Here is a 72,089-nt window from a genome sequence, read left to right on the forward strand (position 1 = left end):
TTTGCAATATGCCGAATTGCTATTTCTTGTAGCCTTCCAAGCCAGAAAAGACCCTTCAATTTTATCTCAGTAATAAACTTATGGTTCTAGCGTCAGAGGCTACGTTGGCATAAGGATTGGTCTGCACTCAAAGTATATTGGCTGCCAGTCAAACACCAGAGATAAATATAGGTAAAACATATGCAGGTACATTACTCCTATTAGGCTTTTGATACATACAATGAAACTGAACATCAAGTTCATAATTATTTGTTTCTTTGTGCTCAAAGCAACATATATGATTGCTCACCCTTAGTTTATGATTAAAGATATATTACTTCTTTTGATGCATGCTCAATAATCCAGGCAAGGAAATCCCAGAAAGGTGAGTCCGTTCATCCAGACACAACGTTTAGTTGGAGAAACGTTTCATCACTCAACTAAGTGACCTCCTCAGTCTCAACTGACTGCAGGTATCCCCACCCTTATAAACAATACAGTGGCATAACGACCGAAACCAACGATAAGTTTCATATGGGCATGACCATTAACTAGAGTTACAATGACCATGCATACTATTCACAGAGGATTCAGGAATAGTTGTAATCACAGCATTGTAAGCTGGTGACAGATGTACTCTTAGCCCCACCCCCACCCCAACGCCGCCGGTTAAGGGATCATCATTCCCTCTTCACGTAGATGGCATAGAGGTACATAGAAGGGCAACAGCTGCCTAAGTGTAAACCAGTGGTGATTCCGTATGTGGCGGGAGTGTCGGAACAGTTGAGACGCATATTTTCCAAAAACTGCGTCTCAGTTGCTTTCAAACCCCAAAACACGCTGTGCCAGAAGTTGGTCCACCCCAAGGATCGGGTCCCCCCGCATAAACAGAGCAATATAATGTACGCTCTTAAGTGCCAGGAGGATTGCCGTGACTTGTACATTGGGGAAACTACATCGGCAAAGAGGATGGCACAACACAGAAGAGCTAACACGCCAGGCCAGGACTCCACAGTCACCCATCTACAGGCCAGTGGCCACTCTTTCAAGGATGAGGATGTGCATATCATTGATAGGGAGGAATGCTGGTTTGAACGGGGAGTCAAAGAGGCCATTTATGTTAAGAGGGAATGACCACCCCTGAACCGGGGGTGGGGGTTGCTGTGATTGCAGCAATTCTAAAATCCTCTGTGAATAGTACACATGGCCATTGTATTTCTAGTTATTGGTCACAGCAATTTGCATATGAAACTGATCGTTGGTTTCGGTCGTTATGACACTGCATTGTTTAAAATGGCGGGGATACCTGCAGTCAGTTGAGACTGAAGAGGTCACTTAGATGAGTGATGAAATGTATCTCTCAATAAACATTGTGTCCAAATGAACTGATGCCACTTTTCTGGGATCTATTACATGCATATAGCTTTCACATCATTTTGGTATTTGAAAAAGATAAGCTCAATATTACAAAATATAATGTATCAGCTTGGTGGCTTTGGCCTTGCTCATATGTTTGACAGTTATCAGAATGTGAAGTGTCATTTAATCCAGCCCTATGTGTGTTAAAGTCAAGAGATGCTTTGCCTTTTTACCTAGCACATTCAGGTCAACATATTCTGGTGTTGTGAGGCTGACAGGTTTAACTGTTGGGTGTGCACACCTTCATACATGGTGGGAATTCATTTAAGGCAGGCCTACCTATCTGATCCTGTGTGTGGGACTGGGAGGGCTGGGCCTGGACCTGAGCCTGGGCCTGCTGCTCCTGCAGACTCTGGCTGTCCACCGAGATGCCACTATCACTGTGCAGCTTCTCCCCCTCCGGCGTTACCGTCTGATTGGCTGTGGCCGCTCGGTTATTAGCCGCCTGTTTGTTCTGCTTACAGCTGTTCCATCTGAAGAAGAGGTGGAGTTGAAAGGAGCTGAAGAAAGGGTTCGGTCAACATACTGACATGGCTACCAAGTCGTCTCTGAGTTTTAGTAGGTAGATTTCACAGCAGTGGTCAAGGATCAAGACATTAAATGATCAATGAAAAAAAACTGTCTCGTGGCTATGGCAATGAAATGATACATCTGTGAAACTTATGAATCAAAATCTTTATCAGCTTCTAAAATAGAGTAAAATTCAAAAGTAATAGAATATAAAATGCTGAGGAAAAAAAACTATTTAAAAGAGTGACTGAATAAAAGGAGAGCCAAAACGTTTTCCATTGGTGTCAAGCTAGGCGAAAGTATAACTGGCATTTAACCAGTTAAAATATTCATGAAGTATTATGTGAGTGAGTGCAATCTATTAATAACTCTAATTGCTTACTAATAATAAACACATGGTATGGTCATACAATCTGCAGTCTGCTTACACGTATAAAAGCAAAGCGGTGGAGAACTGGCCAGATGTGAGAGTCTTTGCGTGACTGTGCTGGTAAGTCTGGTACTCCAATTTCCCTCAGTCTTGTTTTAAACAATCCACGGCTATGATGAGCTTGTTTACTTACTTCAATGTGTTTTGAGCCCAGGCAGAATCCGTGTGTTTGAGGGCAAACGGGGATCAATGTGTGTGCAACTTCCGTAATGCATAGTGCGAACCTTTTGTTATGTTGTGACCTTTTTTTTCTTTTTGAAATAATTGTGTTGCATTTGTATAGGAGTGAAATCATGTGGTAAAACTGGGTCAAAGTCTCTTCCCCAAAAACATGACAGATGGGAATATTGCACCAACCAGCCCTAATCTGTGTCAGGCTACAGCTGCACCACCTCCATGCACTTCTTTAGCCTAGGGCTACATCAGCCAGTCTAGCACCACCCGCCAGGACAGCCATCAAGCCATCACCATCACAATTCACCCTCTCTGTCCCATATTACTTACTCCTCTAGCCATAGCTGGGCTGAAAGAGCCAATTGTGCTAATTGCTTTTACCAGTGCCCAGCGTTTTGTCTCTGTCTCTCCACCAAGCTTTTGGACTGACCTCTTAAAGACTATGTAGGCCACCAGACCCACTACCACAGCGGCCAGGATGGAGCAGTAGATGGGGATAAGGTTTTCGTTGAAGCCGTGACCAAGGAAACGAGGGGAGCCGGGGCTGGTGGTGGTGGTCTCTCCGCCCGGTGAAGGGCTGCTGGAACCATCGAGGGGGAAGTGGTCTGTGAAGAAGGGAGGGGACGGACTCAGGTCGGAGGTGGGAGATGCATATGTGGGAAGGAGGGGATCTGTTTGGAGGAAAAGAGTAAAAGAGAGGCAAGAATGTCAAAAAAATGAGGGAACAAGAACCAATTCCTACTTCATTCACCATAGAACATGGTGAAAACGTTTTGTATCAGATAAGACAAAAAGATACTAGTTGACAACTTGATGAACATCACTGCTGTCACAGGAATACCTGACAATTAGAAAAGGGAAATGAGGGCTTTCATATACTGTAAGTAATAAAGATTCTCGATGAGAGCTTGTTTTCCAGGGTTTAGTTAAGTCCCCAACCAGATGTTACAATATTACAATTTCATTTAGCAGACGGATTTATCCAAAGCGACGTATACATACAGTTAATACAACACAAGCAGCTATCTAGTCAGGAGACAACAGGAATCAGGAATAATTCATTTGTCATTTCATCTTATGTACTACGTACACAAAAGACGCGAAATTCCGTTTCCCCAGCCCCTAGCAGTGCAGCACAAAAGACAAAAACACATGTCCAAAAACCTCCAAACACAACACCACCAAAAACATACAAAAACAGATAGAACAAAGAAAAAGAAAAAAAAACACTATACACAAACAGCCAACAACAGTTCACTCAGTTCAAAAACTCCACCGTCCCGAGAACGAACGCCGGTCAGGATGACAGTCGGAACTGCCGGTCTGCATGGGCTAGCCGTTAGCTTAGCCTACCCCGCTTCCATGTCTTGTCAGACCGCCCTCGGTGTTTCCTCTTCAGGTGCAGCTCCAGGCAGGGCCGTGGTCCTTGGGCCCATCGGATGCTGCAGACCAGGCTCCCTCAGCCGATCCAACGCTAGCTCTCCAGCCAGACACCTTTGACACACCTCTCCCGCACTCCACACGACGACACAAACGCAGACGCAGACAAAAACACCGCACAGTCGACGCAAGGCGAGGCCGCCGCCAGACCGCCTCGGTGTTTCCTCTCGGGCAGGGCCGTGGGCTAGCAGTTAGCTTAGCCTGCCCCAGTTCCGCGTCCTGTCAGACCGCCCTTGGTGTTTCCTCTTCGGGCCCACAGGACGCAGCACACCAAGCTCTCTCAGCCAAGCAAAATCGACGATCAAAAAAAAAACTTCGCAAGATGACACAAACTTAGACGTGGACAGACACTGCGTAATCGGTACTTGATGAGGCCGCTGCAAACGCGAGTCCGCGCCGCCATCGACCCGCACCTGTAGCGCCGACTCTCGCGAGACAAATAAGCAACTGCAGCTTCAAAAACAAGCCCCATCCGCTATAGCCTGTCGTGGCCTTAACAACATATAACAGCTGAAACCATTTAGAGTTTGAAAAACAAAAAATAGAATTTATTTTACCAACTCATCCAACAGCAACAAAGTATGCCTACACAGGGAAGGCAGGCATTGATTAAACTCAATTCAAATTCTGACATGTCTATTTGGCAAACCAGAACATTTAAATACAACATTCAGAATACATACAGAATAAAGGCCTATTTGACATAAACTCTCAACTGCCTGCCATTGACGATCGCAAGGTAAGCGTTGGGTGATTTTTATTTTTTCTCAGTGGGGGTGGAGGGAGTAGGTCATTGGGGTCTGTGGGAGGGCCAATTGCACTGCACTGATTGTATGGGTCCACGTCGAACGTTTACAGAGCCAACCCCGTGCTCGTACTGAGTAGCCTCGATGCGGAGGCTACGCGCAGGCTGCACCGTAGGCTATGCGAAGTTTCACGCAGAAGACATGCTGTAAGCAGATAGGGTCAATCAATGCAGCTGGTGAAAATACACTCGGAATGTAAAAACTTATATATACACACACACACACACACACACACACACACACACACACACACACACACACACACCCTGGGGTAGTCCAAACTTGGTTGTCGTCCCGGGTCGTCCTCTGTATGGAGTTTGCATGTTCTCCCTGTGTCTGCGTGGGTTTCCTTCGGGTGATCCGGTTTACTCCCACAGTCCAAAGACACGTAGGTCAGGTGAATCGCCCGTACTAAATTGTAGCTAGGTGTGAATGTGTGTCGGCCCTGTGATGGACTGGCAGCCTGTCCAGGGTGTCTCGTCGCCTGCCGCCCAATGACTGCTGGGATAGGCTCCAGCATCCCCATGACCCTGGGTAAATGTATGCGGTTTGGATAATGGATGGGTGGAGGTGTTCGAGAAAGAGCTGTGTCTTTAGCTTCTTCTTAAAGATGGAGAGGGACTCGAATGGAGTTTGGTCACTCGTTCCACCACCGGGGAACTACAGAAGAGAAGAGTCTGGCTAGTGAATTAGGGCGTCGTTGTGGCGGAAGTGTCAGGCGCCTTTCACTGGCAGAGCGTACTGGGCAAGACTGAGTGTAGACCTGAATGAGGGAGTTCAGGTGGGCGGGAACCGTTTTAGTTGCTGTTTTGTAAGCGAGCATTAAGGTTTTGAATTTGATGCGGGCAGCAACTGGGAGCTAGTGGAGAGATATGAACAGCGGAGTGACATGTGCTGTTTTGGATTGGTTGAAGACCAGACGCACCGCTGCATTCTGGATCATTTGCAGAGGTTTGAAAGTGCATCCAGAGAGACCTGCCAGGAAGGACTTACAGTAGTCAACACATGATATTACAAGAGCCTGTATGTCTGATGTTTGCGCACATGTGACCTGAAACATGCCTGTTTCTAATAGAATGAATGGGTTCTAGCTGAGACGCTATTTGGAGAAAGAGAGGGACAGTTTCTAGGGCCAATGACACGCTCCACATGGATGCGGACAGATGCAATTTTTCTTGTTGCCTCAATTTCTAAAGCACCAAGCTGCTTTGTCCCTTTTGTAAAATCAGGTATCTTAACTTCTGCATGAAACTATTTTTTCTTCTGTAAGATCTTCCCGACTTATCCATTTTCTTCTTTCCTCTGACAACCTTCGAGTTTCTTCTCCATAATGGCTGACATCTTTGGAAAGCGAAGGTAGCACTTGTTCCGCTCTCTGTCAACTCGAGTGGAACAACCAAAAACAGCGCAGAAATTAACCATTGTAAAATATCGAACAACTATTCTGTATGAATCAAACCTTGAAACAAACTCTGACTGTTTAGAAAACGTTTGGCATCGCGCAGTGAGAGCCACACTATCCTATGGATTGGAGCCGTTGTCCTCCAACATGGCGGATGTGTTGCCGTCACGTCATATATGACGTAATATGAGAATACCCCATCCCCTGGCTTCTGGGTAGCGTAGCGGTCTATTCCGTTGCCTACCAACACGGGATCGCTGGGTCGAATCCCCGTGTTTCCTCCGGCTTGGTCGGGCGTCCCTATAGTCACAATTGGCCGTGTCTGCGGGTGGGAAGACGGATGTGGGTATGTGTCCTGGTTGCTGCACCAGCGCCTCCTCTGGTCGCCTGTTCAGGGGTGGGGGAGGGAGAACTGGGGGGGAATAGCGTGATCCTCTGCGGGTGGGAAGTCGGATGTGGGTATTTGTCCTGGTCGCTTCACTAGCGCCTCCTCTGGTCGTTCGGGGCGCCCCTCGGATCGGCAGAGGGGGTGGAGCAGCGACCGAGACGGCTCAAAAAGAGCGGGGTAATTGGCCAGATACAAGTGGGGAGATTAAAAAAAAGAAAAAGTCCCCCCCCCCCAAACAGGGGCCCAACCAACCAGAGGAGGCTGTAGCTCCTTATTAACTCTTTACTGGCGTATTCATGCTTAATCCTATGGATAGCCCAGGGGCTAACTTGTAGACAAAACCTGCCATAGTGTACCATTACGATCTATACCAATGAAAGGGTGATTCTACACAACTTTGCTTTAACCTGGTGTATGTAAACATATGTACACATCACTTGTGTAACTGTAACTTGAAAAGGCAGCGGAATTCAATATATTACTTTTAATGAGAAGAGCATAAATTAATTTTCGACAGTTGTGCACAGCTATCACATCATTGATTATGAATGTATATATTTCTAGAACTCGGGGTTTGCTTCATAGTAAACACCATGTATTTAACCAGTGACGTGGCTGGCTCAGAGCCCTGTGAAAAAAGAATTTCACTGGACCATCACCATGACGCAAAACTACATCTGCACTTTTCCTCAAGTCACTGATATGGCAGATTGTTAAGTTTCTCTACACTGATTTTTTTTGCGAAATTTACAAGGGTCACTAAAAGTTCCCTGAGACGCTGATGCAGAGCTCGTGCTGAACTATTTGTAATATTCTGCTGCCTGGCTGCTTCGTTGGTGATGACAGGGCATTCCTGACTCCCATGGGAGGAACGGGTTTACAAAACTGCAGCAAATAAGGCACATATGCACGCCAGACAGAGAAACGCGGATGTAATGCACAACCTATTTAAAGCCACGATATTGATTTGAATCTCTCTAAAAGCAAGGAGCGCTCACAGGAATGCAACATGAGCGTGTGTTACTTGCATTTCTTGACCTTTCTTTGAAAGTGGTCAGGTTTCCCCAACTGCGCCATACATCATCCAGCTAATGCAGGGCTCTGTAATGGCATTAGCAGTGCAACATGAGCTCCCAGATGAGAGCGATACTGAACGGAAGGTGTGAACGTGTGAGAATGTGAAAACGATCTGGCCCTGCAGCATAGCGTACGTCAAAGAAAGTGGCCACATCTGCTTACAGTGAGCATCCTAAAGCCTTACCTTCCACAAGTGTGCTATGAAGCACTTTATCTCAAGTGATAATGCATCAGTTTGCACGCTAGCTGCAGTCAGTGTTCCTCCCATGCAGGTGAAACCATCAGTGTGATGTAGATGCTACGTGTTAGGGTTTGTCTCTCGTCCCGAGCCAAGCTGAGATTCCTCCCAGGACTTCACGTCACAGTGACTCGACATCCACACCAGCTGCTGCCAGTTTATACTCACCGCCATCTCCCTCCCTCTCCCCCCCCCTCTCTATGTCTCCCCCTTTCTCCTCTCACCCAGTCTGTGTCTCTCATGCCTTCTTTCTTCCCCATCATCTATCCTTTATGTTTCCCTCACTCTCTCTTTCGTTCTGTCTCCCACCACCATTTCCCTCACTTGCTCCCCCCCCCCCTCTCTGTCTCTCTCTCTCTCGCTCCCATGTGCAGGGAATCTCTATCAATCTTGTTATTTCTCTCATGATGTAGAAAACATGACTGCATTAGACCAGGGGATAAAGTGGAGGCTGCAGAGCCTGCAGAGCTCTGCCAGACCAGAGCTTTAAAGCGGTGGCAAGTTCACAATTTTATTTTGGCTCCAGTGGATTTAAAACAGCTTTAAAACAAATAAAAGTACCTCAGGATTTTACGAGGGTGGGTCTATGGTGTGCATGGAGATGTGTTTATTGGCGGGTGTGGAGGAGAAAAAAACAAGACTTTAATTTTTATTAGCCATTCAGGTCTTTGCGGTAATGTTAACCCCCGGGTCTGCTGTATGGAGGCTGGATGCCTTTGCGGCTGCCATTTTAGCATTTTAGGGTGGAGGACGGCTCCTATCAGGGCACACCAAATGCACAATGACCTCTTTATCAGCCACTAAACATTCTCCCACTGTCTCAGCTGTTCCTCAGTCTCTGTCTTCCTCTGCAGCTCCCACTCAGATATGCACACATGCACACACACGCACACACACATGCACACACACACACACACACACACACACACACGCGCGCACGCGCGAAATGATCGGAGTGGGAGTTCTGCTTTCTATGGAGGGAGGGTTAATGGGGAGGATGCAGGGTGGTGGAGGGGGGCAGACAGAAAGACAGAGTGTCAGGATAAAGTGGGGGGTGGATGAAGTAAAAGATGAACAGAAGCTCTGCTGTAAAGCACTATGATTATCAGGAGTAATTACACTGCGGTGGTAAAGGCACTGAATGCAGACTGGCCTCACTCCCAGCACAGCCAGGGAGCAAGGGGGGGGGGGCAGAGAGAGAGACAGACAGACAGACAGAGGGAGAGAGCGAGAGGGGGAGAGAGAGAGAGAGGGAGGAGAGAAACAGAGAGAGAGAGAGGAGCTAAAAGGAGGAGTAAAGAGAAAAGGGGTGATGGGGAGTAGAGATGTTTGCAGTTATCTGTTTTATATAGTATGTGTAGGGGGTTATGTTGTCCCTCCCTCGTGCTGGGGGACATAAACACTCGAGCCGACACTTGCACTTGACAGTATTTAATGAGGGTTTAGTCGTCTGAGACCCACACAGTGCCTTGGAAATGAGAAATAATGTTCTGTAACAGGTAACTGCACTGGGACCTTTGAAAAAAACATCAGTAAACGTTTCCAATTGGACATCAAGCAGACTCACATGTGTGCGGTGAGCTGTGTGATGTGCAGAAGGAGACGTTAAAAGTTCCAGGCTACAAAGACCCATGCATGTATTCAGTCTCCCATCAGCTCCCATCCCATCTTCTCTGTGCTCATTTGGTCTATTAATGTGCATGTGTGCTTGCCCATGGTTGTGTGTGTGTGTGTGTGTGTGTGTGTGTGTGTGTGTGTGTGTGTGTGTGTGTGTGTGTGTGTGTGTGTGTGTGTGTGTGTGTGTGTGTGTGTGTGTGTGTGTGTCCTGCAGTTGCATATGGGTGCTCATAGAGGTCAGTCAGCGAAACATGAGTGTGAGCTGAATAAATGCCCGGACCAGTATCGACCCTGTAGAACCCAACACCAGCACAGCACATCCAGTATGTTGCAGCGCTCTCTCTCTCTCTCTCTCTCTCTCTCTCTCTCTCTCTCTCTCTCTCTCTCTCTCTCTCTCTCTCTCTCTCTCTCTCTCTCTCTCTCTCTCTCTCTCTCTCTCTCTCTCTCTCTCTCTCTCTCTCATTTATGTCTCTCTATCCATTTATCTCTCTCACTCTATCATTTATCTCTCTCTCTATCATTTATCTCTCTCACTCTCTCTCTCGCTCTCTCTCCCTTGCTGTGATTATCTCTGTTCTTAGCTCTTTGTCTGTCACACTCTTTCTCTCTTTCCATCTGTCACTGCAACTCTTATCCAGTTACTGTGTCGCTCTCTTTCCTTGTGTCTGTCTCTCCATCTCTCTTGCTCTGTCAGTGCATCATCAGTAATTGACACTTGGTGACAGCTGCATATGAACAAGAGCTTTGGGGATTTGAAAATGCCTCCCACATCACATTTCCTGCGTACGCTCGTGGCTACGCACACACACACACACACACACACACACACACACACACACCAGCCAGAAGAAAACTCCATGTATATCACTCATGTGTGAAAAAGTGAAGGACGTAGATGCCAGGCAGTTTTGCTGCCTACCTCAGTAAATGTATTGCCATCATCACAGACCACCATAGAAGGCCTGCAAGTGTCATTGTGTTCAGTGATGGCCACATGTGACTATAACCGTCACCCAAGCATCTGCTGGTGGTGGCTGATCAGCGCAAGATGGCAGCGAGGGAGACGTGCAGGTCAAAGGTGAGAGCAGCTCTGTGGGTGGCCGCTAATGGGGCAGAACAAGGTTGTATTGTGCTCTAGTGTACATCAACACTTCGAAAATAGCCACGCCGTCTGTTCACGTGTGGCGTACGGGGGCATATTGTGCAAGTCTGAGTTGATCACTGACAACCCTGTCACACTTCTCTCAAGCAGTCATGATGTCATATCCAGCAGACCCGTCCTGCATTCATCATGCTTTTCCTTATCATGTAACTTACGTTAAACGGTGGGTGCATGTTGGGGGATTGAGACTTGAGGAGCAGGAGGTGCTGGGGCTTGATATGGCATTTGTGAAACACCTTGTCTTTGTTCACTTCTTTTCCTATCTCAGCCACTCTTTTGCCTTTAGCATTCTTCTCCTCCCCCGTCTCTCTTATTCCAGGCCTAAAGCAGGCATTCCAAGCTGATGGAGCAGGTTGTCGAGTCTCTCTGGGATCAGCAGATCAGCTGCTGGTTGAAGAATGTGTGTGTGAGAAGGAGACGGCACAATCTGCCACTCCTTCTTCCACCTCATCTGCTCTCTTTACTGGTTTAATCTTTCCGCCAATCTTTTTCTCCACTGCCAGCCGGTGCTTTAATGTGACAGCACATTAGCGGGGAGGCATAGCCCCCATCTGCTTCTGACATGTCCAGTACACTACAGCAGGTGTTGACAGAGTCTGGAAGTCCATTTGCAGCATGGAACATCTGAAAACCAGCACACGGCCAGCCAAGCACCCACCACCAACTAACCTGTCATCTGGTCCTAATCAGCCCTCAATATTATACCTATCTTTTTTGTCTTAATTTTTTTTTCTTCTACGCTTTTTGTCTTCGTTTGTTTTAATTCGTTCTCTTGGTTTTTGTTTTCGTTTGATGGCTGGGAGAGCTAGCACTGGATCTTGTGGGCCCAGGGACCGCGACCCTGCCTGGAGCTGTGCCAAAAGAGGAAAGACTGAGGGTGGTCTGACAGGACATGGAAGTGGGGCAGGCTAAGCTAACTGCTAGCCTATGCAGACCCGCAGTTCTGATAAAACTGAGGGCGGTCTGGTGGCAGACTTACCTGGCGTTTACTGCGGTGTTTTTAGTGTCGTCATGTGGAGTGTGGGGAGGTGTGTTGAGGGTGTCTGGCTGGGAGAGGTGTCGTTGGATCGGCTGAGAGAGCTTGGTCTGCTGCATCCTGTGGGCCCAAGGACCACGGCCCTGCCTGGAGCTGCGCCCAAGGAGAAATCACCAAGGGCGGTCTTACAGGACGCGGAAGCGGGGCAGGCTAAGCTAACTGCTAGCCTACCTAGATGACTGTCGGACCGGCAGTTCCAACAGTCATCCTGGCTGGCGTTCGTTCCCTTGGACAGTGATTATTAGATATATGTGTTACTATGTGTGTTCTTGAAGTTCTTGAAGTTTTTGGATATGCATTTTTGTCTTTGTATTGCACTGCTTTGGGCTGGGGGAAAGGATATTTTGTTTGACAAATAAAGACAACTAAATGACAAACAAAGTGTTCCTGATTCCTGACTCCTGATCAACCTCCAAAAACTAGAAACCAGTTGAAGTCTAAAATTCAGCATATAGATTAAATCCAAATGTAAAAGTTGGCTTTGAAATGAAAACATGGATGTAAGGCCTCCCTGAGCTTGTTTCTGGAATGTTAATGACCTTTCTTCATGCAAGTGTGTTTAAATGTACTCAGAAGAAGTTTCTCTTTACAAGGCTTTTGCTGTGTGCCGGGCCTTATGCCACACATATGACTTACTGAGGTCAGCAGTACTCTAGAAGACTTAATGCATCTTTATTTTCAGAACACTGTTTAACATGTCTTATCAGAGTCTACCACACACTCATATGCAGACACACACACACACACACACACACACACACACACACACACACACACACACATTCATACCCAAGTACTCGTCTTGTTACTCTCTGATTAGGTAGATTTCATGCTCCATGCAGTCCAGGTGAATTTACAGCTTCCTGGACAGGAGGTCCTTGGCTCCCTGTGCTGCAATCCCAGTTGCTATGGTAGAAATGTGTACATTGTGTTGACACTGAAGTACTCGTTGACCTTTGTTACCTGCCATTGAGCTTCCAGCCACACCACAATCTGACATGTGCTGACCTTTGCCCCTACTTATTTGCACAGACACATGCGGAAGTCACCCTTGTTGACCTGTTCAAGCAAAAATATCCGGATAGAGGCATACATACATGCCCCCAATGCAGCCCTGAAATTACTTGAGGTAAAACTGTTATCTTAGGTTCTCAGACAGTGATAGTGTGTGTGTGTGTGTGTGTGGGGGGGGGGTGTCTCATACTTGTTCTTATTCCAACATGCTTGTAGGGGCACTTACTGTGGCAGACAGAGTCGCTGACAGCCGTGCACACCGCCAGCTCTATCTCGATGCCCTCATCACAGATGGTGCATGGCAGACAAGGGTCCAGGGAGCTGTCCCTGTCAGAGAAGGTGTCATCCACACACTCCTCGCACACCGTGTCATGGTGGTGGTCACAATGTGCCAACACACCCTGGCCTGCTGGGCACACCGTACAGAGTTCACAGCGGCCCGATAGCTCACTAAAGAAATATTCATAGTCACAGACACAGAGGGCATCATTGGAATCGGTGCAGGGCGTCTGCATCCGCATCAGGCCGGTACACCTGGTACAGGGACTGCATTCCTCTGTGTGGCTGGAGTTCTCCGAGTAGGTCTCACCTGGACAGGTGGAGGAGGGATGCGATCGAGAGGAGTAAAATATGAGAAGTGGAGAGGGTGGAAAGTGGAGAAGAGACAGATGAAGGAAACAGCAAGAGGAGGTTGGAAGCGGCAGAAAGGGTGGAATAGGAGAAGGAGATAAACAGGGGGAGAGAGGGAGAGAGGCAGTGAGTCTGATGACATTAATCATGTTTATCACACATTCACCAGAAAGGCGGACACATCAATCCAGAAGTCCCTTTGTGATTTGTGCTCTAAGACAAGAAAGATGTACTTGTTGAGGATGTAGTGCCCATGACTCTACTGGCTCCTCTATGCTAGTGCTGCAATGAATAAACTGCATCCTTGCATATCACACAGGTTAAGTCACATGCACACTTCAGCTGCTGCTAAGAAATTAAGTTGCCCTATAATCACAAATTAACATGCCCTATTTTCAAAGGCAGTCTTTCAATACATGGTCGCCTTGAATGTCTCTTCAGGATGTTATCAACCCTTCAGCTGGGTAGTAGTCAGTTGTCAAGCTGGGGTCAACACCCCCAGGGGGTGGCAAGATGATTGTGGGGTTTTATGAACTAATTTATGGATTTTAATTTCTAATGATGTATTTGTAATGTAAACGTGTGTGTGGTCTTTTTTTATAATATAATCCTTTTTTTGGTGCAAAACTCTGAAGAGAGAAACTCTGAATAGCTGGGTGAAGCAGCCGCAGTGATGTCATACTGGACCACAATGGTAAAGAGGGAGCTGAGCCTCAAGTTAAAGCTCTCAATTTACTTGTTGGTGCCCATTCTTAGTCTCACCCATCCTTATGAGCACTGGAGAGATTTTATTCGTCTTACAGCTACACACTAGAACACACACAAGCATGCAGGCAGTGGTGGCTGAATAAATGTTCCTTCTGAATTTTTCCCATCCTGCTGTCCTTGCTCCATGAAGAGCCAGGAACAGTGGGCAACCCTTTCCTTCAGCGCCCAGGGACCAATTCCATGTGGTCGTCCATGTCATGGGCAGGGACAAGACTGATGAGCATTCTAGTGTATAGTGACAGAAAGTGGATAGTGACAGAAAGAATGACAGCACCGATATGAGTGGTTGAGGTGGGGTTTCATCACAGGGTGACAGGGCACACTGTCTTTGAGGAGCTAAATGATCTGGGAAGACCTGCAGCTCCTCCACATTGAGAAGAGTCAGTTTGAGGTGGTTTGGGCACATGGTTAGAAAGCCCTCTGGGCATCTCCTGTTGGAGAAGACCATGACCAGTATATCCAACTCGGGGGGGGGGGGGGGGTGAACCAAGGCATGTTGGAGGGACTACTACTACTAATTTCAGCTGCTCCTGTTAGGGGTCACCACAGCAGATCATCCGTTTCCATTTCTCCCCATCTTCTGCATCTTCCTCTGTCACACCAGCCACCTACATGTCCTCTCTCACCACATCCATAAACCTCCTCTTTGGCCTTCCTCTTTTCCTCTCCCCTGGAAGCTCCATATTCAGCATCCTTCTCCCAATATACCCAGCATCTCTCCTCCTCACATATCCAAACCATCTCAATTTTGCCTCTTTTGCTTTGTCCCAAACCATCCAACCTGAGTTGTCCCTCTTATATACTCGTTTCTAATCCTGTCCTTCTTCGTCACTCCCAATGAAAATCTTAGCATCTTCAACTCTGCCACCTCCAGCTCTGCCTCCTGTCTTTTTGTCAGTGCAACTGTCTCCAAACTGTACAACATAGCTGCTCTCACAACATTTTTTTAAACCTTCCCTTTAACTCTTGTTGGTACCCTTCTGTCGCAAATCACTCTTGATACTCTTGTCCACCCACTCCACCCTGCCTGCGCTCTCTTCTTCACCTCTCTTCTGCACTACCCATTACTTTGGACAGTTGACCCCAAGTATTTAAACTCATACACCATTGTCATCTCTACTCTTTGCATCCTCATCATTGCACGGTCCTCCCTCTCATTGATGCATAGATATTCCATCTTGCTCCTACTGACTTACATTCCTCTTCTCTCCAGTGTATACCTCCACCTCTCCAGGCTCTCCTCAACCTGCACCCTACTCTCACTACAGATCACAATGTCATCTGCAAACATCATATAGTCCACGGAGATTCCTGCCTGATCTCCTCCGTCAACCTGTCCATCACCATTGCAAACAAGAAAGGGCTCAGAGCCGATCCTTGATGTAATCCCACCTCCATCTTTAACCCACCTGTCTTTCCACACACCTCACCGCTGTCACACTTCCCTCATACATACCCTGCACCACTCCTACATACTTCTCTGCAACCCCTGACTTCCTTATACAATACCACACCTCCTCTCTCGGCACCCTGTCGTATGCTTTCTCTAAAAGACATGACGTAACTCCTTCTGGCTTTCTCACAGCAAACATTGCATCTGTGGTGCTCTTTCGTGGCATGAAACCATACTGCTGCTCACTAATCGTCACCTCTCCTCTTAACCTAGCTTCTATTACTATTTCTCATATCTTCATATTGTGGCTGATCAACTTTATACCTCTGTAGTTGCTACAGTTCTGCACATTGCCCTTGTTCTTGAAAATTGATACCAGTATAATTCATCTCCACTCCTCAGGCATCCTCTCACTTTCTATGATTGTGTTAAACAATCTAGTTAAAACCCCACTGCCATCTCTCCTAAACATCTCCGTGCCTCCACAGGTATGTCATCAGGACCAACTGCCTTTCCAATCGTCATCCTCCTCATATCTGCCCTCACTTCCTCCTCGCTAATCCACCACAGTTCCTGATTCACTATCCCCACATCATCCAAACTTCTCTCTCTCTCTCTCTCTCTCTCTCTCTCTCTCTCTCTCTCTCTCTCTCTCTCTCTCTCTCTCTCTCTCTCTCTCTCTCTCTCTCTCTCTCTCTCTCTCTCTCTCTCTCTCTCTCTCTCTCTCTCTCTCTCTTTCTCTCTCTCTCTTATTTTCTTCATTCATCAGCCCCTCAAAGTACTCCTTCCACCATTCTCAACACACTCTCCGCACTTGTCAGCACATTTCCATCTCTATCCTTGATCACCCGTACATGCTGCACATCCTTCCCCGATTGGTCCCTCTGCCTAACCAATCAGTACACGTTCTTTTCTCCTTCCATAGTGTCTAACCTCTCATACAACTCACCACATGCCTTTTCCTTTTCCTTTGCCACATCTCTTTTCACTTCTCTCTGTTTATCTCACTTCTTCTTTGCCACATCTTCCTCTGTATACTTTGCTGTACTTCCTCATTCCACCACCAAGTCTCCTTGTCTTCCTTCCTCTGTCCTGATGACACACCAAGTACCTTCCTAACTGTCTCCCTCACTATTTCTGCAGTGGTTGCCAAGCCATCCAGCAACTCTTCACTACCATGTTGAAGGACTATATCTTCCAATTGGCCTGAGAGAGACGGGATCCTTCAAGAGTCTTGGGATCCCATCCATCCACCCCAAAATGAATGGGGATGGATGGATGGATGGATGGATGGATGGATGGATGGAAGGACGGACGGACGGACGGACGGAATTCTAAGTATTTGCAGCTTCTAGTTTATTTCAATAATCAATTGGGTAAAATGGTCTGAAAAGAGAAAGTAACATTACTCGGTGTCCAACGTAAGAGATCTGCACATTTGCAGCAACAAGCAATATTTTGTTTTTGAGGATTTCAAGCAAAAATGTTTGAGTTTGACTGTTGGACCACCACCATGCCCAGTAATGTTGGGCAAAATCAGCTGATGGACCTGCAGAATAATTGTCTCCCTGGCTTTCAGTGACCTGAAACACTTCCCATTAGCTCACCAAGAAGGTTTGTGGCATGAACAGATGAGAAAGTGATGACCTCAAACTGGGTTATTCTTAGGATGAAAGTTCTTAGGGGCACAAAGTAATCAATTAATTTTGCATGTTCTTATAGAATCATTTTCAGATATACTTGGAAGCCTGCTGAATTATGCATGGAGTGTGTGCGCATACTTGTGTGTGTGTGTGTGTGTGTGTGTGTGTGTGTGTGTGTGTGTGTGTGTGTGTGTGTGTGTGTGTGTGTGTGTGTGTGTGTGTGTGTGTGTGTGTGTGAGAGAGAGAGAAAGAGTTTTAGATGGTTTTGAATGAGATGAGGGTGGTATTTGAAAGGAAGGGGGGAAGTGGGAACTGACTGAACTGGCTGGCAAGAGAGAACAGAGCCCATCTTCACGACAAAGGGGAATGGAGTGTTGCCCAAATCCCATTTCTCTTCCTTTTTTTTTTGTGGCGCCCTCACATTGAGGAGAACTTGAGAGCGGTCACCTTGCGAGGGCTTTGTTTTAGACTGAAAGAGCAGCTGTACGAGGCTTTTTCTTTCCTGGTATTGCTTCTTCTGTCTGAGTGAGATGGGAAATGACAATCATCCAGAGCTGTCTTTATGTATTTAAGCACCTGCAGCTCTGTGCACATGTCTCCTCGGTGCATGTGTAGTCCATGAGAAGTGCTGGGTGGGCATGGTGCCATGCAGCAGCATGTTGTCAGTGTGAGAAGCCCTGCAGCAATGTTCCTGCAACTGCTGTGCCACGGCTGCTGTGGCAGTAAACAGCAGCCGCGGCACAAGCCGAACACTCCAACACCTGCTAAACTGCTGCACCACCAACAAGCCAACCCAGTGTACAACCCAGTGTACACAGAGACAGAGGAACAGGTGAAGGTCACCATGTGGAGATGTCAGATGAGGAGCCAGCTTGACATAGGACAACATATAAGAGGGAGGTAGAGGGAGAACAAATAACAAAAGTGTTTTTGAATGCAATATGAATATACTTGTCATGCCAATAAAGCAAATTATCAAAAGAATGAGAGTTGGGGGGGGGGTCCTAGATGGGTAACTACACTGTACACTTGATTGACTCTCAAGACTATTCAAAACAATGTAATTTTGACTAATTTTTAAAGGTGGGCCGGCCAGTTGAAGTTCAGCCATGACTGAAAATGGTCCAAACAGTGACCTCATGTTCAAGATAATAAACTGCTGATGTGAGAAATGAGAAATGAGGCTGTGGATGGAGGTCAGGGCAGTTCTCTTCCAGGAAAAAGTTCTATGAGAGACCGGAGAATGGAAAAGACAGACGAGAGTGATATTGACTGAACAGAGCAAGACCTTCCATCCAGATCCAGATCAATAACTGACCTTAGAAGTAAATAATTACTTGCATTTGTGAGCTTTGTTTTGTTTTTGAGCCAGGCTTGATGAGTAAACCTTTCCTCATTCATTTCAATTATCCCAAAGCAGACAGGCATCCTGGCTAATTTTACCATGCATGTGTGAACTGTTTTGCAGTCCTTGTGCATAAACACATCTAAATGGGACCATATGCACTGAGTGTTAAACAGGCACAGGAAAAGACTGATTGTCTCTCTCTCTCTCTCTGTGTGTGTGTGTGTGTGTGTGTGTGTGTGTGTGTGTGTGTGTGTGTGTGTGTGTGTGTGTGTGTGTGTGTGAGAGAGATAGAGAAAGAAAGAGAGAGAGAAAGAAAGAGAGAGAGAAAGAGAGAGAGAGGTGGCTGATGCATCCAGTTGCACATGATGGAGTTTGAGTTTTTTGCCTCATCTTCCTCAATGTTTTTTGTGTTTGAAACATTTCAGGTACACAGAACGTCTCTCCAGAGCATCAATTTGACTTGTACAAGTGTTTTTGTTTTTTGTTTTTTTGCCTAGTATATTAACCTATTTTTGTGACAAGATAGGATTCATGGCATTATTTTATGGTGAATGCTTGTTTACAGGAATCAGGAACAATTTATTGTCATTTCTTTCATGGACTTACATACACAAAAGAAACGAAATGCCGTTTCCCACACCAGTGTGACACAAAAGACAAAAACACATCGCAAATTTCCCAAAAACGAAAACACAAAAAACATTTAAAAACAAAATAAAACAGAGAACAAAGCAAAAAAAATAATCAAAAAACAAACAAACAAAAAAAACAAAAACAAAACACAAACAGTTAACAACACAGTCCACTCAGTACAACACAGTCCAGTCAGTACAACACAGTCACACAAAAAACATCGCTGTCCAGAGAACGAACCCCAGCCAGGATGACTGTCGGAACTGTCGGTCTGCATGGGCTAGCAGTTAGCTTAGCCTGAAAGACCACCCCGCTTCCTCGTCCTGTCAGACCGCCCTCGGTGTTACCTCCTCGGGCGCAGCTCCAGGCAGGGCGGTGGTCCCTGGGCCCACAGGACGCAGCAGACCAAGCTCCCCAGCCATCAAACGAAGACAAAACAAACTTAGACGCTGATGTGGACAAAGACACTGCATGGACGGTACTGGGTGAGGCCACAGCAAATGTGAACTTGCGCCGCCATCTTCCCACAGCGGAAGTGGTGTCACCTTGCAAATATTGGACAGTGTGCATGTGACATAGTGGGGCAGCTTAGCTCCAATATTCATAAGGATTGTGCATTTTGTGATAAAAGCACCAAACTTGGTACATATGTAGCTTAATACATTTAGAAGAAATTTGGATATGAAGCCACTCAAAATTAACCCTGTAGTGGCCATGGCAGGCATGGACGTTATTAGATCGCTTTTAGCAGGGCTGTGGCCTCCCTAAATTTCATATCAGCCATTATGACAAGACAGAGGAGAATGTTACATTTCCAGAGTTACCAATGTTATTGTTCTAGTCCAAAAAGAACCAGAGATATGCCATTTTACATATCGGATGGCACCAATGCATGTTGAAAAAATTAAGTTCCCAGTCACTTTTGAGACATTATTCACATTTCAAAACATTATTCACGTGATAAATGTTACCAGTGTTTCATGCTCTCACAGGGTGTGGCACTGTATCCAGGTTTGCCGGACACGGTAAGAAAACCGCTTGGGCAGTATGGATCGTTTTGCCAGACCTGACAGATGCTCTCTTGACGCTGTCCTCTGCACCAGGTGACATACCAGAAGAGGTCATGAGGAGCATAGAAAGATTTGTCATACTCCTGTATGAGAGGACGAGCAAGTGCTTGGACATCAATAAAGCATGAAAGAAGATGTTTGCAAAGAAGAACACCGTTCAGCTGATACCACCAACAAAGGCAGCCCTGGAGCAACATGTGAAGAGGTAGTCTATCAGGGAGGATGTGTGTGGGGCCAGATGCTGTTACCTGCACCAGACAACTGGGGCTGGACCAGGAACCGCATTCTTTAGTCAGATCCTTTAGTCGACTGGTTAACGTTGTCGCATGCGGAGCGGAAGACACGGGTCCGCGTCCTTTCCTGCGGCGGTTCCCGGACTAACCCCCCCCCCCCCGAATTCACTACAATATACATGTTTTTTTAATTTATTTCAGATTTTTCAGTTTTTCTCCCACTTTAGTGGCCAATCGGTTCCTATTCCAGTTCAAACACCCACCCTCGTACCGTATGCGTTCGCCAACTGCATCTCTCCGGCCGGCAGTCTCGAAGGAGACGCCTCCCCACTTCCGTGACAAGGCGAATCCGGGCCGAACCACTGCTTTTCCGACACGCCCAGAGATGCATTCATGTGACGAACACAAGCCGACTCCACCTCCCTCCCGAAGACAGCGTTGCCAATTATTGTTGCTTCATCGAGTCCGGACATAGTCGAATCTGACGAGACCGGGGCGCGAACCCCGGTCCCCCATGGACAACTGCATCGACCCAAAGCCGATGCTTAGACCGCTACACCACCGCGGATACTACTTGTATGAGTCTGTCTGAGTCCGTGCGCTTTTAATCTGCCAGCTGATGGATGAAGAGGTGACATGGAAGTCTCGTGAGAGTGGGGACTGGGACGGAGATGATCTACCCGCTGACTTAAGAAGGCAAGATGCCTTCCTGAAAACATTCTCGGCAAACGCTTCCGCTTCGTCCGACTTGCACCGGTCCCAGAAGTTCACCTCTAGCGGTGCAATACTAATCGGCCCGGCCGTCTTTCTTAGTCATGGCCGCAGTTCAGAGAGGAAAATAAAAAATATCGATATACGAAAGTGAACCGGAGTCCTGTTCCATTACCCCTAGCTGAGGGATTCAGGCGACCTGCTTTGAACACTAATTTTTTTTCCAAGTGAAGGCTTTGCACCCTGCTGACAGGCTCAGCGAGGGAGGACAGCTCTGCAGACGTCCCTCAGCGTGAGAAGACCCTTGACTCCACACACGCTGGCGTGTCTCTGCCCCATTAGTGTCATCAATAATGTAGATTTGAATGGCCTGGAGACTGCATGAGGTTCTCCACCATCAGCACATTTTACCATGCACAGGGTCTTCTGCAGGGGGTGGCCATTTAACCCTCCATGTCAGACAGCCATGTGTGTGTATCACAGCTTGCTTCCACTCTCTAGTAACACCGCTGACCTTCCGCCCAGCGTTTCTCTAACGACACAATTACATAAAAAGGCAACAAAAAAACAAAAAAACAAAACTTGTAATGAAAAAACTAACAATTGCTCCTGCTTCCATGACTGCCATGTTTTGTTTTGTTTTGTTTTGTTTTGTTTTGTTTTTGTGCACGGCCAGGTTAGTGGTGTAAGCCAGTTTCTCTGGTTTTGCCAGAAAGGCAGAAGTCAATGAAAACGCTCCTTTTCTTTTTTACTGGTCCCTCTGATGCAGATGTGGAGGCTGGTTGTCACGTCCTTCTCCGTGTTCAGTGGAGGGCTGTGATTCTCAGCCCCTCTGCACCGGCAGCTGCAGCATCTCTGGAAGAGGCGTTGCCTCTTCAGCCTCACAGCATCCCCAGACATTTTGTACGGCAAGTTTTTTTTTTAGTTTTTTTTTAACGGTTCACTTAGCGAGGCGGGTCCTCTTATGTGGTCTCCCGTGACAGACAGAGTGGAAAGAAGTGATGATAAATATTTCAGCGCTGCTGACGTTGGCACCGGTCTAGACCTGGGACGGGGGGCCGTTGGGGGAGGGAAGAGTTACACCAACAGGAAGTGGAGAATTAAGAGGGGACATGGTAAATACAGATGCTCCCATATTTACCATGAAACCGGAAATGGATGTGCCAAATGCTTTTTGCCTTTTAATAATTCATCTGTGCACTTTAGAAAGTTGTGACCCACCTATTTATAGGATTTGATTTTCTTTTTAGTGTTTTCAGCCTCTTGCTTCCCTTTTAGTCCCTCATGGCCCTATTTTAGACTGTCCACAAAACAAAACTAACAAATAATAATAATACAAAAAAAAAGCAAAAGCAAATCTGAACTGACGAGATACTCTCAGTGAAAATTGATGCAGCCTCCTGGGCATGTCAGCTGAATTGTTCAATGTTTATCAGCAGCAGATTTGGTTTGTGTATGGCCGTGCAGGATGATTGTTCTCTGTTGGAGGCACAAAGGCTTTTCACTATGCGTTAATTAGCTGGATCAAATGAGTAAAGAAGCATGGAGGGTACAGTATGCATGATGAATGAGCAGATATTGCCCTTTGGTGCCAGGCACTCTAACACTGTTTCATTTGCTAATACCGACGATGAGTCACATCGACTGGGAGGAGGAGGAGGAGGAAGATGCTGGCTGGAGGGGAGGAATGCAGAACAGAGCAAGGAGGGGCTTGGTCAGGAGGGACGTTGAAGTGTGGGGGGGTGTGTTTACATTATTGTAAAGCTCTCTCCCTGCATTGCCTAATGCCGTTTCTCTGTGGCCTATAAAAAGGATTATGATGTACGAGAGCTGTTGATGACGTCAAACCAGACACAAAGGCCAGACCTGTTTAAGGTGGATCCATGTTTCTGCACACACACACACACAAACACACACACACTAACTGGTTGTCCATCGTGCCCGATGATGACCATCTTCTTCTATTTGTGGGTCCTTTGAGGACTCAGATAGCAGAAGATACCTGCGCAGAGATGGTTTTTAAAGTGGCATGGGGGGTGCGCTTCTCCCAACGCCACATGACTTGATTGTATAGGAGATGGTTCCGATGGCAAGGGGGATCCCTAGACGACCGGCACCTCCACACAACTGCAGGGGGCTGCCGGAAATCCAGTTTTTCGGAAACCGCCTCGAAGCGTACCGCCACAGCTTGCTTTTCTGTTGGGGTAAGCTCCCTTAGCCTTATGTCTTCCCAGACTCACCCACAAGGCAGCGGGGCAGTGGTTGATAGGTGCCAGGGCGTGTCCACCAGGGTGGGCCTGCACACCATATCTCTGGGGCCCACTGCTGCTCCGAGATCCCCTGCCAAGTTAGCCTGGGGCCGCAAGACCCCAGTTACCATGTGTGGCCACGGGGAGGCCTGGCAGGAGTCTTGGTGAAGGAGAGGCTATGTACTGGCAAGGGAAGCCTTACACGCTAGGATGCTTCCCTATTCGCCACAAAGGCCAGCCAGCGGCAGCAAGCTAAGGGCAAGAAGGACACAAGCGGGTTGGAAGAACACATGCACCTTCCCTCCAACTACACACTGCTGCACTAGATGTATCACAACACCCTGTGTGTATGTACACACACACCACACACACACACACACACACACACACACACACACACACACACACACACACTGTGCATCTCACATCTTATTCCACCAGCTTCCTGCTGCAAATGATCACTTGTGTTGGTTCATGGTGTGTCTCTCCTAAACGCTGTCCCTCCATCTACCTCGCATGCCTGCTATCCTCTCTATCTACTGTCATGACTGCATGTAGTACACAACTTGACTACATGTAGTACACAACTCATGCCATTCTCACAAAAGCATCTCACTCATCACTTTAATTTGGCCTTCACATCAGCAGATGACTGAGTGTTGGTTGGGACACAGATGTGCTTCTGTCAGCTGCAGGGTGCTACGTCTGCTAACATGGACTCTGTGTGAACTCCACTTGCAGTATTGTGACCCATGATGCTGTGGACACACACAGCCGGTGGGTGTGCTGCCTCTCTCCCTATTCTACCTCTCCTTTACTTCAAGCAGAGAGTAAACATCTTCAGAGAAGTTATTTCATCACAAGGGATACTTAATAACACAACACAACACGTGAACTGGCTTATGTTGTCAGCTCACCAGAGCAACAACACAAAACGAGGGTTGTGATGTTACACAGTTGTACATCGGAAAATTGACCTGGACAGACTCAGAAAAGCAAATCACACACAGCCTGTTCATCACATATGCTCTGCGTTAACCTACTAACCTCGTCCCCTCCAACTATATATGCATATATAGTATATATATATACACACACACACACACATACACACACACACACACACACACACAGTATGTCACTGCTCCTGGACCCTTACTGAGCAGCTCCATATAGCACCATCTTAAAGTACAAGGTGAGCTGTAAAGAAAAGGTGAAGAGAAGGAGGTGGGAGGACCCATGAGATGAGGAGAGAGAGAGAGACTCTGTCTCTGTCTCTTGTCTCTCTGGGACATTGTGATGTAGCTCTCCTGACCCACTCTACAAGACGACAGCTGACGGTTCAGAACCGGAGCAGAACTGTTAGTGGGGACGTTTGGACACACAGGCATACTGGCAGTTCTAAGCTTAAACAACCACAAATGAATACAAGTATACCAGGCCAATGTCTTCTGCTTTTAATTTCATGATTGTATGCATTTTGCACTTGTGGTTAATGTGTGTGTGTGTGTGTGTGTGTGTGTGTGTGTGTGTGTGTGTGTGTGTAGGACTATGCATGTAGGGCAGGGGGTTGTGGCTACATCGAGGCCTTCATGCACATTTGCTTCCTGTGCATGACTTCATGTGCAGCACATGAACCACGACTCATTTCAGTTCATGTCATGTCGTACATGAAGCAGGGTGCAGCTTCTACCAGCAGGGTGTGTACAGGTGTGTACAGGTGTGTACAGATGTGTACAGGTGTTTTGCACATGGCCAATGATTAGAGTGGGATTGGTTATTTCTATGCCTGCTTGTGCATTATTGAATCATATATGCTCTGATGAAGGTCTGATAACTCGAATAAAGTGTTATACTGCACAGATGTGCAGAAACGTGTAGAAGTCTTTTCTATCAGTTCATGTCTTTTTTTTTTGGAACGTGAGCCTCAATAAACCCAAGTGCTTGAAACTTTTACACACATTACAGTTCTCAGAAATATTTTTTATGCATCACAAATGAATTGAATGGCTTGGGATAATCTTATCATCAGCAGCTGAATTCTGGTGTTATTTTCAAAATAATAATAATAATAATAATACATGGTTGACTGAAATAGTCCATCTCCGTAGTGTTCGCCTCTGCATACAGAGCATACATACAATAAATGGATGTACTCACTGTCCAGGCACTGGCTGCAGACGGTCTGAGAGGCTCCACATCGCTGCACCACGCCCTCTCCTGGTGGGCACTCCACACAGCATTCACCGCGGCTGGTGTACTGGCCGGACTCACAGGGCTGTGGCTCCGCCCACTCCGTCTTAGACGCCAACACAAAACCCACCTGGCACGTGGGAGACAGCGGGATGTTAGAGCTGATCATACGCTCATGGAGAGCTCGAGCACTAACATATGGATGGTGTGGGAAGATGGCTGTGGTCCACTTAAACAAACGCTGCGAAAAGTGGCAATTACTGCCTGCTGTTTCTTTAAACCAGCCCCCTATCACGGCTCATCATTAAGCACTCCGATTTCCTCCACAGCAGACACACTTTGAACAAGGCTTCAGAGCTCTCCAAAACACACCGCACTTCTCGTCATGAACTCATAATCTCATCAAAATACAACACACTTCTCATCATGAACTCATAATCTCATCAAAATACACCATTCTCCTCTAAACTCATAATCTCATCAAAACACACCATACTCCTCATCATAAACTCATAATCTTACCAAAATACACCACATTTCTCATCATAAACTCATGATTTCCTCTGACCACAAATCCTGATAGCTGCTATAATTTGCAGACAACACAAGTGAGATGCTGCTCCCATCAAGTCCTGTTCACACACACACACACACACACACACACACACACACACACACACACACACACACACACACACACACACACACACACACACACACACCTACAACACAAATAATAAGTGCTTCCTTACTTGCTTGTCCCTCTCTGCCTCATTTCTCATCATTTTCTCAGTGACAGACTCAGACTTGTGGATTAAACAAGACGATTTCTCACTGTGATACTTGCTACTCAGAGGTGGGACCAAGTCAAAAATTTCCAAGGCACTAGTCTCGGCACAGAAATCCGAAGTCCTAAATCCAAGTTTTAAGTGCCAAACAAGTCATTATGCACTCTTCATCATATATAATGCGATTTCAAAGCAGACCAATAATATAATAATATTACTAATATTATCAATAATAATAATACAAATTTAAGCATACCAATTATAATATGATAATATTATAAATACGCAAATCACGAATGCTTTTTAAAATTTGTATTTATTGCATATTTATTCAAAATGGAAAGAAAGAATTGATTGGCTGCACACTTTTTAAAAGCATTTTATTTGGGTTTGGAGAAGGCATGAAGAACTTCAAGCCAGAAGACTCAAGTCCAAGTCCAAGTCCAAGTCCTGAGTCATGGGTGTTAACGTCAAAGTCAAGTTTCAAGTCTTTTTCAGTTTTATCAAATAAAAGCTAACTTCGTCAAATGTTCGACTTGACTCCACATCTCACTGAATGTGATCCAACACACTGATCCCAACACACTGAACCCAACACACTGAACCCAACACACTGGTCCCAAAAGGCTGGTCCTAACACACTGATCCCAACACACTGAACCCAACACACTGGACCCAACACACTTGTCCCAAAAGGCTGGTCCTAACACACTGATCCCAACACACTGAACCCAACACACTGGACCAGAAACACACTGGTCCCAAAAGGCTGGTCCTAACACACTGATCCAACACACTGATCCCAAAAGGCTGGTCCTAACACACTGATCCCAACACACTGGTCCCATAAGGCTGGTCCTAACACACTGATCCAACACACTGATCCCGACACACTGGTCCCATAAGGCTGGTCCTAACACACTGATCCCAACACACTGGTCCCATAAGGCTGGTCCTAACACACTGATCCAACACACTGATCCCGACACACTGGTCCCAAAAGGCTGGTCCTAACACACTGATCCCAACACACTGATCCGACACACTGATCCCAACACACTGGTTCCAAAAGGCTGGTCCTAACACACTGATCCCAACACACTGATCCCAACACACTGATCCAACACACTGATCCAACACACTGATCCCAACACACTGGTCCCAAAACACTGGTCCCAACACACTGATCCCAACACACTGATCCCATCATACTGATCCAACTCACTGATCCAACACACTGGTCCCAACTCACTGATCCAACACACTGATCCAACAAATTGGTCCCAACACACTGATCCAACACACTGATCCCGACACACTGATCCAACACACTGATCCAACACATTGGTCCCAACACACTGATCCAACACAGCGCTCTGCTCAGTGTGCATGCAGCCAGCTTGCCGTTTGTGTTCATAATGTAAAAGCAACAGCACATGCCTTCTTTTCTTTTCTCCTGCATGCTAGAACATCTGCATAGGTATATCATTGTCACACTTCTCAACAGATATGTGCTAATTCCCAGATTTGTATAGATTTCTGTAAATATATGTCTAACTGTACAGTGCAGACCCACTACATGGACACCTATTTGTCCTGAACCTCTTCTGACTGTGTGCTCATGTTATCTACTAACATGATGTCGTCACACTCCATGTGTTTCACGTGAGAACCCCAACAAGTCAAACACATGTGACCCTAACTGGCTCATACAACCCATTCTGATTACTTTGCTTTTTTTCCTCTCTCCCCACTGATCTGCCCAGTTACCTGGACATGGAGAGGATTTCTACTGTGACCAGCCCCCCGTCTTTCTCTCCATTTCTTCCTCCCTCCCTCCCTTCCACCTTCCCTGACTCTGTTGCTGCTTGCTCCTTACTTTCCCACCCTTTTTTAATATAAATGCCAAACAGCATTACTGGCAAAAGAGAGGAGGCATGTGTGTGCGGTGCATATACAACACATGAATCAAGGAACTCAAAGAAAACAATGAAAGTCGTTGGACAGGAAAGCTCTTATCTGTTATGACTGCTGCAATGCAAGAAGAACAAGCCATGTTGGCTTTATTTTTATTTGTCGAGGCATATCTTCTCTCTCTTCTTCTTCTTCTTTCAGCTTTTTTCTCTGTTTCTCGGGGGTCACCACAGCAGATTTATAGTTTCCATCTTCTCTCTATCTTCTCTCGAGTTCCCTTATTCACTCTCTCTCTCCCCCTCTCTCTTTCACTCTCTGTCTCTCTCACTTCTTTCTCCCACTGTCTCGCTCTCCCTCTGTTTGTCTATCTGTCTGTCTGTCTCTCCCCCCTGTCTCTCTCTCTCTCTCTCTCTCTCTCTCTCTCTCTCTCTCTCTCTCTCTCTCTCTCTCTCTCTCTCTCTCTCTCTCTCTCTCTCTCTCTCTCTACTGACCCATACTCTCCCTTTCTGTCTTTCCATCTTTGGTGCTCCAGGTCTGGTTCTTTGTCTACTATAGTCCTCTCCCATTCATCTTTTCTGAGCCTCAGGTGATTGTGTGTGTCTAATGACCACTTAGCCACACTTTTCCTGGACTCACATCTTTTGCCCGACACAATACCAAGAACCTCAGCAGCTGATGCCTCCCTCCTCTGCTTCTTCATGTGTGCAAACCTTTGCCTTTCACCTCTGTTTCCCTCTGGATGTTGTGTCAGTTGAAGTCACTGAGTCAGTGTAAGCGAAGGGCTGTCAGTAGCCAGGGGAAGCTGATGTGGTGCAGCTAGTGACTGATTTATGTCAAATAAAGTCACATCAGCCTGCACATGATGGGCCAGCTCCCTCGCTGCTAATATCTCCCGGCAAACACATTGTTTTCAAAAGCAGATATCAGGAAATTTAGGCACAAGTGATAAACACACACACATTTATTAAACATCAAACTTTAAAAAAGTTACCTCCACCCTCACTCCGTACACCAGCTGACATGACGGATCGCTCCACTACATCACAAACTGTTCTTACAATAACTGATGTTCAAAACTCACTTCCATCAGCTGCCACGGACACACCAGTACTATCAGGGAATATGACCTGAGCTCCATGCTCATGGTTCAGTTACCATCACCATCCTCATGGTGACATTCCCCTTCCTCTTTTTTGTTAGCTTCATCATCATCCCTCTCAACTTCAGCATCAAATAATGCACCAGTACCAATTGTCTATACAACTTTATTTGACACAGGATAGGAAATGATTATAACTTGCCAATCGGTGTTAACAATGATATCTATCTTTTTTCTGGCCATTTTGTGAACTAAGAATCGATAACAAATAATACACAATACAGGTTATATCAGGGCCACAAATAGGCCACTCATGAGCTACAAATCCCAAAACTGGACCGAAGCGCCTGTAACTGGAAAGCTCCTGGAAATAGCTTAATGTCCTCACCTATCATTGAAAGTATAATCCAACTTTTTTTTTCTCCCCCCCCCCCCCCCCACAATGAGAGCAGTACGGAGTTGACAGAGACGGGCAGGCTCCCGCTCCGGTGAGCAGCGGCTCTAACGGGCCATCACGCGCGGGCTGAATGGACCGAGGCTGCTTCTCATTAGGCTCTCCCAGGTGTGATACAGCATGCGTTTTGTATATTTAGAAAATGTAGCGGTTATATTCTTTGCATCTCAGTGTTTCTTTATTACACGGGTAGGTTACTTACCACTGCACAGAAAACCGCCGGAGATAAGGTACTCATCGTGCGCTGCTGGCTGGAGTGATATATAGAGATACAAAGAAGGATACTATGCAGAGAAGGTGATGCTCATGTTAATTCCAGGGCCAGGATTTGATCAGGGAGTCTGGGCCATGCATGCTCCTATCCGCTGTCCGGCGTTGCGGGACCAGTGAAGTGAGATGCGTCCCCAGGCAGACTCTCTGGTACGGAGCGCTATCCAGCAGAGCACTGCGGAAGCGTGAGGCGTGCACAAGCACAAGAGGGGCACGTCCACTCTCCAAACTGCTCCCGTTACTTCTGCAGTAAGAGTACACTCTAGCCCCCCCTCTCCCGCCCAACACGAATCCCCCCCCCTCGCTCTTTCTCTCTCGCTGTCTCGCACCCTCCCTCTTCCTATCCCTCTGTTATAGTATATTGCAGAGCAACACCTCACGAATAGGCTGATGAACCTGCGCAGGTTTAAACTACAGTCTAAATAACATATATTCATTTTATATTTGGCAGTTTACATTTCATGAAACATTTACTTTTTGATTGCATGTGAATCCCACACTCAGGTTTGTTGCGATTAATAATAATAATAATAATAATAATAATAATAATAATAATAATAATAATAATAATAATAATAATAATAATAAGCATAAACAATAGGAGCGGGTGCCGGTAGTTGCGCCGTCCTCTCCTGCATTATCATCACTGACCACGAGAGGGCGGACAACATGCGCTCATGTCTGGCTCTGCATCTGTACGATTTGAGATCATCTAGCTTTCTATTGAGCCTTCCCTATACAGGATGAGAAACGGAACTTATTTCACAGAGAAATGTTCGATTTCGGGAGTGAACTGATTGAATTAACATTGACTCCTGTCTCACAAACTATAATCTGTCTGATGATCCACTCTAAAAATTAATTCACTGGCTCAAAAAAAAAACAACAACAACAACAACAACAACGAAAACAAAAAAACAAAAAACAAAACTGCGCAACAATTTGTGTCAAGCGTTTTGGGTTAAAACTGCTGCTGACAGAATTACGTAGCTCCAGTAAACTGTATTAGGCTTGGTGGCTCTTCTTTTCACATAAAAATCAAGCTGTTCCAACTAACTTTTCCCCAGTATTTGAAAGTATTTTAAGCTCAGCTATTACCACATATTTAAATTGACCACCTTCTAAAAGTACGTTATTCCAACTAAAAACATGTTGTCTCCCCTGCTAAGCAAGGCCTCTTCTACGGTCACTATGGTGGTCTCTTCAATTCTGTACTGTATTTTACAACTGCATTAAGAAAAGTTTTACTTAACTTTTGAGTCTTGTAATTCTACAGTAATAATGATGTTGCTTACATCATATCTATACCATAAAGCACTGCATTAGTATACAGTTTTTAATAGGCTATGATTATTTTAGTTAAGATTATGATATTTATCCCCACTAATAAACACTGAAATGATCAGGCATTACAGTTAGCAACACGTGACTATTTTTTTCTGATTTGGGCTGGCGGCTTTTTGTCAAGACAGTCTAGTGAATGTAACCTACATGTGTCACATAAGCACAGTAGCAATAAAATCCCATAGAACTCATTTCAAGTCAAACATCCCCCCTTTTTTCAAAGGGTCCCCCAAATCTATGTCCCACAAATATGTGTGTTAACAGGTGTAAATGCAAAACACCAACATGAACTTCTATTTCTTTTTCATCCCAAATGTCATAACCACAAGTCTCTGCTGCAAAACAAAAAGTCTCTGCTTTTTTTTCTTTCCAAACACAAACTAGCTAAGAGTGTGTGTAGCCTACCACATTCCCTCAAAATGGAGCAGGGATTATTCTGCCCTGATTGCCCTCCATCTCAACTAAGTAGTGTATCTGGGATTTGGTACCACAACTCCTCCAGATCTGGTCACCACTGGGCCTGAAGGCTGAGGGGAACTGGTGGGTTTTCCAGGGATATCACTTTTTGTGATGTTCGAGTGCTGTTCAGCAGGGCCACACTGCCCTGATGACCCTCTGGTTGAACTAAACATGACTCTGTTCACCAGCTGGATATGGCAGCGGTTCCTCCTGGCATGTCACCTCGTGCGGATCCAGTGTGAAAGAGTGTGGCATAGCCTCCTGGTGTTGCACTGTCGCAGTTGTTGTCCATGCTTTTCCCCGTCAAGCTTCAGCCCAATTTGATCACAAATGGTGAGTGGGGGAAGGGGTTTGGCAAAGTACCTGCAGTTGTAGCCCTTTTCATAGCACTGTTTTGCTTTTGTGTCATTCTTTTTGACTGTTTCCAGATTAGGCCACATCAGCCGCAGGCTCTCTTTGAGGACTGGAAGTGTCGTGTGAATTTCTCATCCTATTAGTTGCCTGGCAGGGCTCTGCCTTGTTGGCTCTATCGGAGTTGAGTAGTAACTTAAAAGTGCTAGATGGGGGTCATCTTCCTTAAGGATCAATTTGGCTGTTTTCACAGCCTGCTCTGCCATTCTGTTGGACTGCATAAAATTGGGACTTGAAGTAATGTGTTGGAAGTAGTAATCTGCAGCAAAGTACCTGAATAGTTTAGCTCCACATTGAAGTCCATTGTCGGTCATTAACTCATCTGGTGTTCCAAAACGTGTAAAGATGTTTTTAGCCTTTGGATGACTGTTTCAGAGTTTGTTTTTGGCAATTCCAAGATCTCAAGCTATCTTAAAAAGTAGTCTATCACAATAAAATAGTAATGACCTTTGTGCTTGCAAAGATTAGCACCAAGCTTCTGCCAAGGTAAGTTAGATAACAGTGTAGTGAGCAGGGGTTCTCTGGTTTGACTCGGTCTGTGGATGTTGCAGGGTTGACATGATGATGACACGACCTCTTTCATGTCACTGGTGATACCTGCCTACCACATAGGACCTCAGTAACGCTTTACATTTTGTAAGGCCTTGGTGGCCCTGGTGAATATTTTTAAGCATATCAGCTCTCATCGTCTTGAGGATCACTATTCGGTTGCCTCTTTGGAGCAGTCTATTTACTTCGCCGAGAGTGACCCGCACTCCTTAAAATATGTGCTGGCTTGCACTTCTCCATATGCTCTGGCCAGCTGTTGTGGCCGTATTTAAGGAAACACTGCAGTACACCATCTGATCTTGTCTTCTCTCTGATCTACTCAACAATCAGGTTTCTCACCTTCATGTCATCCTTCACTGATATCCACATATGCTTTAACCTCTGCCTCCAGGTCACCTGATTGAATGTCTTAAATTGGATGCCTGGACAGGGCGTGTGTGACCACTAGGTTTTCCCTGGAATATATTGGGCTACTGGATTAAACTTCATCCAGTATAATGAGTAGGCGCCGACAGCGTATGGGGGTGGCATTGAGATCTTTCGAATTGATAAGGGTCACCAACAGCTTGTGGTCCGTTAACAGCTTGTACTTTTTGAGGCCGCAGAGGTATTGGTAGAAATGCTCGGAGGCCCACACTCCTGCAAGGCACTCCTTTTAAATCTGAGCATACCTCTTTTCATCATTGGTCAGTGTTCATGAACAGAATGCCACAGTTTTCAGCTTTCCATCGTGGCTCTTCATAAGGACTCTGCCCAGTCCATAGCCACTGGCATCTGCACTGATGACTGTAGGTTTCACAGGGTCGAAGAACTCCAGGAGGGATGCTGACAAAATTAGCTCTGTAACTTTGATGAATGCAGTCATTTGTTGCGATTCCAAATACCAGTCTCACTCAGACTTGAGCAGTTTATTGAGGGGCTGCAATACAGTAGAGGTTAGGTAAGTAGGGCGGCACGATGGCACAGTGGTTAGTGCGGTTGCCTCACAGTAAGAAGGTCCTGAGTTTGAGCCCCAGGGTAGTCCAACCTTGGGGATCGTCCCGGGTTGTCCTGTGTGGAGTTTGCATGTTCTCCCCATGTCTGCATGGGTTTCCTCCGGGGGCTCCTGTTTCTTCCCACAGCCCAAAGACATGTAGATCAGGTAATCGGCCACTAAATTGTCCTTAGGTATGAATGTGTGTGGGTGTGTGTGTGTACGTTGGCCCTGTGTGATAGTCTGGTGGCCTGTCTAGGGTGTCTCCCCGCGGCCCACCTGCCACCCAATGACTGCTGGGATAGGCTCCAGCATCTCTGCGACCCTGAGAGCAGGATAAGCTGTTCGGAAAATGGATAGATGGATGGGTTAGGTAAGTATCATCTAATGTAGTTAACCATTCCCAGCAACCATCTAAATTCATTGACATTTTTGGGTGGGTCCATTGTTGTAATGGCTGTGACCCTTTCTGGGCTTGGGAAAACGCGACCCTTGGTTACTACTTGTCCCAGGAAGTTAAGCTCTGACTGGCTCGAATGACAGTTGTTCTTATTGAGCCTTAAGCCTGAGACTTGTATAGTATCGGTCTCCATCACCCTCTTGAGTCTCAGGTCATGTATTTCCTGTGTTTCACCGAACACAAGAATGTTGTCCATATACATGGCTGTCCTGTCATGTCCCTGCAGCAGCTCTGACATTTTTGGTTGGAAAATGTCTGTCACTGACGTGATGCCAGACGACAATCATTTAAAACAATATAGCCACAAGCGGCGATTAATGGGGTCCAAGCAGTATTGCAGCCGGCATGTGTCCGATCTGTTTCATATTTGGTACATGGCTTCTATGTGCCACAAAGAATAAGCCTAGCAAGTTTCATGAAGATTGGCCATTCACACTAGCAGATATTAGCTGCTGAATTTTGATTGGCTGTTTGGCAGCCAATTTGGTAATCCAGCCAATCAGCACTTTAGGCAATGTAGCCAAATGGGTCCAAGAATAAGTATACCAAATTTCAGATTTTTTGATCAAGCGGTTGAGATATTGATATGTGTCAGTTGTAGCGCCCCCTATGGACGAAATTTCACAAAATGTGGCATGCTTCCAAAGAATGCAGCGCTTCCACACCAAATAAGTCAAAATAGCGGGCAAACTATATGACTGACATAGGTGGTCCCAATAGTAAAGTTGTTGAGCACATTGAGATGCATGGGTCGATTAAATTTTGTGTTGATCTGACTTATGCTGTGGGAGTTATGGCCTTTTAAGCATGACCCTTTGTTATAGCGTCACCATCCGGCTGACATGGGTGATTTGTAGTGCCAGAGTAGTGGGGGGCCGTATGAATCCACCTACCAAATTTGGTTGGTCTAGGACTTATGGTTGCTGAGTCTCAGACACTTTTAGCTGAGAAACCGCGCCCAAACTAATACAAGTCAAAATGGCGGGCAAACTATATGGCTGACATACACTCACTGGCCACTTTATTAGGTACACCTTGCTAGTACCGGGTTGGACCCCCTTTTGCCTACAGAACTGCCTTAATCCTTCGTGGTATAGATTCAACAAGGTACTGGAAACATTCCTCAGATAGTTTGGTCCATATTGACATGATAGCATCACGCAGTTGCTGCAGATTTGTCGGCTGCACATCCATGATGCAAATCTCCCGGTCCACCACATCCCAAAGGTGCTCTATTGGATTGAGTTCTTGACTGTAGAGGCCATTTGAGTACAGTGAACTCATTGTCATGTTCAAGAAACCAGTCTGAGATGATTCGAGCTTTATGACATGGCGCGTTATCCTGCTGGAATTAGCCATCAGCAGATGGGAACACTGTGGTCATAAAGGGATGGACATGGTCAGCAACAATACTCAGGTAGGCTGTGGCGTTTACACGATGCTCAATTGGTACTAAGGGGCCCAAAGTGTGCCAAGAAAATATCCCCCACAACATTACACCACCACCACCAGCCTGAACCGTTGATACAAGGCAGGATGGATCCATGCTTTCATGTTGTTGACGCCAAATTCTGACCCTACCATCCGAATGTCGCAGCAGAAATTGAGACTCATCAGACCGGGCAACGTTTTTCCAATCTTCTATTGTCCAATTTTGGTGAGCCTGTGTGAATTGTAGCCTCAGTTTCCTGTTCTTAGCTGACAGGAGTGGCACCCGGTGTGGTCTTCTGCTGCTGTAGCCCATCTGCTTCAAGGTTCGACGTGTTGTGCGTTCAGAGATGCTCTTCTGCATACCTCGGTTGTAATGAGTGGTTATTTGCCTTTCTATCAGCTCGAACCAGTCTGGCCATTCTTCTCTGACCTCTGGCATCAACAAGGCATTTTCGCCCACAGAACTGCCGCTCACTGGATATTTTCTCTTTTTCGGACCATTCTCTGTAAACCCTAGGGATGGTTGTGCGTGAAAATCCCAGTAGATCAGCAGTTTCTGAAATACTCAGACCAGCCCGTCTGGCACCAACAACCATGCCACGTTCAAAGTCACTTAAATCACCTTTCTTCCCCATTCTGATGCTCGGTTTGAACTGCAGCAGATCGTCTTGACCATGTCTACATGCCTAAATGCACTGAGTTGCTGCCATGTGATTGGCTGATTAGAAATTTGCGTTAACGAGCAGTTGGACAGGTGTGCCTAATAAAGTGGCCGGTGAGTGTATGTGGTCCCAATAACAAAGTTGTAGAGCACATTCAGATGCATAGGTCTGTGCAGTTTTGTGTTGATCTGACTTATGGTGTGGGAATTACGCATGACCCTTTGTTATAGCGCCACCATCTGGCTGACATAGGTGATTTGTGGTGCCTGAGTAGTGGGGGGCCATAGGAATCCACGTACCAAAGTTGGTTGGTCTAGGACTTACGGTTGCTGAGCCTCACACACTTTTAGCGGAGAAAAATAATAATAATCCTAACAAATACAATAGGGTTACACCAACTTCGCTGCTTGGACCCCTAGATATGTACTCAGTGGTGTGATAAAAGTGGTGGGCCGAGCTCAGTTTTGGTCCAGAGGGATCTGCCAAAATCCACTTTCTGCATCTAAGCAGGTAAATACTGTACTTCCAGCTAGCTTGGGGAGTAGGTCATCCAAGGTGGGCAAAATGAACATTTCACATTCTCATTAAGACTTTTCAAGTCCACACATTCTTATTTTACCAATTTTTTTTTTAATTACTGGGATCATGGGTGCACACCATTCCATTGGGTCAGTTACTTTCCCAATTATGCCCAATGACTCTATTCTTCTTCTAATTTAGGAAGTAGTGGAATAGGGACCCATCGTGGTTTTTAAAAAGTGAAATATCCATTCAATACACATGTGAAATTACATGAATAAACAATTTTTACTTGATATTATCTCAAATTAGCAGTATATTGTAATTATAACATACTTTACCTTTTTATAACAGTGTTTGGACATGTGTTTCAAGATAAATCCGCTGTTTTTATGGGTTAGTACTTTTTTTAACAAGAGTAAACCATTAAATACATAATATTGCATGTAAAATTATTATATTACACTTGATATGATCCAAAATTAACAGTGTTGTTGCATTATAAATCTCATTACCTTTTTCTAACAATATTTTGACATTTTTTAAAAGGTAAATCAAACGTTTTATGGTGTAGTGTTCTTATTTCAAGTAACACTAAAAACATTACACCGCTCAAGTTGCTAACGTATTGCTTTATTCCATACAAATGAACATCCTTCCTACTCCACATAATGTACGTATAACTTCCGTGAACAACCACACAGAACCTCTTAACTTGTTAATCCTTTACCTCCTGGAGGTGATGTATGATGTTAACTTACATCAAAATATTTCACAAACATAAACATGTAATGATATGAAACTCTGCTCACAAAAACTGTTGTTGATAACATATTTAGCTTTCAATACAACACACCTTTTTCCAAGTACTCACTGTTACCAATACTTAACAAATACAAGTGTTTATTGCAACTGCATAGTCAACAAGAATTAAGGCTTAAACATATGTACATTTGATGCCAACAGAAATTTAACCAAAACGTTTCCTTTCAATTCACACAAAACATGTATTTTTATTTTCATTTTTTCACATAAACAATGACTTGTATGGCCAGGGCCATTAACACAATGCCAGAGATTACTATGCTCTGTCATGGCAATTGTCTGTCTAAGTGACATAGTCTGTCAGATGGGCAGGCTGTCGCCTGGCTCTTTGAGGCCGACTTTCCTGCTGAGGAATTTCCTCTGGTGCTTGCATTTCAGCAGGTTGGTTGTTTGACCTCTCTCCAGCAACACTGATTGGTATCTTGGTCAGGCTGAAGCCACAGCTTCAGGAATGACACATGACACAACATCTCCCTGCCATCCTTGTCAAGAATGACTGAATTTCCTTTTTGGTTCACAACAGTGTATGGGTCTCGCTCAAATGGAGTTGAGAGTTTGTTCTGTTTGTGTTGACAGAGAAGGACTTTGTCACCCTGTTGCACTGCACTGTCTTTGCTCTTCTCAATTTGTGTGCATACATACGTCCTTTCTCGCCGCATCGGTTTGGCAAACAGCAACCTCCTGACCAGTAGGTCTCCACTGGCAGTTCACTGACAGTTCAGGCAATTGCATTCTGATCTGGCGATTAAACAGCAGCTCTGATGGACTGCATCCAGTGACACAGTGAGGGGTGCTGCAGTAGGCCATGAGAAAAATGTCAAGCTCAGCATGCCAGTCTTTACCTTCAGCTTAAGCTGCAAGTATGGCCTTATAGACTGTCCTGTTCTGTCTTTCAACCTCACCATTTGCTTGTGGCCAATATGGTGTGACGCAGCAGTGTGTGACCCCACTTTCTTGAAGATATGTTTTGAATTCTTTTGAAAGAAACAGAGTGCCGTTGTCCATCACAATGCACTCTGGGATGCCACGAGTAGCAAACAAGTGTCTCAGACATTTAATTATATTTGCTGAGGTGGGGCTTCGAAGGATATCAACAGTCACCCACCTTGAATAGTAATCAGTCAGTATCAGTAGGTGGTCTCCTGAAGGGAATAGTCCACACATGTTGAGAGCAAGTGTCTGCCATGGCTTAACCGGAAGCTCTGTCCTTGTAGTAGGGACATCCTGTGAAGATGAGCAGTTGAGTTGACAAGCATGACATGACTTAATCAATTCCTCTGCTTCCCGATCAATTCCGGGCCACCATACTTTTGTCCTCAGCCTTTGCTGTGTTTTCACAGTTCCTTGATGACCTTCATGCGCTAGCATCAGTGTGTCATCATGAAGCTTGTGGAATGGCAATGCGTGTACCTCTCAATACTATTTTCCCAACAGTGGAGAGCTCGGTTTTGACAGTTCGATAAGCTGTATCATTTACTCTCCATGCATGTCCACAAGGTAACTAGAGTGGGATCCTCTGCTGACAAATTCTCCAGTTGTCGTGGTGCGAAAGCATGTGGCAATGCATGTTGAGCCACAAAGTAGATGTGATCTTCAGCAGTACCAATGAGTACTGGTGAGTTAACTGTGAGGCATGACAGCGGATCAGCTGCATTCTAGGGCCCTGGTTTATACACAACTTTAAAATGATAGGGCTGCAGCCTTAATGCCCACCTTTCAATCCTGGCTGGCGGCCTGAACTTTGGCGAGTAGACAGTTTCAAGAGGCTTGTGGTCTGTGACCATCAAAAAATCCTTTCCATACAGAAATACATGAAACTCTTCACATGCTCACACAATGGCGAGGGCCTCTCTTTCAGTCTGTGATTAGCGACAGTCTATATCTGATAAGGCTTGGCTGGTATAATATACAGGTTTCTGTGTTCTGTCACTGTTTTTGGCTCATTATTGCTACTAATCCCACCGGACTAGCATCGACTGTTGCATGTGTCTCAGCATCCTGGTTGAAGTAGACCATTACATGTGAACTGGCCAACTGTCTCTTCAGCGCTACAAACACTGTTTCCTGCTCTGATCCCCATGTCCATTTGCAGGATTGCCTTGTGAGCCTCCTCAGAGGTTCTGATGTAGTGGCCAGATTAGGGATGAATCTGCCACAGTAGTTCATGAGCGCTAAGAGACTCCTCACCTCAGCAGCATTTGTTGGATTGAGTGTGTTCTCCACTGCCTCAATCTTTGATTGAGCTGCTCCGATGCCATTTTTGGACAGCATATGACCCATGAACTCCAGTTAATTTCTCCGGAACTGGCACTTTTTCCCATTGAGCGTCAGCTGCTTCTCCACCAATTGTTGTAAGACTTGGTGTAGTCTCTCATCATGCTGTTGTGTTGTTTCTCCTGAAACAACAATGTCATCGGAGATGTTGTGAACTCCTGTGATGCCTTGTAGGACCTGTCCGATGATGTGCTTATAAATCTCAGGTGAAGATGAACTTTCAAACATCAATCTCTTATAGCGCCATAAACCTGTGTGTGTGACAAATGTGGTTATCAGCCTGGACTCAGGCTCCAGTTCGATCTGATGATATCCCCACTTGAGATCCCATTTTGAAAACACTGTGGCTCCTGTCATATCCTTCAATATTTCATCTATAATGGGGATAGGGTGCCGTTCTCGCACAATGGCTTCATTTGCCCTGTGTATGTCTACACACAGTCTTGGCCCTTTCTTACCATGCACTATAACTAATGGTGACACCCAGGGTGTTGGCCCATTTACTCTTTCTATGACATCCATCTCCTCCAGTTGTTTTGAGTTTTTCATCCACCTGTTTCCTTGCACTGTATGGTACACTGCGAACAGGCTGGGCTACTGGTTTTACACTGCTGTCTACATTAAGTGCTAGCTGAAAATCTTTCAGTTTCCCTAAGCCCTAAAAACAGTCTTTATATTTCTCCTGTAACTTTGCTGTGAAGTTTTCTGTCTTTTTTGGTTGGATGGTGTTCACCTGATCAATAGGGCCTATGTGAAAAAGCCCCAACTGAACAGCAGTCTTTCTCCCCAGTACACAGATCTGTGCTTCTCAGATCACTTGAATCTTTGCAGTCAAGTCAATTTTATTTGTATAGCCCATTATCACAAATTTGCAGTGACTGGTTTTGATTTATCTATGGCTTTGAAATCAGCTGTGAAAATGCCTTTCACTTTCAGTGGTGTTGTTGAGCCGAATGGATAGATTTTCTTCTCTGGGGTCTTAATTTAATGTCCCTTTTAGCTCTCAACTGACTGAATGTGGACACAGTCACAATGTTACAGGAAGCCCCAGAGTCAATCAACATTTCGACTGGCTTGTCGTTTATTAGTACAGTTAGTGTTCCATCATTAGTGCACCCAGGGACAGTAAATACATGGTCATCTTCGCTGTCGCTGTGCTTAGTGGGCGTGGTCATGGTGGTAACTCTGTTTACTTTGTGTATTTTCTTTGTTTTACACATTTTGGCAAAATGCCCTTCTTTGCCACATTTATTGCACCTTTTGTTCTTTGCTATGGTGCATTCACGACTCATGTGTCCTTCACGACCACACCGGTAATATTTTATTCTTTGCACATCAATTTGTGACTGAGTCTGATTTGTAGAGAATCTAGGACTTAGCATTTTGCCCCTTCCTCTACTGGGTTTTCTCTCCACTACATTGGCTGTTAATTTCTCCATCTTTGCGGCTTGTTGGTCAGCTGACTCCATCACCCTTGCAATTTCTTGGAGCCCTGCGAGTTTCAAGTCTTTTTCACGCAACAGCCTTCGGCGCAGTGTGTTTGAAGTGCATTTATCGATAACTTGGTCACGGATGAAATCATCTTTGTAGTCAGTAAACTCACACGTAGCTGCAAGCTTCTTTAATCTACTCACAAAACTGTCCATGGACTCTCCTTGTGCTTGTTGTGCTTGCCTAAACACGTGTGTCTCATAGGGGATGTTTTTCGGAGGCGCGAAATATTCATTCAACTTGTTTAACGCCAGGTCGTAGTCGCCATCCTCTCCCGTCTCGTCCAGCGTGAAGAATATCCTGGACCTCGGAACCGGCTAAGTGCAGCTGCAAAACCCTTCTCCGTGTGTCATCACGGACTCCCGATGCTATTTATTCACTTTTGCCAGCGCACACCGACATTAGCTGAGTCGGACAACACATCAAAAGGAGCAACCGCAGGCAAACTCAGCGCCATTCTTACGAGCAGACTCGGCCGTTTTCCTTCCTTCCCTTCTTCGGATCAAACCATGCAGTAGCCAGTCATTCGCGCACAAGACAGCTTTCCATTTTGCATCCTCGTCGCCAAATGTAGTGTTCTTATTTCAAGTAACACTAAAAACATTACACCGCTCAAGCTGCTAACGTGCTGCTTTACAATGAATATACTTCATACTCCGCCACATAATGTACGTAACTTCCGTGAACAACCACACGTGACCTCTTCAACAGTCTGGTCCGGAAGCCAGTCCATAGCCCAGTTTGTGGCAGAGTTGCGTCAGTTCTCAGAGCATTGTGAGTACGGGCTGATGTTAGAGGACATGCTCCGTGACAGATTTTTAGTTGGCATTAATGACGACAGGATTCAGTGTTGTTAACTGAGGGAGACCACTTTGACTTTCAAGAGAGCATTGGGATTAGATCAAGCAATGGAAATGGCTGATAACAACGCGAAAGACATTCAGAGAGCGTGTGTTGGTGCGCAGGCGGGAGAAGCGCACCAGGTTAGGAGGGAGGCAGATAGGTCTCGAGCAGTGGAGTGTTTCCGGTGTGTAGCGCCGCATTATGTAATAACGCCGCATTATGTAATAATGTAATAAATTTTCACATCATTATGTAATAACGCCACGTTTTTTCAAATCAAGACATACATTTTGGTGGTTTATTGCATAATGCACCAAATTATTACATTTTCTTCATAAAAAAGTGTAACATCCGCATTTTGTAATAAGTTGTTACATATTGCACCGGTTATTACAAAATGCGGATGTTACACTTTTTTATGAAGAAAATGCAATAATTTGGTGCATTATGTGTTGAATGTTTTATTATAATATAATGTACGCCCTTACTTATTGTGTTCATAGTAATGGATATAACTCCTGTGCCCAGTAGAGGGCAATAATATTATTTGTCCACCAGAGGGCAATGTTTACACTAGGCAGTGCATCAGGATGTGATGTCACTGCCACTTCTTCTGTTGGTAGCCTACCAGTTCCGGTAGACTTGTTGATTCAAGATCATGCGACAACATGGTCGCATGATGAGCCTGATGGAAAATAAATATGCCAAAGGCTAAAGATACTAATAGTGTCAAGTTGTATCAATCTCCACCGCTACGCCGATACATCTGACATTATGTAATAAACCACCACAATTTATGTCTTGATTTGAAAAAAACGTGGCGTTATTACATAATGATGTGAAAATTTATTACATTATTACATAATGCGGCGTTATTACATAATGCGGCGCTACACGGTGTGGAGGGGCACATTATCAGGAACAATTTATTGCCATTTCTTAGACATACTTGCATACACAAAGAAATGAAATTTGGTTTTCCCCTGCCCACAGCAGTGTCGCACAAAAAAACACATTCAAAATTTCCCAAAAACGACACCACCAAAAACATAAAAAACAGAGAGAAAAAAATATGCAAACAACGGCAAGAAAAAAAACATTACGCAAACAACTGCAAGTTCAAGGAGGAAGTGTGTCACAACTGCAATCTCAAAGGATATTTAGCTAAAAGGTGTAGGGGTGCTAAGGGTAAAACAAAGACTGGGCAGGGCAACGCTGCCTTTAGAAAGCCACAGTTAGCGGCACACTACCTGGATACAGACCAGGAGGAGGAATGCTCTGTCAGCATGGTCAATGTGAGTGAGCCACGTGCTGAGCTTATCTACGCCTGGAAAAGAGACGAGGATGGAGGTTGACACAGGGGCCTCTGCCTTTGTCATCAGTGAGGAGACCTACAGTGAGATTTGGGATGATACCAAGGCACCCATCATCACCCTAGCAAGTATTAATCTATGGACGTACACAGGACAGACCATACCATTGGTTGGTGCACTAGAGGTGGACATTCAGTTTAACAGCCAGGAAGCAAGAGCACGGCTCCTGGTAGTAAAAGGTAGGGGGCCCAGTCTACTGGGACGGGACTGGCTCCAGAAAATTAAGCTGCACTGGGGTGAGATTAAACACACACTGGTGACTGAGGATGTCATTCAAAAGTATGCTGAGGTTTCCAAAGATGAGCTGGGGGCACTGGAGAGAACTACAGTTAAACTGCATGTAGATCCTCAGGCTACCCCTCACTTTTTCAAGCCCAGAAGAGTAGCCTATGCTATGAAAGGCAAAGTGGAGGAGGAGCTAGACAGAGTACAGAGGCTTGGAGTCATGCATCCTGTCCAGTTCTCAGCCTGGGTGGCCCCCATTGTTCCAGTTCTCAAGAGCGACGGCACAGTACGTATCTGTGGAGACTACAAACTCACCATCAACCAGGCCTCCCAGCTAGATAAATACCCTCTGCCGAGAGTGGAGGAGCTGTTTGCAACCCTGGCTGGTGGTAAGACATTTTCAGAACTAGACATGAGCCATGCCTACCAACAGCTGGTGTTGGGCAAGGACTCTAAACAGTTCACCACAATCAACACCCGCAAGGAGTTGTTTAGGTATGACTGCCTACTGTTTCGAGCGGCCTCCAGCCCAGCTGTTCTCCAAAGGACAGTGGACAGTCTGTTGCAGAGTATTCCCCATGTAGCAGTTTATCTGGATGGTATCCTGGTCACTGGAGAGACCAAGGAGGAGCACCTCAGCAACCTGGAGCAGGTACTAAAAAGACTCTCAGAGGCAGGGCTCCGCTTGAAGTGTAGCAAGTGTATTTTCCAAGCACCAAGCATGACATACCTGGGCTACACCATCACAGCCCAGAGTTTGCGTCCAGTGGAGGACAAGGTCAGGGCCATCGAGGAAGCTCCAAGCCCCAAAACGTACCTTAGCTCAGGTAATTTCTGGGCATAGTGAACTACTATGGTAAGTTCCTCCTAGACCTCTCAACACAGCTGGTGCCCCTGTACTCAATTCTCTGCAAGGGCTCTCGTTGGGAGTGGGGGCCTGCACAGGAGACAGTTTTCACCAATGTGAAAACACTACTGCAATCAGTGAGGCTGCTGGTTCATTTTGACCCAGACAAAGAGATCATCCTGTCCTGTGACACCTTGCCATATGGCATCAGGGCAGTTCTTTCACATGTGATGAAGGATGGGTCAGAAAAACTCATTGGATTCGCATCACGGTCATTGACGTGAGCTGAGAAGAGCTACTCCCAGCTAGACAAGGAGGGTCTAGCATGTGTTCACTGTTAACGTTTCATCAGTACCACTACGGTCGGGCATTTACCATATGTACTGACCACAAATCGCTGATGAGTCTTTTTAGTGAGCTTAAGTGTATTCCTTCCATGGCATCAGCGAGAGTAAAGCGCTGGGCCCTGATGTTGTTAGCCTACCAGTACACTATAGTCTACAGAGCAGGGGAGGACAATGCAATCGTGGACGCGCTTAGTCGGCTCCCTTTGCCTGACACACCCACCCAGACCATGGTGCCTCCAGAGACAGTTTTCTTGCTGTCAGAGACTGTCAACTTCTCCTGTGAATGCCAAACAGATCAAACAGTGGACAGAGAGGGACCCGGTCCTGTCTCAGGTGAAAAAATTCCTCATGCAGGGTTGGCCCCCTGTGGTAGAGGATGAAGGGCCGAGGCCTTATGCTAAATGAAAAAAAGAACTGAGCGTCCAAGACGGCTGTGTTCTCTGGGGCTCCAGAGTGGTGGTCCCGCCTCAGGGGCATTCACAAGTAATGGAGGAGATCCATGAGGCCCACTCAGGGGCCTCTCATATGAAAAGCTTAGCCAGGGCATATGCATGGTGGCCTAACATGGACCAGAATCTAGAAAACAAGGTGAAATCCTGTTCCCAGTGTCAGATAAACCAAAAAGTGGCACCGCCCGCCCCACTCCATCCATGGGAGTGGCCTGACCACCCGTGGTCCAGACTACATGTGAACTTTGCAAGGCCTTTTATGGGGCAAATGTTTCTAGTCATTGTAGACGCACATTCTAAGTGGCTATAGAGGTACACCTGATGAGCAACATCACAGCCGCAGTGACGATTGCCAAGCTGCATCAAGTGGACTTCCTGACACGCTGGTGAGTGACAATGGTGCAACATTTACCAGTGAGTTGTTCAGAGAGTTCATGGAAAGGAACGGCATCCACCACTTCCAGACAGTATCATTCCATCCTGCCTCAAATGGTCTGGCCGAGAAAGCTGTGCAGACGTTTAAGGAAGGGCTTAAACATATGACAGGAAGGGAGACCATTGCTACAAAGCTCTCATGTTTGCTTTTTCAGTACCTCATCACGCCACAAACAACGACAGAGCTCAGACCTGCGGAAATGCTGATGGGCAGGAAGTCAAAGTCGCACCTGGACTTGATGCATCCAGATGTTAAAGCAAGGGTGGAGAGGAAACAGGGGAAACAAAATGAGAGGCATGATGAGCATGCCAGAGAGAGAAATTTTGAGGAGAAGGACTATGTGTATGTGAGAAACTTTGGCAGTGGTCAACACTGGCTGCAAGGGGTCATTCTAAAGCAGAGTGGTCCTATCTCTTTCGTGGTGAAACTAACGGATGGCGGAGTGTTCCACATGCACCAGGACCACATCCGTCAGCATCATGATACTCCTCTGCATCCTGACACCTCAAGAGGGGGGCATACAGGGGAGACGGAACAAGGCCCAGCACAGGAGCGACATCCAGTGGCTGTGGTGACTACAGGAGTGAGTAATGAACTCAAAAGCTCACACATACAACCCACTCCCGTGTTGACGAAGCCAGGCCCAGTGGGAGACACCACACCAGTGTCTGCTGAGGTACCCCCATGCCCACTGGGAGACACCCTACCAATGTCTGCTGATACACTGGGGGTAGTACTATGCCGCTCTCAGTGTAGCCACAAACTGCCTGACAGTCTAACCCTTTAAGACAAGAGACTGAGGTCAGGGTGTTCATGCGTTGCATAAGTGGCTGTGGCTTACCTACTTCAGATGTTTACAGTGTCATGTGTCAGGTTATTGTTTATGTTCGCGGGCCTATGCTAACAAGTTTGAGGGTGTGCAAGACTTCTGTTGTTAAATGTGTTTCTGTCCACAAGGGAAATTTAGCTTAAGGGGGGAGAAGTGTCATATGGGATTCGTTTTATTATTATTGGATAAGGCTTATTTCTCTGGGTTGTACGACAGTTTGTTGTTTTATTTACAGCAGCAGTATTTATGTTGACAATGCCCTTCTAAATACAAGTTTGTTTGATTCATATACTTTCTAAATTGTTTATTGCTTGTTTTGGATAATTTCATAATAATGGGTATTTTTAAACAGATGTCTGCAGCCCACAGAACAATAAAGTTCTAATGTTAATTGCACTGAAGACTGATATTTTAGATATTCTAAATTGCTAAATTGAGTTATTGTATTATCAATTATGTGTGTCTACAGTAAACAGTGAGAATTTAAAGTATTCTACTGGCAACCCCCTAACCAGAATGCAACTGTAAATTCGAGTAATCACAGAAAAATACTATGAATATTTTTACTGTAGTAGACTGTAATAGACTGTGACATCGTTCCTCAGAATTACAGTATAATGCTGGTGTATCTGCTGAAGTTATGTTATTGTAAATTAAAAAAAAAAACAGAGAAATATATGTATTTCATGTTTACAGTAACAGGCTGTAAAGTCATTCACGGAGTGAACGCTGTAGGATAACAGTAAAGTGCTGGCGTCTCTGCTTGCAGCACTTTGCTGTTATTTCAAAGGAAAAACCTTTGCAATGCATTATCAATGGGAACAGACCAAAATGCTTCTTTTCCCAACCGCATTCCGGGAAGATCATCAGTGAGGAGACCTACCCTACTCTTCCTCTGATTGGCTAACCCTATCCCTTAACTATAACCTTAACCAACCTAACCAACAGAGGCAATGAGTACAAGCCAATCAGACGCAGAGTTTCCGGAATGCGGGTGGAAAAAAATAAGGCTGTACGTACCAAATCCACCCCATATTAAATAAACAGTTGTGATTGGGCGGACCCAGGCCAGGTCAGCTGGAAATCTGGCCAGATATGTATGCCAGAGCAAATGTAAAACATGAGCTGGCAGATTCGTCTGGTACCCAGGCTAGTAGTATATAGTTCTCCAGTATTGATCTCTCTGGACACATCAATGTTGCCACTTCCTTTATCCTCCAAAGAGATCACCCAGTTGTCACTGTCAAAACCTCTGCCAGTCCTCAGAAGTGGCACTTCTCTATGAATGCTAGTCTTAGATATACAATCTGTGTTAGCAATTTCTATGTGCAGCAAATCATGACATCCAGTTTGTACCCTGTGATCAGAGGACCAGACTATGGATTGGTATCTTTCCTTCCGTCTACGCAATATCTCTGACATGACCAGTCTTATTTCAATGACAGGGGGAAATGATTCATCTGGACACCGTGCTCTGGCATTTACAAAACAACTATGCCAGCCCAACTGGGTACCCCCCCCCGCAGGCCAAAAGTATTATAAACTTCAAACAAGCACCATTTTCTCATTGCAAACTGAGTCTTGAAATCTGGTATTCACGTGCACTTCCCTCATGTAAATGTGTTTTGCCTTTTGGAGCATTAAGCTCTGCACACTTATATTTTCAGATCATTTACATGAAGTTTTTGCACATTCTACTGCTATTATCTCCATATCCACAAGGATGACATTTCTGAAATATGGTCCAATTATTTAAGAAAGAACCTTTTACTGTTTGCACCAAAAATAAAAAAATAACTATCATTTTATCGTAGCACTCACCAGAGGACATCCAAGCGAAGCATTAGCTGATTCCTCTCAAATATGAACCTGCATAACTCCACTTCCATTGCGTCTAGACTCACACCAAGTCTTAAGAAACTGATCTGTGCATAAGCTCTTCAAGCTGGGCATTTTCTCAAAAAACTTGAGGGAATGAGTATCGTGCCTTGGGAAAAATACTGGAAAATAGGTTAAAACCATTTTTTAGTTGTCATGGATTAAGCCATTAAGTCACTGCAGCATTTGTAGGTGACAACATGTTCACCATTATTGTATTACTTGTTGTGCTATAAATGTGTCGTTATTGTGCAAGTACCCATATGTGTAGTTTTTTTTAATAATAACAATCATCATCATCATCCTCATTCTATTAATATAGCGCTTTTCTAGACACCCAAAGCGCTTGACATTGAAGGAGGTAACTCAATTCAACCATCACCAATGTGTAGCACCACCTGGGTGATGCACGGCAGCCATTTTGCACCAGAACGCTCACCACACATCAGCTTGAGGTGGAGAGGGAGGAATCACTGAGCAAATTACATGGGGGATGATTAGGAGGCCAGATTGAGAGAGCCAGGTTGGGAGTTTTTGCCAGGACACCGGGGAACCCCCTACTCTTTGAGATAAGTGCCATGGGATCTTTAATGACCACAGTGAGTCAGGACCTCGGTTTAACGTCTCATCTGAAGGACGGCGTCCCCTACAGCACAATGTCCCCATCACTGCACTGAGGCGTTGGGATTTGATATGTGTTGCTATTATTAGGGCGGCACGATGGCGTAGTCGCCTCACACCAAGAAGATCCTGGGTTCGAGCCCCGGGGTAGTCCAACCTTTGTAGGTCGTCACTGACGTAACATATTCATTATGGGCCCTGGTGCAAGCAACCCTCGTAGACCCCCCCCCCCCCGTCTCTCTCTCTCACTCGCTCACACACACATACACCACCACCACCATAGGTGGCTTTAGTAAGTAATTTCAATAATTTATTTGTATAGCACCTTTCACAGAAATACAATCACAAAGTGCTTCACAGCATGAAATACAACACATAAAATAGAAATATCAAAGTAACAGACAAAGTTTACACAGATTAGTTATTGTAAAGGTCAGTACGTCAAAGATTGGCTACACTTCAGAACCACGGAGAGCGGACGCACCACGGACAGCGTTGGGAAACCTAAACAGACGGTCTCTAAATCAAATCAGTCGACGAGGCAATGAACCAAGTCAACAAAGCAACTAGGCTGTAATATAGCTAATAGCCTTGTCATTCGACAGTAACAGGGGAGCACACATCAGACTCAAAACCTGCTAGATTGCATGGTTTGGCACGCACGCAGCACACATTGCAGCTTTCCTTTTTTTCCTTGCTCTCCTTCCTCTTTTTACATCCACGTTCATGTGTGTAACTCTGTCACGTATCAGGAAAGAACCCAAAAGCAGACGGGACAACCAGGTAAGGGAAGAATCAAGTCTTTATTGAAGTGGCCGATCCCAGGGGTAGAGCAGGAGTTGGCTCAGTGGCAGGTAGGCAGGCAGGCAGAAGTCCATGAAAGGCGATGTTCCAGCGAAGACTGGTCCACAGTGGAGGCTTTTTAAGGGTGATGATCGCTTTGATGTCAAGGGAGAGCGGCTGACTGCTTTGATGGCCAGCTCGTGTATCGGGGTGAAGGGGGGGGGGTCAGCAGGTGTCAAGGGCGATCGCTTTGATGTCAAGGGCGAGAGGCTGATTGCTTTGAAGTCAAGGGAGAGAGGCTGTGACAGGGGGGGGGGGTGTCAGCAGGTGTCAAGGGCGATCGCTTTGATGTCAAGGGCGAGAGGCTGTGAGTGACAGGGGGGGGTGTCAGCAGGTGTCAGGGGCGATCGCTTTGATGTCAAGGGCGAGAGGCTGTGACAGTACCCCTCCTCCGAGGGGCGCCACCGGGCGACCTACCAGACCCGTCAGGGTGCGTCCTGTGGAAGTCCCGGATGAATTTCGGGTCCAGGACAAGGCGACGAGGGACCCAACACCTCTCCTCCGGGCCATATCCCTCCCAGTCCACGAGATACTGCAGGCCGCGACCGCGGCGACGAGAGTCCAGGAGACGACGAACGGTGTAAGCCGGATGATCGTTGATCATACGAGGAGGTGGGGGCGGGGGGGGCCGGAGGAACTAGAGGGCTGGTAGAGACAGGTTTGAGGCAGGACACATGGAAGGAAGGGTGAACCCGGAGAGTGCGGGGCAGCTTCAGACGGACCACAGAGGGGTTAATGACTTTGACAATGGGAAAGGGACCAATATACCTGGGGGACAGTTTTTTAGCGTCCGATCTCAAGGGTAGATCCTTGGTAGAGAGCCATACCTGGTCACCGGGGGAGTAGTTCGGAGCAGGGGTGCGATGACGATCCGCCAAGCGCTGGTAACGGCCGGAGGCCCTGAGCAGTGCAGCACGGGCTCGCCGCCAGGTCCGACGGCACCGACGGACATGGGCCTGGACAGACGGAACCGGAATGTCTACCTCTTGAGAAGGAAAAGGGGGGGGGGCTGATAGCCGTAAAGGCATTGAAAAGGGGACAACCCAGTAGCAGACGATGGCAAGGTGTTATGGGTATATTCTACCCAGGGAAGTCGTGAGGACCAAGAGGATGGGTTGGCAGACACCAGACAGCGGAGGACAGTCTCCAATGCCTGGTTGGCCCTCTCGGCCTGGCCGTTGGTCTGAGGATGGAACCCCGATGACAGGCTGACGGTGGCACCGATGGCAGAGCAGAAAGCCTTCCAGACAGCAGAAGTGAACTGGGGGCCACGGTCAGACACTATATCACGGGGAAGACCGTGGACCCGGAAAACCTCCCTGACCAGCAGATCCGCAGTCTCTCGGGCCGAAGGCAGTTTAGACAAGGGCAAAAAGTGAGCAAATTTACTGAAGCGATCGACAACAGTCAGTACAACGGTGTTACCGTCGGAGGCGGGCAGACCCGAGACGAAATCCAAGGACAGATGCGACCAGGGACGGTGTGGAACAGGCAGGGGGCGCTGCAGACCCGCACTGGCCCGAGTGGAAGGCTTATTCTGGGCACAAACAGGACAGGCAGAAACAAAATACCCAGTATCCTCCGTCATGGAAGGCCACCAGAACCGCCTGCGGAGAAAGGCTAGGGTACGGGTTACTCCAGGATGGCAGGTAAGTTTGGAAGAGTGAGCCCACTGCAACACGCTAGATCTAACAGCGTCTGGAACAAACAAGCGCCCAGGGGGACCGTTACCTGGGTCAGGCTGAGTCTGTTGTGCTGCCATGACCTCCCTTTCAATGTTCCAGGTGACAGCCGCAGCCGCAACCACACAGGTAGAGGGAACGATGGTGTCAGGTTGGAGCTTGGGCTCAGACTCCTCCCCATGCACACGAGACAGAGCATCGGGCTTGGCATTCCTGGAGCCAGGTCTGTACGTCAAAGAAAAATTAAAACGACCAAAAAAGAGCGCTCACCTGGCTTGGCGAGCGGTGAGTCGCTTTGCTGTATTCCAGGTTCTTATGTATTCCAGGTTCTTATGGTCAGTCCACACTGTAAAAGGAAGCTCAGACCCCTCCAGAAAATGTCGCCATTCCTCCAGTGCCAATTTCACCGCCAGGAGCTCACGATTCCCCACATCATAGTTCCTTTCAGCTGGGGAGAGATGGCGAGACAGGAAGGCACAGGGGTGTGTCTTGCCATCCTCACTGGAGCGCTGAGAAAGGACCGCCCCCACCCAAATCTCAGAGGCGTCCACTTCTACAACGAACTGCTTGGTTGGGTCTGGCTGGATGAGGATAGGAGCTGTGGTGAAGCGGTGCTTGAGGGCTTGGAAAGCTGCCTCTGCTACAGGGGTCCACAGGAACGGTCTGGAGGTGGGGGTAAGAGCAGTTAGTGGGGCCGCAACGCGGCTGTAGTTGCGGATGAACCGTCTGTAGAAGTTGGCAAACCCGAGGAACCTCTGAAGCTGCTTACGGCTGGTTGGGCTTGGCCACTCAAGAACCGCTCTGACCTTGGCGGGGTCCATTCTCACCTGCCCATCGGCCACGATGTAGCCCAGGAAGGTGACTGAAGGGGCATGGAATTCGCACTTCTCTGCTTTTACGAAAAGGCGGTTCTCCAGAAGCCGTTGAAGGACTTGGCGGACGTGCATGACATGCTCTGACAGGTCTCTGGAAAAAATCAGAATATCATCCAGGTAAACAAAAACGAAACGATCCAACATGTCACGTAGGACGTCATTGACCAGACTCTGGAAGACAGCTGGGGCATTAGTGAGACCAAACGGCATCACCAGATATTCAAAATGCCCCAGGGGGGTGTTGAAGGCAGTCTTCCATTCATCTCCGTCTCGAACCCGGACTAGGTGGTAAGCATTGCGGAGGTCTAGTTTAGTGAACACTGTGGCTCCCTGGAGAGAATCAAAAGCGGAAGTCATGAGGGGCAGAGGGTACTTATTCTTGACTGTGATGTTATTGAGGCCTCTATAGTCAATACACGGCCGGAGGGTCTTGTCCTTCTTGGCCACAAAAAAGAACCCCGCACCAAGTGGTGATGATGACAGGCGAATAAGACCAGCAGCCAAGGAGTCCTTGATGTACCTCTCCATGGACTCCCGCTCAGGCTTGGAGAGGCTATATAGGCGGCTGCTGGGGAGGGGAGCACCCGGCAGCAGGTCAATAGCGCAATCATAGGGGCGATGAGGAGGCAGGGAGACAGCTTGCTGCTTGTTGAACACGGCTTGGAGGTCATGGTACTCTGGAGGCACCAGTGACAGGTCAGAGGTCTCAGAGCTGGACATCTGACAGGGGACAGACTGAGGCAGAGCAGACTGGAGGCATATGGCATGACAGACGGGACTCCAACTTGAAATTCTGGCCGATGACCAATCAATATGGGGACTATGCTTAACCAGCCAGGGATGACCAAGTATAATGGGAACAATGGGAGAATTGATAACGAAAAAATTTAACTCCTCTTGATGGTTTCCCGAAAACAGGAGGCGCACAGGCTCGGTCTTAGAGGTTATCCGGGCCAGGAGACGTCCATCCAGGGCATTAGCTTCAAGAGGCTGGTCCAGACTCACAGTGGCAAGACCTAGCTGCTTCACAACACTTGCATCCAAAAAGCTTTCATCAGCTCCAGAGTCAATTAAAGCCAAAAGTTTAGTGGACTGACCTTTAAAACTGATGGTAGCTTGCAACTGGGTACGTGGACGAGGAGACAGAGGGCAGACAGTTGGGCTCACGAGGATCCTCCCCCTCCCTCGTGAGCCTGCTAGTTTGACGGAACGGTGAGGGCAGGAGGCGAGAAAGTGACCAGGCTGACCACAATACAAGCAGCTGTTCTCGCTGATGCGGTGTTGACGCTCCTCCGGGTTGAGCCGGAAGCGGCCGAGTTGCATCGGCTCCGAAGCTGGGGAAGAGTCACGCCTCGAGCTTTCTCGGAGGACGGCAACCTCAGTCGAGCGAGCTCGGCCCCCAGAGTTTGGAGGTGTGGCCCGTGGTAAGTTGTTGTGACCAGGAAAGCGGCGCGTCCTCTCTTGTCCACACGAATGGCCAGGGTAACCAATTCCTCCAACCCTCCAGGCTCGGGGTAGGAAACCAATTCGTCGCTCAGCCCGTTGGAAAAGCCGGCCTGGAGGGAATCGTTGTTCCATCCGCTCTCCGCTGATAGCGTACGGAACTCAACTGAGTAGTCAGCGACGCTGCGGGAACCCTGGCGGAGAGAGAGATCAGTCTTTTTGACGCGTCCTTTCCCCGCACGGGATGATCAAAAACCTGGCGAAAAGCAGTGGTGAACTCAGCGTAGGATGAGGACGTGGAGGCCCGCATCTCCCACACCGCTGTAGCCCAATCCAGGGCGCTTCCCCGGAGAAGACCCATGATGTAAGCGACTTTGGCTCCATCCGTGGTATATGACTGGGGCTGCTGGTTAAACACAATCTCACACTGCATCAAAAAAGGGCGACAAAGTCCAAAATCTCCATCATACTTATCGGGCGGGGCAACTCATGGTTCCTTAGCCGAAGTTGATGGCGCTGGGGGTGGCGGAGCTGGAGGGGCGGATCCCGGGCTAGCGGAGGCACTAAGTTGGGTCTGGATTCCGGAGATCTTTGAGCTGAGCCCACGGAGGGCGTCAGCCATCCCCTGTAGCACCTGGCTGTGCTGGCCGAGGACCGATTCCTGGTTGGCTACAGCCTGGCAGACCGTGGCCAGGTCTGTGGTGGAATGGTCTGCTGGGTCCATAGGGGCTGGAACGTACTGTCACGTATCAGGAAAGAACCCAAAAGCAGACGGGACAATCAAGTGTAACCCTGTGGTTAAATTATAGGCCTTATATATATTACATTGCACTATTAGGTAAGAGTTTGGCCTATGTTTGTTATTTTGTATACCTTTTGAATATGAATATATTATATTGTTGATATTGTTCTGCAAAACAGTTGTTTACCAATGTGAAATGCATTTACTTTCGTGTTGAAACTTACCATTGTTGTGATTGGTTGGCTGTGGAGAGAATAACTTACCTTGAATGTGATTGGTTGAGAGGGCAGCGGAAAACGTCAGGACGAGCAGACTGGACGGGGAGAAGGAGGTCTCTCGTCCCTTTGTGTGAGCAAAACGGAGCAGTTTGATGTCGAGTTGTTATATGCTATTTTGCAGTGAGAGAAATGTAATTGAAATTTAGTGAACAGTGATCTGTGCGGGTGTCTGACCGAGACCCATCCCGGGAACTGTTTGTGTGGATTTGGGAGACAAACTGACTACTCGACAGTCCCATATGTGGACCCAGCGACGTTACGGAGCGAGCTAGCCAGTCGGTGTTCGTTGCTAGCACAGCAAGACGGGCGAATGGACTGGATGCGGTAAGGGGCTCTCCCCACAGTGAGTCGGGCCGTCTTCTAGTTTAGCGAAGTAACGTTATCAGTACAGTGTAGTGGTGGGTTCATGCGACCATCGAGGAACGCAGAAGGAGTCGTCTGTTGCCGTGTTGGGCTGCCGAGGCGAGCGCACGGTTCGACCGTGAGATGGTGCTAACGGCTAACTAGCCAGTTAGCTAGGATGGCTGCCGGCCTGACGTTCGCTGCTGCGCTGCGGCGGGAAGCGCGAGACGAAGAGGAGCATTCTTTGTGTGTACAAGCCGGATGTGCGGGCTCCCAAGGGGAGCGAAGAGGGCTGTTTAGGGTCCCCACGTACCCGATAAAGAAGCAGGCCTGCAACTGGGGGTTGACTTTCTTTTCTTTTATTGCCGGCTTAGTTATAGGGTTATTGAGCTGTATGCTAATGTGTTAGTCTGATTAATTTGTGTATATCTGAATGCAGATGCTCATTAGCCATTGAGGCTTATCACGTTCATTCATTCTAATAATTATTACTCATAATACATTTGTATATATAATTCTATGTACCTGTGTGAGTGTGGATTATTCATGTGTGTTTATTCCTGTGGTATCTAGACCATGTTAGATTGCCTTAAAGGGGTCATATGCCATATTTGAGCGCCTTAAAGGGGTAGTCAACTTTTTAGTTGGAGTTACCAGATGACACTGTAAGACATTTAGAGCCTTTAGAACATACTTTAAACACATAAAAAGCGAAGTTAACATACTTCAATAGTTTATTGGATACCGAGTTGTATAGAGAACTCAGGAGCGTTGTCCTTGACAGTTAAAAAGGATAGATAGCGCTACATAAATGGAGGCACCGCTGGGATCTTTTTATGTGTTTAGCTGTATGTAAGACCAGTACATTTAAGTTCAAGTCATTAAATTAGTCATTAGTCAGTTACCTGAGCCAAGAAATTGGAATTGAGTCTTTATTAGTAAGTTTACATAGAAATACAAGACAACAAGCAAACATGGAGTTAGTTAGTGATCTAAAGAGCTGGTGCAGAGGTGAGGGCCTGCAAAAGGGCCGTGCAGTAATGGTTCTAGCACCTGAAGATACCGAAACTGCCAAAGTTGAAGAAGCCATGGAAACCATCAAGTGTTTGGGAAGAGTACGAGTTAGAGGAAGGAGGTTCAGTACGAAGCTAAGGAAGCTGATGGTGCTGTGTGAGTGTCGAGAGAGCGTCAGGTCAGAGACCGTCCCCCCTGAAGTGCTACCTATCGAAGGACAAGAGGCGTGGCCCATCGTCATGGTAGGGGAGCCGGAAGCTACAGTTGAAGACTTCAATAGTAAATTGAGAGTCTTACTGCGAGCTGAGGGGAAGACAGAAGAGGACCTGCAGGCTACTCCACCCGCAGCCGAACCCCTATCAGCCACTGAAGCACTCCTACGAGTGGTCAGCGTCCTACTCGATAAAACCTCCAAGCCTTCCTCAGACAGTGGTGGCTTCCGGCGACTACGGATCTTCTCAGGAAACCTACCCACGCCAACTGGTGAAGAGCCATTTGATCACTGGCTAGAGCAAGCCCAACTCATGGTTGAAGAGAGTGACTGCAGTGGCAAGGAGAAAAGGTGATGGATCATGGAAAGCCTCAAAGGGCCAGCATTGGAGACAGTCAAAGCTGTGCGAGTGTCCGACCCCAACATGAGTCCTGCAATGTGCCTGGAAGCGCTGGAGCGCGCGTTCGGAACAGGAGAGTCAGGGGAAGATCTGTATTTCTCCTTCCGCTTACTACAGCAGAAACCCAGGGAGAAGCTGTCCGAGTTCCTGAGACGCCTGGAGAGTTCCCTTCACCAAAGTAGTGCAGAAGGGTGGACTTCCAGCCGACCGGGCTGACCGTGCCCATGTAGAGCAGCTACTTCGAGGCGGGATCGAGGCTGATCTGATGCTCATCGGGCTCAGACTGAGAGAAAGGACGGACAAGCCTCCCAACTTCGTGGATCTGCTCAGCGAAATCCGCAGTGAGGAAGAGTATGAAGCCTCTCGGAGTAAACTGAACCCCTCAGTGCAGACTATCCACGCCAAACATGATGATAGCAAGCACACCGACAAGTCAGTCCCCTAGAGAACCAAGCAGCAGTTATGACAGTGGAGACGACACGTCCTGTACGTCACAGGCCTCAAGGGCCTCGCAGTGGCTCCAATGAACACTTCTGTTACCGGTGTGGTGAAAGCGGCCACTTCGCTGTTAAATGTCGAAACGCTGAGAACCAGAGCAAGGTGATTCAGAAGCTGATCCAGTCACGGAAGAGAGGCCAAGTCACGAGCCAGAAGCCTCCCAGTGATAGTTCTACTGGTAATGTGACTGTCACGTCCAAGAAAAGTGCTGTTGATGTACAGCGAGGCCCAAACCTGCCAACAGGCTTAATCGGAGCCCCATCCTTCGAGCCAGTGAAGGTGAACGGACATCTGTCTACTGCCCTACTAGACAGTGGCTCTCAGGTCACCATAATCTTTGAAGGCTGGTACAAGAAGTACATACCTGATGTACCCATCTACCCAGTAGACGACCTAGACATCTGGGGTTTGAGTGAGTCCAGCTACCCCTACAGAGGATACGTTGTGGTGGAGATGGAATTCCCCCAGAAAGTCAGTGGTGCCCATGAGACGATCTCCGTGCTCGCCCTGATCTGCCCGACACCGAGAGGCCCAGAGCAAACACCAATCATTGTGGGGACCAACGCCAAGGCCAATCTACCTAAGCGTCTCGCACGTCTGTATCTAGAAATGGTGGGTGTGCACCTCGCCCAAACCATTGGAGTCAAGAAGATGGATGCTGGGACAAAGACCGGACCAAACCTCCCGCTACACGATACGGAACATGGAGACGAGGGAGTGGGATATGTGAAGTGGCTAGGTCCAGGCTCGCTCATTCTACCGCCTGGGGCCAGCCGTGCGGCCAGCTGCAAAGTAGAGTTCACCCAGCCAGTGGAGAAAGAGATCCTGATGATGGATGACTCTCCTACCAAACCCCTCCCTGCCGGCGTGCTACTGACGTCAATAGTAGTGCCCAGCTATGATGTTGACCCCAAACAGTTCACAGTCCTGCTGCGGAATGAGTCACTCAAAGAAGCCCTCATACCTGCTGGAGCAGTACTGGGTCACGTGTATGCCACAGATGTCGTTACCTCCACCCACAAAAAAGAACCAAATTCAGTGGAGTGGGATGCCAGCGAGATTGACTTCGGTGACTCGCCACTACCTCAGGAGTGGAAGGAGCGACTCCGCACGAAGCTCACACAACGTGCGGATGTCTTCTCCCTACACGAATGGGATGTTGGCTTGGCCAAAGGCGTGGAGCACAGTATCAGGATGTCGGATGAGCGACCCTTCCGTGAGCGGTCCAGACGCCTTGCCCCAGGTGACATTGATGACGTGAGACGACATATGCAAGAGCTGATAGCAGCAGGCATTATCAAGGAGTCCCGAAGCCCCTATGCATCACCCATAGTGATCGCGCGGAAGAAGAATGGGAAAGTGAGGATGTGCATCGACTACCGCACCTTGAACAGTCGAACCATCCCCGATCAGTACACAACCCCTCGTATTGACGACGCACTGGACTGCCTGTCCGGAAGCCAGTAGTTCAGCGTACATGATCTAAGAAGCGGATACTATCAAATCGCCATGAAGGAGGAAGACAAGGAGAAGACGGCGTTCATCTGCCCACTAGGGTTCTACCAATTCGAGAGAATGCCCCAGGGGATCACCGGAGCTCCAGCCACGTTCCAGCGGCTCATGGAGAAAGCCGTGGGTGACATGAATCTGGAAGTGCTTGTCTACCTCGATGATTTGATAGTCTTCGGAAGGACCTTGGAGGAACATGAGGAGAGGCTCGTCAAAGTCCTCGACAGGCTGTAAGAGGCGGGGCTGAAGATCTCTCTGGACAAGTGTCAGTTTGGCCAGAGCAAAGTCAAGTACGTCGGGCACATCGTATCTGCTAACGGTGTCGCCACTGATCCCGCCAAGATCGAAACAGTCACCACCTGGCCCCAGCCTACTGACCTGAAGACTCCGCGATCCTTCCTCGGCTTCTGCGGATACTACAGACGGTTCATTGCCAACTACTCCTCCATCGTCAGGCCCCTGACCGAGCTGACAAAAGGATACGCCCCAAAACAGCACGGAAAGAGAGCTGCGAAGGACTCCAAGAAAGTCTACCTGAAGGAGTCTGAACCCTTCGGAGAGCGATGGGACCTGGCCTGCACTGCAGCATTCCACCAGATCATCAACTGTCTCACCCACGCGCCCGTCTTGGCGTTTGCTGATCCCAACAAGCCCTATGTCCTTCATGTGGACGCCAGTCTAACGGGATTGGGAGCCGTCCTGTACCAGGAGTACCCAGAGGGGTTGATGCCGGTGGCGTTTGCTAGCAGGAAGCTGTCTGCATCTGAGATGAACTATCCCATCCATCAACTGGAGTTCCTGTCCCTCAAATGGGCAGTGGTGAACAAGTTCCATGATTACCTCTACGGAGCCAGATTCACAGTACGAACTGATAACAATCCCCTCACGTACGTACTCACTACAGCCAAGCTCAACGCCACAGGGCATCGGTGGCTGGCCGATCTGTCTACCTATGAGTTCGACATCCGCTACCGACCTGGGAAAAGCAACATCGACGCCGACCTGCTGTCGAGGCAAGAGAGGGGTGAAGAGATGCAAAGAGACTGGGAGACCATCTCACAAGCTGGCGTGCAGTCAATCTGTCGACGAGTAAGCGTTCTGAGCTCCCCAAAGACATCTCCGAGATATGCTGAACAGCTAGGAGCTCGTCCTGAAAGTGTCCCTGAGCTCTACGTCTTCCCCACGTGCGTGGATGTGAGTGCGCTAGGACAGATGTCCAGGTCCGAGCTTAAAGCTGCACAGAAAGAGGATCCTGTGATAGGACTGACGATCCAAGCTCTGAAACACGGCCAATGGCCAGAGGATCTGGAAGCCAATCCAGATGTGAGCCAGATGAAAAGGGAGCTGGGAAGACTACAACTGAGAGACGGTCTACTCCATCGCATTAGCAAGAGACCATCAGGAGAAGAGTCCTCTCAGCTGGTGCTGCTTGCCGTGTTCAGAGGTGTCGTGCTAAAGTCCTTACATGATGATATGGGACATCTAGGCATCGAGAGAACAACTGACCTGCTGAAGGCAAGATTCTACTGGCCGAGAATGGCAGGAGAGACAGAGCAGTATGTCAAAAACTGCGGGAAGTGTGTCTCACGGAAGAGTCCCTGTCAGAGAGCTGCGCCGCTCCACCAGATCCGGAGCAATGGGCCAATGGACTTAGTCTGTATAGACTTCCTTTCCGTGGAGCCAGACTGCAAGGGTATTGGCAACATGCTAGTGGTCACTGATCACTTTACCCGCTATGCACAAGCCTACCCAATGAAGAACCAGAAGGCGCTCACAGTCGCAAAAGTTCTCAACGAGAAGTTCTTCGTAAACTATGGTCTGCCAGCAAGGATCCATTCAGACCAAGGCCGAGACTTCAAAAGCCAGACAATCAGAGAAATGCTGAAAGTGATGGGGATACGAAAGTCCAGGACCTCTCCCTACCACCCACAAGGAGATCCACAACCAGAACGGTTCAACCGTACCCTGCTGTCCATGCTAGGCACACTGAATCCAGAGAAGAGGAGGCGGTGGAGTGAGCAAGTGCCCCACGTTGTGCATGCCTACAATGCCAGTAGGTCTGATGCAACCGGCTACTCGCCCTACTACTTACTATACGGGAGAGAGGCAAGGCTGGCCGTGGATGTGTGTTTCGGGACGTCTCCCGATGGCTATGATGTCGGTCACCACTCACGCTATGTGGCTAGACTCAAAGAAGATCTGCAGAAGGCATACCAACTGGCCTCTGCCACAGCCGACAAAACACACCAGAGGAACAAGATAGCCTATGACAGCAGGGTGGGATCACAAACCCTGGAACCCGGTGACAGAGTGTTGGTGAAGAATCTCGGACTCAAAGGCAAGCACAAACTCCAAAGCCACTGGAAAGAGATTCCTCATGTGGTTGTGAGTCAGATGCCAAACTTACCTGTCAACAGTAGTCCATGGGCCAGACGATATTTCGGTACACTCAAGGTGGCAAAACTTACTTATAATTTTTGAAAGGATCCATGCCTGTAGATGATATTTTGGTATGATAACCATTCCTGAGTGGCAGCTGTATCACAGTTATCAGCTCATGAAGTTAACCACCCGCTAAACTAAATTGCATTTTAGACGCTGGTGCATATCCTGGTTTAGCCTCATGGTCAGGACATTTTTCAATGTTCTATGATATTGTCTTTGGTATCATGTTAAAGGGGACCTTCTTAGCTTTCATTCAAGCCCTGTTGTGGATATTTCTCACAAATATAGAGGTCACTTGAGCTCTTCAACCCATCAATAACACACATCTTTCTGCAATTTTTGCCTAAACTATATACTTTCTTTTAGCCCTGTAGCATCTAGGAATATCAGGGACACAAAACACAAAAACTGGAATACTCACAGGACTGTAAAGAGTCAGAAAATGTATAATATACCCATACTATTTCATTGTGTGAGGTGATTGTGAGCCTTAAATGAGAACTAGACCAAAGCCAGTTAGGTCACAAACTGGTCTCTATACATTTGTTTAAATACACAATCAAAATACATGATAAAAAGGAATACCATAGTGAGGTAATGAACTATTTTAATATTTTAAACAACATTGACATTTACATATACTTAGTCAATGATACATGTAATCCCATATCATTAGTGGGTATATGTAATGGCAATGGGTAGGGTAATGGGTATATGTGAATATGGTTACATTATTGTTATCAAGCTCTGGGTAACCAAGTCCAGAATCAACATCCTGTGCATCAATAGACTACTACCACAGTAATACCATCAGAATCATCACACTGTCATTCATCAAACTGCTCGTTTCTCTCATCATCTGACTCCCCAAGTTCAAAGTCCAGTTCTGGACCATCCTGCTGTTTTTGGTTACTGCAGGTCTGTAACCTGCACATGTCTGTGCATGGAAGTCCATTTGACAGGCACATGCAGCTTGGCATTTTGCATGAATGGACACACTTGCATGTTAGCATTTCCAAGACCACATCTGGTGCAGGTGGGGAGCGCATCCAGTAAATGGCCAGCTTGCCTTCATCGTCTGTCCATCCATACTCAGTAGGGCTTGGCACCACAGGGTTAGCCTGCAGACAGCACTTCCATATTGCTGCCTGATAGTTGGCTCGTTGAACATGCATAAAGAGACAGTCTCTACATGGTGGCAGCTGGCTGGACTCAACCTCTCCCCTTTTGGTGCAGAAGAGCTGGTAACACAGTTTGTTCACCTCAGCAGTGCTGCTATTAGCAACATACATCCGACAGGTGAACTGCTCAATTTTCTGGAACAGCTCATCACTCACATTCCATGTCTGTCCCAGTTGACTAAAAGTCTCTTGGCAGGAAGTGTGCTTTCTCACTATCTTCAGGGCATTCAGCTTCCCTCGACCAGCGAATGCACTGACAGTGTCGCAGCCTGTGAAGGCATGTAAGCCAATTAGGCTGTCACAGATGCTGTCTCCAAGTGAACTTGCCAGTTTGGTGATGTCGACAAACCGTGTGCGGTTCTGAGTCCCACACTTCTGGTAGATGGGACAGGTGATGTCCTTCTGGAAGCCAAGACAAAGCACCATGACATCAGTGTCCTCAGCTGTGATGATAACTGACTTTGAGCCCGCATTTGCTGCATGCAATGCATGCAGGAGCAGACGGGTGTCAGCTTCTTCATGTGTGGAGTGCAGTTCTGCTGCTTCCTCACACCCATCTTCTGTCAACTTGTAGCAGGTTTCCTCACAGGTCATGTACAACACCTTGCCATGCAGCATAGCTCTGTATCGTGGGAGTTTCCACTCTTCCACCAGAAACTTGATGAGACTGGTCTTGTTGGAGGAACTGCACATAAATTTTCTCCACTGCTGGACGTGGTGTCCCCCTGCAAGATTCTTGTACTGGAGAGTGATGTCTCCACCCCGGTTCAGTCGTTCAGCATCTTTGATCGAAGTCTGGTGATAGACATCAAAAACAACATCAATCCTCCCACTCTGTGCTCCCTCATGGAGGACCTGGGTCAAGGCTGACTCTGCCACCTGTGCAAAGGTTTTGTTGTTGCCATTCATTTTTTGGACCAGGCTCATCCCATCAATGATGGAAGTAGATGGGATTGGGATGTCTTCTGCAGGAGATACATTCTTTTCAAGCTCTCTGGCAAGTGCAGCCTTGTTTGTTTTTCGTAAGGACCCATCAGCATTTGCCAGTGCCCATGGTAGTGGGCCCAATGGGTAGGCAAGGACATCCTTCAGATTCACCTTCCTGCTTTCAGCGACCAGGATCATGTGACTGAAAAGGTTTCTATCTGCCTTCAGAACCACATCCTGTGCTTTCTTTCCATGAGCTTGTTTTGTGCTGACATTGGAGAATGTTTTCAGACTTTGATTGGTCATCTTGTCGTGGAATTTCACAGGTGGTGGGTCTGCATCTAACCTTGTTTGCTGGAATGCTTGGTAGGCCTCTTCTCCTTTCTCAAGAGCTCTCAAGAGATCTATGGTCACATCAGGTGGAGCCATGTTGCCAGTGGAGAGGCTAACCAAATCAATCTCATCAGGGGACATAGGATTGAGCCAGTTATTCTCCATAAGGTCCATGAGAGACTGGACATCTGCTTCATCTCTCTTGATCCTTGGACTCTGTAGATCTGGATGAGACCATTTGCACCTGCCTTGACCTGTCAGGTCTCTCAGCTGTCTGAGGTACATGCTTCTATACTCAGCTGTGAGATAATATTTGGTCACAGCTCCTGGCTTCAAGCTGAATCCCTTTGTCCCTCCAGCTGTGTCTTTGTTCACCGTTTCTTCTATAGCTTGGTCAACAGGGATTCGGCCAAAGGGATTGGTGGAGCCCAGTTGGACTGAGAAGCCTCCTTCCATGAATTCTGTGTACACATCTGGGTGTGTGATGGGCAGCTCAGACATCTGGGCGTAGTAGTAGGGGAGGTAGCGTGCATAATTCATCCTGTCATAAGCAAAGCACCATGGGATCATTGCTCGAATGCTAGCCAAGTGTAGCATCCAGTCTCCCTCTCTGGATGCTCGGATGAGCCCCAACAAGATTTCAACCATGTCCAAATAGGACATCCAGAAGTTCGAGAGGCTGCCGTTTCCACCTCTAAGGAGCTCACGGTAGACTTCAAATAGATCCATGATGCGTGTACAAGAGCTGTTCTCGAGGACCTCCTTCAAAGCATGTTGTGAGACTTCTTTCCCAAGGCTGTCAATGGTCTTCAGTGTCTCATTCAGGTGAACCATGTCATTCCTGTGAGTTTCTTCCAACCAGGACAGGAAACCATTCAAGGTCAGTCGCATGAGAGCCTCATACAGGAGCTTGTGTAGTCGCACTGCCCTGTTGTACTTGCGGCCATCCATAACACCAGCAATTGAGCCTTCTGCAATCATGCCAGACTCAATGCAGAGGTCTTTGAGTCCAGCATCTTGGAAACGCTTTCCTATTATTGCCAGCAGTGTGCAGATGGTGTGGAATACCCCAAGCCTAACGATGATATCATGGAACTTGTCATGGTGTTTCCATGTGATCTCGACAGCCTTCGCATACAGGGCTTGGTCAAAGACACAGACAATCTTCCTCAGGCCTAAGCACTGCATGATGCTCAGTGACTGGTTAAGCACCTCGTTGACAGTAGACATTTGTGTCGCTGGAGCATTGATGGTAGGCAGATAGCCTATATTGTCGGGGATGACCGTCATCTCTCCTCGAGTCAGGATGTTGAAGCCTGTCCAGCTGCTTACTGACTGTTCTTCTTGTTGTGACATGCATGCTAGGACCCAAAGAAGGTTTTTCTCTCTGGCAAGCTTAGTATTGGCTGCAGTATCGGCATCTGACTTTTTGCTTTGTGGTGGCCCTACCCGTTGTCCCGCATTGTAAGTTGGTAACATTGGTGGGGGTCCATCAATGCTTCTCTTCTTTGTTTTGGGAACAGTGGGCATGGGTTGGACAGGAAGTGGGTTGACTGGCTTTGCTTGCACAGCAATCCCATTGACTCTGTGAGATGTTCCCTCACTGTAATGAATGAAAGGTCACGGGTTTAACTTGACCTAATCACGGGTGTACGTGCAGTGCGTGTGACGTATACAGGAAGTTAGAAGGGCATGTTATGAAGGTTGTATGTCGGATGAACGCTAGTAAAAGCTACACAGAGTTAAGAACCTACGAAGTCGGCTCTTTCTTGAATTATTCTTATGTCAGTAAGACAAGGCGTCTACGGACATTACATGGTGTCAGAATAGTCTGTGTATCGGAACACGAGCGGTCATGCCGAAGTTTAATCCGCCGAGTGAATTCAAGTTTGACTGCCCCGTTGAATGGCCGGAGTGGAGACAACGGTTTTCGCGCTTCAGGCTCGCGACAAAGCTGGATAAAGACGACGGGGAGATTCAAGTGAGTTCGCTGATTTATGCAATGGGCAGCGAGGCTGAAAAGATATTCAGCTCGTTTGACTTCGCGGCGGAGGGTGATAAAGTGGACTATGATATCGTACTGAAAAAGTTCGACGGCTACTTTATTCCCCGCCGTAACATCATACATGAGAGGGCGTGCTTCTATCAACGTAGCCAGCAGCCAGGAGAGACAGCGGAGATGTACATCCGGACATTGTATGAGCTGTCTGAACACTGTGAGTTTGGGGACAAGAGGGATGAACATATCAGAGATCGTCTGGTAGTGGGCATAAAAGATAAGGTGCTCTCCCGTCAGTTCCAGCTCACAGCGGACCTTACTCTGGTGAAAGTCATTGAACAAGTGCGCCAGGCGGAGGCAATAACAAAGCAGCTCAGCCTCCAAGCTAACCAACCAGAGGCCCTGCTGGCTAACGACAATGTTGTCCGATGGCGGGACGAACGCCAAAACAAAAAGGGCGGACAGCGTCATGGTGGCGGCAGTCCGGCAACCAACAAAGTAGATGAATGCGGGAGGTGCGGCAAGACGCAGCACACCGATGAGCGGAAGTGTCCTGCAACGAACAGTAAGTGCAACAAGTGTCATAAAAAGGGACATTGGGAGCGTGTATGTCACTCTAAAGCGGTGAGAGAAGTCACTGAAGAGGTTAAACAGCTGTACTTTCTGGGAGAAGTTGGCAAAGAGAGCAGTCAGGAAGATTGGACTGTTAGTTTAACAATAAGTGATGTACCAATAACCTTTAAAATTGACACGGGGGCTGACGCTACTGTTATCAACCAAGGGACATTTAAAAAGCTGAAGCCAAACATAAAACTGGGACCTCCTGACACATGCTTCATAAGCCCAGGTGGAAACATCAGCTGCATAGGACAGTTTCAAGCCACAACCAACTACAAGGAGAAACAATACTCCTTTCCAGTGTATGTGATCAAGGGGAGAGGCAGCTGTCTGCTGAGTCGTCTAGAGGCAGTGGAGATGGGTCTAGTGAAGCGGATGAATGAGGTCAGTGGAGTTTTCGGTTCAAGTGGACTGCTGAAAACAGACCCAGTGAAGATAGCTCTGGTGGAGGGTGCCCAGCCATACGCGGTGCATACAGCCAGACGGATACCGCTGCCACTTGTACCACTGGTTAAGAAAGAACTGCAGCGCATGGAAAATGAGGGCATTATTGAAAAAGTGACTCAGCCCACAGAATGGTGCGCCGCTATGGTGCCGGTGCTGAAACCGAACAAGAAAGAGGTTCGCTGCTGCGCTGACCTCAGGAGGCTGAATCGAGCGGTGAAACGTGAGAAATACGTGCTGCCCACTATGGAGGAAATAATGCCAAGGCTCGCAGGGTCAAAGTTCTTCACAACGTTGGATGCAGCAAGTGGGTTTTACCAGATCCCCTTGCATGAAGACAGCAGGGGGCTCACCACTTTCATCACCCCATTTGGGAGGTATGCTTTCTGCCGCCTTCCATTTGGTATAACGAGTGCTCCAGAGATTTTCCAGAGAAAGATGGCGGAAACTCTGACCGGGCTAGAGGGCACAGAGGTGTACATGGATGACATCCTTATACATGGAGAGACTGAGGAAATCCATGACCGGCGCCTAGCAGAGGCACTGGGGGTCATTGAAACAGCAGGTCTCAAACTGAACCAAGCGAAATGCAAGTTCAAACAGAAACAAGTCCGCTTCCTTGGTCATATCATCAACGAGGCAGGCATCAGACCTGACCCGGACAAAGTGGCCGGAATAGAGAACTTTCCTCAGCCCCAGAACGTGACGGAACTCAAGAGGTTCCTCGGGATGGTGAACTATTTGGCAAAATACGTCCCAGAGCTGTCCACTGTAGGTCAGCCGCTTTATGGACTGCTTAAAGCAACGACAGAGTGGCTGTGGGGACCTGCACAGAACACAGCATTCCAAGACCTTAAAGCAGCACTCGCCACCGCCCCGGTACTCACCTTTTATGACGTCACTAAGGCTACGGTGGTGTCAGCAGATGCCAGCAGCTACGGGCTGGGGGGCGTTCTGCTCCAGCAGCACGGGGAACACTGGAAGCCCGTGGCCTACTGCTCCCGACGGCTGAGTGACGCAGAGACAAGGTACGCACAGATCGAGAAAGAGTGCTTAGCCAGCGTCTGGGCATGTGAAAGGTTCGAGAAGTACCTGTTTGGGCTTGACAATTTCAGACTTGTCACCGATCATAAACCACTAGTGCCTCTCATGAACAGCAAAGACTTGGATAATGTGCCCATTAGGTGCCAGAGACTGTTAATGAGGCTGATGCGTTTCAATGCAGTGGCTGAATACGCACCAGGCAAAACTTTAGCTGTGGCTGATGCACTCTCCAGAGGCCCAGAGCAGTGCTACGGAGATGGTGCTTCTCATGATGATGTTGCAGCGCACATTGATGCCATCGTGTGCCAGGTGCCTGCCACACCTCAAAGGATGCAGGAGATAAAACAGAGCACGGATGGGGATCTGCAGCTCCAGACAGTGTTGGGCTTCATCAGACACGGCTGGCCTGAGTATGTCGATAAAGTGCCGGAGACAGTCAGAGACTTTTATCAGGTGAGAGGGGAGTTATCTGCGGTAGATGGTTTAGTCATCAGAGGCAGTCGTATCGTCATTCCCACAGAGATGAGGGAGGTGATCTTAGACAGAATACACGACGGGCACCAGGGGATAGTTAAGTGCAGAGAGAGAGCTAGCCAGTCAGTGTGGTGGCCCAAAATGACAGAGCACATTACAACAAAGATACAGCAATGTCAATTCTGCAGAGAACACAAGAACACACAGAGAAAAGAGCCTTTAATGTCAAGTGAGCTCCCATCCAGACCATGGCAGAAAGTTGGCATAGACCTGTGTGAGTACAAAAAGCAAAACTACTTGATAGTGTCTGACTATTATTCCAGGTTTTTGGAGATCCTAAATCTACCAACAACTACTAGCAGTCAGGTTGTAGCTAGGCTGAAGGCTACATTTGCACGTTTTGGTATCCCTGAAATTGTAGTTAGTGATAATGGGCCACAGCTAGTTTCAGAAGAGATGAGGAGGTTCAGTGAGGATTATGATTTCATCCATGTGACTTCAAGCCCACACTACCCCCAGAGTAATGGACAGGCAGAGAGGGCTGTTCAGATAGCCAAAAGCATATTAAGGCAGGAAGACCCTCTCCTCGCCCTGTTGACATACAGAGCTACACCCTCTTCTTCCACTGGAGCCAGTCCAGCGGAATTGCTCATGGGTAGGAGACTCAGAACCACCTTACCCACATTGCAGCATAACCTGAAACCGGCCTGGCCTAAAGAGGAACTGATCAAAACCGCTGACGCCGCAGCCAAATCGAGGCAGGCTTTCTACTACAACCGCAGGAACGGCGTGCGGACACTGCGCCCACTGAACTCGGGTGACGCAGTACTCACCAAACTTGATGGACAGAAAACATGGACAATGCCAGCAGTTGTTCACAGTCAGAGCTCCACTCCCAGATCCTACATAGTGGAGACAGCTCAAGGTGAACATTACAGAAGGAACAGGCGCCACCTGTTGGCCACACCTAAAACACTCACCTTTGTCAGCAGGGATCCTGACCATGTCACTCCAGGGGAGAGTGGAAACACGGATGAGTCCCGAGCAGCAGAAATGCCAACTTCCACACCATATGTTACTCGCTCTGGCAGGGTGAGCAAGCCAGCAATCCGGCTGGATTTGTGAGGCGTATGGACTTGTGTACTGTGGGAGATTTTTTATTTTTTTGTGAAAAGGGGGGTGATATACAGGTTAAAATTGTTGGCAGTAAATGTTCAGAGAAATGTTTAGAAAATAATCTTAGAGGGGGAGATGTAATGAATGAAAGGTCACGGGTTTAACTTGACCTAATCACGGGTGTACGTGCAGTGCGTGTGACGTATACAGGAAGTTAGAAGGGCATGTTATGAAGGTTGTATGTCGGATGAACGCTAGTAAAAGCTACACAGAGTTAAGAACCTACGAAGTCGGCTCTTTCTTGAATTATTCTTATGTCAGTAAGACAAGGCGTCTACGGACATTACACTCACCACTGACAGTTTCTTCAAGACGGTCGATATTGTCCCAGGCTAAAGTTGTGAATATGCCAGGATGGATGTTAGCTGGAAGGGCAATGCCACTCCCTGATGATGAGAGTTTCTGGAGACACAGGGCAGTGTTGATCTCTTCCATCTGTGAATAGGACACACTGTGACCAAGTCGGTTGAGGATGTTTATCAACTCTACATTTCCTGTCAACGATTTGACACTGAATGGCAGAACAATGTGCTTGGAAGGCTTGGTATTTCCATATGTCACTGCATATACTATGTCATGGCCAAATGACTGCAGAAGGCACTGCACTCTCTGGGATGCATGATCAGGATCATTTGAGGCTGTGAGTAGAGAGTACAGGAAGATAATGAGCGACTCTGGAATGGTAGGACATTCTGCTTCTGGTTTGACTTCAGGCGGCCAGGTTTGAGGAACATCTTGACTTTTAATGTCTGCTCTCAATTTGATGGCTGCTTTGGCTATAACATCTTTTGCACTGACACTTTTCAGGGTCTGCAGCTCCCTTTTGAGAGACTGATTTTCTTTGGCAAGTTCCCTCATGGACAAGTTATCGGGATAGAGGAGGAATTTTCCTTTCTCATCAGGGAATATCTGCAAGGCTCCAGCAAACTCACTCTCCAGGTTTCGCCTTATGTGGTTCTTGGTTGATTCCTTGACTTGGGCAATGCCTTGGGAGTTCATTGAAGCTACCAGTCTAGAAGAGAGATCAGTCATTGTCATCACTTGAGGATTGCCAAAAAGCTCCATCCTGATGAAGAGGAACAGCTCATTGTATGCCTTATTCACAGCAGCTTCATACTGGGCTGCAGCATCATCATCTTCATTGCTGGCAACCTCTCCTTTGGAAACCTCTTCTTTGGTGTAAAGTCTATAGCATGACCTGTGGTAGTGCCCTTCAGCTGCTACAAGGTCTCTACTCACAATGGCAAGGATTCTGCTGTCCCTTTTCTTTGTGGCTGCACTCCTGATCTTTGCATCAGCTCGCTGTTCTCGACACTGCACCAGTACTTCTCTCGTATTCTGTCTCTTGGAATATTTGCTGTTTTTCTGACAAAATATGCACTCTGCATCATAAGTCCTAGATGTACTTGGAGCATGTCGAGCTACTCTCTTAGATTGTTTCTCTTCAGCAGAGACACAACTTTTCTTTTCTTTTGCAAGGAGGCCATCAAGAATTTGCTTCATAGTGAAGATACTGCGACACTTTCTGTGGTAGTAGATTGCTGGAATTTGTCCCTCAGGAATGTCTTTTGCCAGTTTCAAAACTGGTGCATGATTTCGTATCTGAGCTGCCCTGAGCAGAGTTCTCCATGAGTCGACACTTTGTAGTGAAACCAGCTTATCTGTATCATCAGAACAGTGGATAATGCACTCCACCCGTGGGCGCTTTGGTATTGGGTAAAAACTTGCTTGTTCACCAGTGGCCATATTCAGTCAGTTTTCACCTGCCACATACAAACAAATACATGTAACTTAGGTGTATGAACACTACTAAAACAAAGTTTACTTTGCTTCACCAGCGTCATATTACCATTATTTATCTTACATAGCCACAAATAGAGACATTACCTAGTTGCTATGCAACAGCTGTATTTTGTCCACATGAGGCCGCTAAAATCAACACAAGATGAAAGTTCCTCGTAGCCACTTTAACCAATCATATTAACATATGCATTAAAAGAACATGCTAAAATTATGGGAAATTAGCTTACAATCTTCTCCAGAGTGAGACAAGAAGATAGATACCAGTTTCCTCTATATGTGTTTAGTAGAAAGCTATCTGGCTGCACGTTAGCCTAGCTTAGCACAATGAATGGAAGTACACAGTACTGGTTATCCTTGGTTGTTGGCCAACTAAGAACTGTCCCAGAGTTTAAGCTAGGCTAATCAGTACAAGGGGTGTTGAAATGCTATATTTGTAAAAATCTGGGCAAATACACAATCGTGAGAGGCACAGAA

At 47.1% G+C, this 72,089-nt stretch overlaps 1 protein-coding gene across 1 annotated transcript; it reads right to left on the minus strand.

Annotated features, from left to right (window-relative positions):
* Window positions 1–1,618: 1,618 nt before the first annotated feature.
* On the minus strand, window positions 1,619–30,119 carry ngfra (nerve growth factor receptor a (TNFR superfamily, member 16)). Its single transcript, XM_056288409.1, has 5 exons — window positions 30,021–30,119; window positions 25,531–25,693; window positions 12,919–13,281; window positions 2,943–3,183; window positions 1,619–1,871 (listed from the first exon to the last, which is right to left on the minus strand). Exons 1-5 carry the CDS (start codon window positions 30,054–30,056, stop codon window positions 1,619–1,621), a joined length of 1,056 nt encoding a protein of 351 aa, XP_056144384.1. The 5' UTR covers window positions 30,057–30,119.
* Window positions 30,120–72,089: the final 41,970 nt, after the last annotated feature.

This window comes from Lampris incognitus, chromosome 10 (genome assembly GCF_029633865.1).
Source record: "Lampris incognitus isolate fLamInc1 chromosome 10, fLamInc1.hap2, whole genome shotgun sequence".
Classification (NCBI taxonomy): domain Eukaryota; kingdom Metazoa; phylum Chordata; class Actinopteri; order Lampriformes; family Lampridae; genus Lampris; species Lampris incognitus.

Excerpts from the sequence above, each read along its gene's own strand:
- ngfra (XM_056288409.1), bottom strand. The coding sequence starts at position 30,056 with ATGAGTACCTTATCTCCGGCGGTTTTCTGTGCAGTG. Across the intron at positions 13,282-25,530 it reads CTGCAGCCAGTGCCTGGACA|GTGAGACCTACTCGGAGAAC; the intron begins GTGAGTACATCC and ends CCACCTGTCCAG. Across the intron at positions 3,184-12,918 it reads CAGCGACTCTGTCTGCCACA|ATCCCCTCCTTCCCACATAT; the intron begins GTAAGTGCCCCT and ends TCCTCCAAACAG.